Source organism: Manis pentadactyla, chromosome 5, assembly GCF_030020395.1.
Source record: "Manis pentadactyla isolate mManPen7 chromosome 5, mManPen7.hap1, whole genome shotgun sequence".
Taxonomy (NCBI): Eukaryota; Metazoa; Chordata; class Mammalia; order Pholidota; family Manidae; genus Manis; species Manis pentadactyla.
Genome location: NC_080023.1, coordinates 42,019,986 through 42,092,074, shown reverse-complemented (window position 1 = coordinate 42,092,074; position 72,089 = coordinate 42,019,986). Strand labels below are relative to the sequence as shown.

Genomic DNA, 72,089 nt, shown 5'->3' with positions numbered 1-72,089 from the left:
AAACAATAGCAAAAATCAATGAAACCAAGAGCTGGTTCTTTGAGAAAATAAACAAAATAGACAAGCCTCTAGCCAAACTTATTAAGAGAGAAAGAGAATCAACACAAATCAACAGAATCAGAAATGAGAACGGAATAATCACGACAGATTCCACAGAAATACAAAGAATTACTAAAGACTACTATGAAAACCTATATGCCAACAAGCTGGAAAACCTAGAAGAAATGGACAACTTCCTAGAAAAATACAACCTTCCAAGACTGACCAAGGAAGAAACACAAAAGTTAAACAAACCAATTACGAGCAAAGAAATTGAAACAGTAATCAAAAAACTACTCAAGAACAAAACACCCGGGCCGGACGGATTTACCTTGGAATTTTATCAGACACACAGAGAAGACATAATACCCATTCTCCTTAAAGTTTTCCAAAAAATAGAAGAGGAGGGAATATTCCCAAACAAATTCTATGACGCCAACATTACCCTAATACCAAAACCAGGCAAAGACCCCACCAAAAAAGAAAATTACAGACCAATATCCTTGATGAACGTAGATGCAAAAATACTCAATAAAATATTAGCAAACCGAATTCAAAAATACATTAAAAGGGTCATACACCATGACCAAGTGGGATTTATCCCAGGGATGCAAGGATGGTACAACATTCAAAAATCCATCAACATCATCCACCACATCAACAAAAAGAAAGACAAAATCCACATGATCATCTCCATAGATGCTGAAAAAGCATTTGACAAAATTCAACATCCATTCATGATAAAAACTCTCAGCAAAATGGGAATAGAGGGCAAGTACCTCAACATAATAAAGGCCATCTATGATAAACCCACAGCCAACATTATATTGAACATCGAGAAGCTGAAAGCATTTCCTCTGAGATCGGGAACTAGACAGGGATGCCCACTCTCCCCACTGTTATTTAATATAGTACTGGAGGTCCTAGCCACGGCAATCAGACAAAACAAAAAAATACAAGGAATCCAGATTGGTAAAGAAGAAGTTAAACTGTACTATTTGCAGATGACATGATACTGTACATAAAAAACCCTAAAGACTCCACCCCAAAACTACTAGAACTGATATCAGAATACAGCAAAGTTGCAGGATACAAAATCAACACACAGAAATCTGTGGCTTTCTTATGCACTAACAATGAACCAACAGAAAGAGAAATCAGGAAAACAACTCCATTCACAATTGCATAAAAAAGAATAAAATACCTAGGAATAAATCTAACCAAAGAAGTGAATGACCTATACTCTGAAAACTACAAGTCACTCTTAAGCGAAATTAAAGGGGACACTAACAAATGGAAACTCATCCCAAGCTTGTGGATAGGAAGAATTAATATCGTCAAAATGACCATCCTGCCCAAAGCAATATACTGATTTGATGCAATCCCTATCAAATTACCAGCAACATTCTTCAATGAACTGGAACAAATAATTCAAAAATTCATATGGAAACACCAAAGACCCCGAATAGCCAAAGCAATCCTGAGAAAGAAGAATAAAGTAGGGGGGATCTCACTCCCCAACTTCAAGCTCTACTATAAAGCCATAGTAATCAAGACAATTTGGTACTGGCACAAGAACAGATCCACAGACCAGTGGAACAGACTAGAGACTCCAGACATTAACCCAAACATATATGGTCAATTAATATTTGATATAGGAGCCATGGACATACAATGGCGAAATGACAGTCTGTTCAACAGATGGTGCTGGCAAAACTGGACAGCTACATGTAGGAGAATGAAACTGGACCATTGTCTAACCCCATATACAAAAGTAAACTCAAAATGGATCAAAGACCTGAATGTAAGTCATGAAACCATTAAACTCTTGGAAGAAAACATAGGCAAAAACCTCTTAGACATAAACATGAGTGACCTCTTCTTGAACATATCTCCCCGGTCAAGGAAAACAACAGCAAAAATGAACAAGTGGGGCTATATTAGGCTGAAAAGCTTCTGTACAGCAAAAGACACCATCAATAGAACAAAAAGGAACCCTACAGTATGGGAGAATATATTTGAAAATGACAGATCCGATAAAGGCTTGACGTCCAGAATATATAAAGAGCTCACATGCCTCAACAAACAAAAATCAAATAATCCAATTAAAAAATGGGCAGAGGAACTGAACAGACAGTTCTCTAAAAAAGAAATACAGATGGCCAACAGACACATGAAAAGATGCTCCACATCACTAATTATCAGAGAAATGCAAATTAAAACTACAATGAGGTATCACCTCACACCAGTAAGGATGGCTGCCATCCAAAAGACAAACAACAACAAATGTTGGTGAGGCTGTTGAGAAAGGGGAACCCTCCTACACTGCTGGTGGGAATGTAAATTAGTTCAACCATTGTGGAAAGCAGTATGGAGGTTCCTCAATATGCTCAATACAGACTTACCATTTGACCCAGGAATTCCACTCCTAGGAATTTACCCTAAGAATGCAGCAATCACGTTTGAGAAAGACAGATGCACCCCTATGTTTATCGCAGCACTATTTACAATAGCCAAGAATTGGAAGCAACCTAAATGTCCATCAGTAGATGAATGGATAAAGAAGATGTGGTACATATACACAATGGAATACTACTCAGCCATAAGAAAAGGGAAAATCCTACCATTTGCAGCAACATGGATGGAGCTGGAGGGTATTATGCTCAGTGAAATAAGCCAAGCGTAGAAAGAGAAATACCAAATGATTTCACTCATCTGTGGAGTATAAGAACAAAGGAAAAACTGAAGGAACAAAACAGCAGCGAAATCACAGAACCCAAGAATGTACTATCAGATACCAAAGGGAAAGGGACTGGGGAGGATGGGTGGGTAGGGAGGGATAAGGGGGGGGAATAAGAAGGGGGTATTAAGATTAGCATGCATGGGGGGTGGGAGAAAGGGGAGGGCTGTACAACACAGAGAAAACAAGTAGTGATTCTACAACATTTTGCTATGCTGATGGACAGTGACTGTAAAGGGGTTTATAGGAAGACCTGGTATAGGGAAGAGCCTAGTAAACATAATATTCTTCATGCAAGTGTAGATTAAAGATAACAAAAAAAAAAAGAAAGAAAGAAAAAGGGGATTACTCCCTGATAGGATAAAACTAACTGTAAATCAACAATTAATGCATGCTTTAAATATCCTTAATTTTGATCACTTAAAGGGTGTCAGATGATCGGCTATGGAGGTACACTTTTCTGATAATATTCCTCTCTCTTAAAAAAAAAAAAAGCAGCTCCTGTGTGGTGACCTCCAATGAGTTCTACACAAGGGTATAAAGGGTATATCAAAGTGTGAGCAAAGGGTCTGTTTGTGTTTATACAGAGGATCAAAGCCTCATTGGGCTACCCAGAAAATGAACTAAGATACGATATGAAGAAGAACTTCCAACATCAGCACTCTCTGGAAAAGACATACCAGAAGATGATCATCAAAAAACCTCAACAAAGATCCAGGCGATGCTGCAGTTGTAGCTGCATTCATCCCACCGGTTCCTGGACTTGCCATTGGAATGAAGAAGGAGATATCTAAGCTGGCCTGTGCATACAGTAAAACAACAAATTTGACTGGATCTATACTGTTGGAACTCAACCAAGAATTAGGAGAAGTGCAAGTTGTAGCGCTCCAAAATCTTACAACTACAGACTATCTACTGTTAAAAGAACATACGGGATGTGAACAGTTCCCAGGAATGTGTTGTTTTAATTTGTCTGATTTCTCTCAGACTGTTCAAGTACAGTTGGACAATATCCATCATATCATAGACAAATTTTCACAAATGCCTAGGGTGCCTAACTGGTTTTCTTGGCTTCACTGGAGATGGCTGGTAATTATAGATCTGCTTTGGTTATGTAACTGTATTCCTATTATGTTAATGTATGTGCACAATTTAATTAGTAGTTTAAAACCTATACATGCTTAAGTTACTCTACAAGAAGATATGTCAAAGAAATAATCAATCTTCCCAAGTTTTCTTCTGTCTGCTACCTCTATAGCTTTTCTTCTTCCTTCCTAATTACAACCCTTAAATAGAATTCATGCCTCATATGAAATTTACCGAGTATCATAATTCTTCCAAGTGGTAAAGATACCTCAAGACAAATGCTGGGCATAGAAGCCACAGGGCATTAATATGCAAAGAAGTAAAAAGCTAACCTTTTCAAACAGTATGGCTTCTCTCTCACTTACCAACTTCACATTTCCCTGTATGGCCCCGGAAGATGACTGGTTAGCCAGAGACGGGTAAGATTCCTCAAGGGAGGAACAACCTAAAACAGGCACAGTTGCATTGGGGCCATCAGGTGAGAAATTGGGGATCAACAGAGGTGAGGCTTAGAACCTCACCCCCACCCCTGTATTGAGAGAAATCTTCTGCATCCGTGGATGTTTTATTGCCCTTGTCTAGCTTGGATTAACACATAGTCTACAGGCACACACCTGATCATCTACATTTGCTCTCTTACAACACTAAACTATGTTTTCTACCTTTATCTTCCATCTACCTACCGCTTCAGCATTTTATTTTTAAAAAAATAATAATAATAATAATAATAAAGGGAGAAATGTGGGATCCACATATAAATCGTGTATAAAAATCAAACAAATATTCATATTTGACCTGATTGTTTATAGTTCATAATGCGTGATCAAAACCAAAAGTTTCTGTCATGACTGCCCTTGTACTGTTCACAATGTAAGAACTTATTCACTATGTAAGAATTTGTTCACCATGTAAGAACTTGTTCGTTATGCTTCGGAAGATTGGAGACTGATGAGAATTAGGCTTGGGGTGGATTAATGATTGTGCATTGAGTCCCCTATACAGAATTTTATTGTTGTTAACAACCATTTGATCAATAAATATGAGAGATGCCCTCTCAGAAAAAAAAAAATGCTAACCATCATCTGAGCTTTCAGTGAGTCAAGTCTTAATCACTGATCACAGATCATCGTAACAAGTATAATAATGAAAAGGTCTGACATATTGTGAGAATTACCGAAATGTGACACAGAGACACAAAGTGAGCAGCTGCTGTCAGAAAAATGGTGCTGACACTTGCTCAATGCAGGACTGCCTCAAAACAATTTTTTAAAAACACAGAATCTGTGAAGTGCAATAAAGCACATCTCAATTTAAAAAAAAATTGTTCTCTAAAAAAAGTAGCTGACATGTTTTCTCAACTTGGATTTTAAATTATAAATAATCAGTGTCTCATCTCACTAGACCCCACCCACCCAGCAGGTATCTGACACAGTCACTCTCCAGGCTGTGCTTACAGGCACTCTTCTCTCGGCAGCTGGGCCCCCATGCTCTCCTGGTTTCTCCTATGTCTCTCACTCCTCCTTTCTCCTGGGGCTTCTCCCTCGTACCCAGTCGCTAAATGTTGGAGCTCCTGGGCCCTCTTCTCCTCCCAGTCTGGACTTTCTCCCAGAACATTTCCATTTCCAGGTATTTACATATCATCTAATGTGCTGAAACTCCTAAATATGTTTCTTAGCCAAAATGCTCCTGAGCTCTCGAACCATTATCCAACCAGCACACTGACCTCTCTGTCTGGAGGCCACACAGCTAGCTCCAGCCTCACATCCGTAAGCTGAGCTTCTTCTACCAAGCCCATAACCCGGCATCTGAACCTCGTCCAGTCTTCCCCATCTCAGTTAAGGCACTTCCATGCACTGTTGCTAAAGCCAGAAACATGGGGGTCATTTTTGACATCTCCCTCTTTCTCCACATTCAATCTGTTACCAAATCCTGTCAATTCTATTAGACCAGGCCAAATGAAATTGCCATTTTTGTAAGTAAAAAAGTGAACTAAATACTGAAAATTTCACATAGTTCACACTAGTACCTCCAAAATATCTCTTAAACCCGTTCACATTTCTTCATCTCCACTGATATTCACCTATAAGGCCCCATGGACCACTGTAAAGACTTTCCAGCCATTTACCCTGCCTTCCTCCCTACCCCCAACAGACCACTTTTCAAGCATAGCCAATATCATCTTTTGAAATGTGCATTAAATCATGTCACTCCCATGAAAGCCCTTCAATGTCCTCGCCAGTCCTGACTCTTGCCACCCTCTCCCTTACCCCTGACCCCAGCCTCCCTGACCTCCTTCCTGCTGGTCCTGTGTACCCAGCTCTTCTCACCTGAGGCCTGGCACAGGCCTCCCCCTGCCCGGAATCCCCTTCCCTCAGTCTTATCCTGGCTTCTTCCTGCTCATCCTCCTCAGACTCATCTTCTTTGACCTGCCTTGATCCCACCCAGCCTAAAGTAGGTCTCCTCTTTGGTAGCAGGAAGCCCTGTTTCCTTTCATCCCACTTATCATGACTTGTGATTAGATGGTTATCAGTGTGTTTATTTGTTTCCAGCCTGTTTCCCAGGCTTCAGCGTCATCTTCACAAAGGTACATAACACGGTGTCTATTTGGGCCACTGCATACTCAGCACCTCAGAGGCAGGAGCACCAACAGGTGGCTGCTGGGCATGAATGAATGAGCCTGGGCTAAGGCTTTCCGGCCAGACACTGCTATTCTTCAGGATTTGCGTTCCCTAGTAGATCCCCCAGACCACATTCCTCCATGTAATTCACCAATTTCTTTCCAGCATCTTTTTCTTTCACTCCCTTTTGTGCCAGTGGCTCAAATAGCTACAGGCACAAAAGCAGGAGTCAGTAAATGCCTGTTGACTAAGGTGAGATTAGACCATTGTGAACTTAGCCATAGGAGACTCCTGGGAGAGCCTAACTGGAGAGGTCGAGTTGTTTCCTTCTCAAGCTAATTTTCCTAGTTATAATTTTTTTCCCCTCGTTTTCAAATCCTGAGCTGCTCGCATTAGGAGCAGTGACTCTGCACTGGTGATTCAGTGTTAAATGGCTCCTGAGCTGGCTGAGCTAAGAATTACTCCCTCCAAATTAGAAAACGTTACACTTCCAGAGAATCTATCTTATTCTCTTAATAAGGTGCAGTGAATCACACCAATGAGCATAATGACCAAAAATAGTCTCCAAAGAGCAACTTAATGTTGGATAATTATATAGCAGAGGGTTTCATGAATCCAAGATGCTGCTAGATGGGGCACTGATGGCCCAAGCTGAGCAAACCAAACACTCCATGGGAAATACAGACCGGAGAGTGCTCTGCACCTGGTCTCCAGACTGCGGCCACCCCCGCGGCGTACCACTCATGCTCACTCTCATGTGTCCCCTACGTGCTACTCCAAGACAACCTTACGTCTTCATTTCCTGAAATAATGGCCTTTAAGACTAAAAGAAATGAAAAAGGCTGGCTGCTGGGAACACAGTTTTGGAGGCTGGTGTTTGTTTGGTTCTTCCATGTTACTTCAATTTGATTTGGTCGTTTGGGCCCTTCTGTAAAGCTCACAGCATAACTGAAGTCTTCAAATAAAAATTTATGTCTCATTTTTAGTAAAACAGTAAGAAATGTTTTAAAGGATGCTTAGAAAACACAGATGAGCAAAAGGAAGAAAATATTTTAAGCTGCGTATAACCCGACTGCCCGAGACAGCTGTGGCCATCTTTCACGCTACTCTCCCCTCCATCTTTTTGCATCTCATGAACTTCCTCACTTCTTGCCCGTCTTACTCTTTGTTCAGATACTTCAGCAGTGTTTATGGTGATTTATTCATTTATTTATTTATTTATTGTAGATAATTATTTTTTATTGAAGGGTAGTTGACACACAGCATTACATTACATTAGTTTCAGGTGTACAACACAGTGATTCAACATTTATATACATGATAATTCTAGGCACCAGCTATCACCATACCAAATTGTTACAATATTTGGACTATATTCCTTATGCTATACATTACATCCCGGTTCCTTATTTATTTTACAATTGGAAGTGTGTACTTTTTTTTTTGTTCTTGTGAGGGCATCTCTCATATTTATTGATCAAATGGTTAACAACAATAAAATTCTGTATAGGGGAGTCAATGCTCAATGCACAATCATTAATCCACCCAAGCCTAATTTTCGTCAGTCTCCAATCTTCTGAAGCATAACGAACAAGTTCTTACATGGAGAACAAATTCTTACATAGTGAATGAGTTACATGGTGAACAGTACAAGGGCAGTCATCACAGAAACTTTCGGTTTTGCTCATGCATTATGAACTATAAACAGTTCAAATATGAATACTCATTTGATTTTTATACTTGATTTATATGTGGATACCACATTTCTCCCTTTATTATTATTATTTTTAATAAAATGCTGAAGTGGTAGGTAGATACAAGATAAAGGTAGAAAACATAGTTTAGTGTTGTAAGAGAGCAAATGTAGATAATCAGGTGTGTACCTGTAGACTATGTGTTAATCCAAGCTAGACAAGGGCAATAAAACATCCACGGATGCAGAAGATTTCTCTCAGAACAGGGGGGGTGAGGTTCTAAGCCTCACCTCTGTTTATCCCCAATTTCTCACCTGATGACACCCCTGCGACAGTGCCTGTCTTAGGTTGTTCCTCCCTTGAGGAATCTTACCTGTCTCGGGCTAACCAGTCATCTTCCGGGGCCATACAGGAAAATGTAAAGTTGGTTAGTGAGAGAGAAGCCATACTGTTTGAAAAGGTTAGCTTTTTACTTCTTTGCATATTAATGCCCTGTGGCTTCTATGCCCAGCATTTGTCTTGAGGTATCTTTACCACTTGGAAGAATTATGATACTCGGTAAATTTGATATGAGGCACGAATTCTATTTAAGGATTGTAATTAGGAAGGAAGAAGAAAAGCTATAGAGGTAGCAGACAGAAGAAAACTTGGGAAGATTGATTATTTCTTTGACATATCTTCTTGTAGAGTAACTTCAGCATGTATAGGTTTTAAGCTACTACTTAAATTGCGCACACACATTAACATAATAGGAGTATAGTTACATAATCAAAGCATACCTGTAATTACCAGCCATCTCCAGTGAAACCAAGAAAACCAGTTAGGCACCTTAGGCATTTGTGAAAACTTATCTATGATATGGTGGATATTGTCCAACTGAACTTGAATAGTCTGAGAGAAATCAGCCAAATTAAAACAACCCATTCCTGGGGAATGTTCACATCCCATATGTTCTTTTAACAGTAAATAGTCTGTAGTTGTAAGATTTACGAGTGCTACAATGTGCACTTCTCCTAATTCTTGGTTGAGTTCCAACAGTATAGATCCAGTCAAATTTGCTGTTTTACTGTATGCACAGGCCAGCTTAGATATCTCCTTCCTCATTCCCATGGCAAGTCCAGGAACTGGTGGGATGAGTGCATCTACAGCTGTAGCAGTGCGTGGATCTTTGTTGGGGTTTTTTGATGATCATCTTCTGGCATGAGTCTTCCAGAGAGTGCTGATGTTGGAAGTTTTTTTTCATATCGTATCTTAGTTCATTGTCGGCGTAGCCCAATGAGGCTTTGATCCTCTGTATAAACACAAACAGACCCTTTGCCTACACTTTAATATGCCCTTTATACCCTTGTGTAGAACTCATTGGAGGTCACCACACAGGAACTGCCTTTTTTTCTTTTTTTTTTGGTATCACTAATCTACACTTACATGATGCATATTATGTTTACTAGGCTCTCCCCTATACCACGTTCCCCCTATAAACCCCTTTACAGTCACTGTCCATCAGCATAGCAAAATGTTGTAGAATCACTACTTGTCTTCTCTGTATTGTAAAGACCTCCCCTTTCTCCTACCCCCCCATGCATGCTAATCTTAATACCCCCTTCTTCTCCCCCCCTTATCTCTCCCTACCCACCATCCTCCCCAGTCCCTTTCCCTTTGGTACCTGTTAGTACATTCTTGAGTTCTGTGATTCTGCTGCTGTTTTGTTCCTTCAGTTTTTCCTTTGTTCTTATACTCCACAGATGAGTGAAATCATTTGGTATTTCTCTTTCTCTGCTTGGCTTGCTTCACTGAGCATAATACCCTCCAGCTCCATCCATGTTGCTGCTAATGGTAGGATTTGCCCTTCTCTTGTGGCTGAGTAGTATTCCATTGTGTATATGTACCACATCTTCTTTAGCCATTCATCTATCGATGGACATTTAGGTTGCTTCCAATTCTTGGCTATTGTAAATAGTGCTGCAATAAACATAGGGGTGCATTGGTCTTTCTCATACTTGATTGCTGCATTCTTAGGATAAATTCCTAGGAGTGGAATTCCTGGGTCAAATGGTAAGTCTGTTTTGAGGGACCTCCATACTGCTTTCCACAATGGTTGAACTAATTTACATTCCCACCAGCAGTGTAGGAGGGTTCCCCTTTCTCAACAGCCTCGTCAACATTTGTTGTTTGTTTTTTGGATGGCAGCCATCCTTACTGGTGTGAGGTGATACCTCATTGCAGTTTTAATTTGCATTTCTCTGATAATTAGTGATGTGGAGCATCTTTTCATGTGTCTGTTGGCCATCTGTATTTCTTTTTTAGAGAACTGTCTGTTCAGTTCCTCTGCCCATTTTTTAATTGGGTTATTTGTTTTTTGTTTGTTGAGGCGTGTGAGCTCCTTATATATTCTGGACGTCAAGCCTTTATCAGATCTGTCTTTTTCAAATATATTCTCCCATACTGTAGGGTTCCTTTTTGTTCTATTGATGGTGTCTTTTGCTGTACAGAAGCTTTTCAGCTTAATATAGCCCCACTTGTTCATTTTTGCTGTTGTTTTCCTTGCCCGGGGAGATATGTTCAAGAAGAGGTCACTCATGTTTATGTCTAAGAGGTTTTTGCCTATGTTTTCTTCCAAGAGTTTAATGGTTTCATGACTTACATTCAGGTCTTTGATCCATTTTGAGTTTACTTTTGTATATGGGGTTAGACAATGGTCCAGTTTCATTCTCCTACATGTAGCTGTCCAGTTTTGCCAGCACCATCTGTTGAACAGACTGTCATTTCGCCATTGTATGTCCATGGCTCCTTTATCAAATATTAATTGACCATATATGTCTGGGTTAATGTCTGGATTCTCTAGTTTTCTCCATTGGTCTGTGGCTCTGTTCTTGTGCCAGTACCAAATTGTCTTGATTACTATGGCTTTATAGTAGAGCTTGAAGTTGGGGAGTGAGATCCCCCCTACTTTATTCTTCTTTCTCAGGATTGCTTTGGCTATTCGGGGTCTTTAGTGTTTCCATATGAATTTTTGAATTATTTGTTCCAGTTCATTGAAGAATGTTGCTGGTAGTTTCATAGGGATTGCATCAAATCTGTATATTGCTTTGGGCAGGATGGCCATTTTGACGATATTAATTCTTCCTAGCCATGAGCATGGGATGGGTTTCCATCTGTTAGTGTCCCCTTTAATTTCGCTTAAGAGTGACTTGTAGTTTTCAGAGTATAAGTCTTTAACTTCTTTGGTTAAGTTTAGTCCTAGGTATTTTATTTTTTTTTATGCAATTGTGAATGGAGTTGTTTTCCTGATTTCTCTTTCTGTTGGTTCATTGTTAGTGCATAAGAAAGCCACAGATTTCTGTGTGTTGATTTTGTATCCTGCAACTTTGCTGTATTCCGATATCAGTTCTAGTAGTTTTGGGGTGGAGTCTTTAGGGTTTTTTATGTACAGTATCATGTCATCTGCAAATAGTGACAGTTTAACTTCTTCTTTACCAATCTGGATTCCTTGTATTTTTTTGTTTTGTCTGATTGCCGTGGCTAGGACCTCCAGTACTATATTAAATAACAGTGGGGAGAGTGGGCATCCCTGTCTAGTTCCCGATCTCAGAGGAAATGCTTTCAGCTTCTCGATGTTCAATATAATGTTGGCTGTGGGTTTATCATAGATGGCCTTTATTATGTTGAGGTACTTGCCCTCTATTCCCATTTTGCTGAGAGTTTTTATCATGAATGGATGTTGAATTTTGTCAAATGCTTTTTCAGCATCTATGGAGATGATCATGTGGATTTTGTCTTTCTTTTTGTTGATGTGGTGGATGATGTTGATGGATTTTTGAATGTTGTACCATCCTTGCACCCCAGGGATGAATCCCACTTGGTCATGGTGTATGACCCTTTTGATGTATTTTTGAATTCGGTTTGCTAATATTTTATTGAGTATTTTTGCATCTACGTTCATCAAGGATATTGGTCTGTAGTTTTCTTTTTTGGTGGGGTCTTTGCCTGGTTTTGGTATTAGGGTGATGTTAGCTTCATAGAATGAGTTTGGGAGTATCCCCTCCTCCTCTGTTTTTTGGAAAACTTTAAGGAGAATGGGTATTATGTCTTCCTTGTATGTCTGATAAAATTCCGAGGTAAATCCATCTGGCCCGGAGGTTTTGTTCTTTGGTAGTTTTTTGCTTACCGCTTCATTTTTATTGCTGGTAATTGGTCTGTTTAGATTTTCTGTTTCTTTCTGGGTCAGTCTTGGAAGGTTGTATTTTTCTAGGAAGTTGTCCATTTCTCCTAGGTTTCCCAGCTTGTTAGCATATAGGTTTTCATAGTACTCTCTAATAATTCTTTGTATTTCTGTGGGGTCTGTCATGATTTTTCCTTTCTCGTTTCTGATACTGTTGATTTGTGTTGACTCTCTTTTCTTCTTAATAAGTCTGGCTAGAGGCTTATCTATTTTGTTTATTTTCTCGAGGAACCAGCTCTTGGTTTCATTGATCTTTGCTATTGTTTTAGTCTTCTCAATTTTATTTATTTCTTCTCTGATCTTTATTATGTCCCTCCTTCTGCTGACCTTAGGCCTCATTTGTTCTTCTTTTTCCAATTTTGATAATTGTGACATTAGAGCATTCATTTGGGATTGTTCTTCCTTTTTTAAATATGCTTGGATTGCTATATACTTTCCTCTTAAGACTGCTTTTGCTGTGTCCCACAGAAGTTGGGGCTTAGTGTTGTTGTTGTCATTTGTTTCCATATATTGCTGGATCTCCATTTTGATTTGGTCATTGATCCATTGATTATTTAGGAGCGTGTTGTTAAGCCTCCATGTGTTTGTGAGCCTCTTTGCTTTCTTTGTACAGTTTATTTCTAGTTTTATGCCTTTGTGGTCTGAAAAGTTGGTTGGTAGGATTTCAATCTTTTGGAATTTTCTGAGGCTCTTTTTGTGGCCGAGTATGTGGTCTATTCTGGAGAATGTTCCATGTGCACTTGAGAAGAATGTATATCCTGTTGCTTTTGGATGTAGAGTTCTATAGATGTCTATTAGGTCCATCTGCTCTACTGTGTTGTTCAGTGCTTCCGTGTCCTTACTTATTTTCTGCCCAGTGGATCTATCCTTTGGGATGAGTGGTGTGTTGAAGTCTCCTAGAATGAATGCATTGCAGTCTATTTCCCCCTTTAGTTCTGTTAGTATTTGTTTCACATATGCTGGTGCTCCTGTGTTGGGTGCATATATATTTAGAATGGTTATATCCTCTTGTTAGACTGAGCCCTTTATCATTATGTAGTGTCCTTCTTTATCTCTTGTTACTTTCTTTGTTTTGAAGTCTATTTTGTCTGATATTAGTACTGCAACCCCTGCTTTCTTCTCACTGTTGTTTGCTTGAAATATGTTTTCCCATCCCTTGACTTTTAGTCTGTTCATGTGTTTGGGTTTGAGGTGAGTTTCTTATAAGCAGCATATAGATGGGTCTGGCTTTTTCATCCATTCTATTACTCTGTGTCTTTTGATTAGTGCATTCAGTCCATTTACATTTAGGTTGACTATTGAAAGATATGTACTAATTGCCATTGCAGGCTTTAAATTCGTGGTTACCAAAGGTTCAAGGTTAGCCTCTTTAGTATCTTACTGCCTAACTTAGCTCGCTTATTGAGCTGTTATATACACTGTCTGGAGATTCTTTTCTTCTCTCCCTTCTTATTCCTCCTCCTCCATTCTTCATATGTTGGGTGTTTTGTGCTGTGCTCTTTCTAGGAGTGCTCCCATCTAGAGCAGTCCCTGTAAGATGTCCTGTAGAGGTGGTTTGTGGGAAGCAAATTCCTTCAGCTTTTGTTTTTCTGGGAATTAGTTAATCCCACCATCATATTTGAATGATAGTCGTGCTGGATACAGTATCCTGATTCAAGGCCCTTCTGTTTCATTGCATTAAATATATCATGGCATTCTCTTCTGGCCTGTAGGGTTTCTGTCGAGAAGTCTGATGTTAGCCTGATGGGTTTTCATTTATAGGAGACCTTTTTCTCTCTAGCTGCCTTTGAAACTCTTTCCTTGTCCTTGATCTTTGCCATTTTAATTATTTTGTGTCTTGGTGTTGTCGTCCTTGGATCCTTTCTGTTGGGGGTTCTGTGCATTTCTGTGGTCTGTTCGATTATTTCCTCCCCCAGTTTGGGGAAGTTTTCAGCAATTATTTCTTCCAAGATACTTTCCATCCCTTTTTCTCTCTCTTCTTCCTCTTGTAGCCCTATAATACGGATATTGCTCCTTTTAGATTGGTCACACAGTTCTCTTAATATTGTTTCATTCCTGGAGATCCTTTATCTCTCTCTCTGTCAGCTTCTATGCGTTCCTGTTCTCTGGTTTCAATTCCATCAATGGCCTCTTGCATCCTATCCATTCTGCTTGTAAATCCTTCCAGTTTGTTTCATTTCTATAATCTACTTTCTGGCATCTGTGATCTCCTTCTGAATTTCATCCCATATCTCTTGCATATTTCTCTGCATCTCTGTCAGCATGTTTATAATTTTTATTTTGAATTCTTTGTCAGGAAGACTGGTTAGGTCTGTCTCCCTCTCTGGTGTTGTCTCTGTGATCTTTGTCTGCCTGTAGTTTTGCCTTTTCATGGTGATAGAAACAGTTTGCAGAGCTGGGACGAGTGACGGCTGGAAGACCTTCCCTTCTTGTTGGTTTGTGGCCCTCCTCTTCTGGGAGAACAGCGACCTCTAGTGGCTTGTGCTGCGCAGCTGCGCGCAGACAGGGCTTCTGCTTCCTGCCCGGCTGCTATGGAGTTTATCTCCGCTGTTGCTTTGGGCGTTGCCTGGCTCAGGCTGCTGCTTCAAAGTGGTGGAGTCGCGTTGGAGGGGGAGTGGCTGGCTGGGAGGCTATTTATCTCCATAAGGGGCCTCCGTGCTCCCTGCAGCCCAGGGGATTAGGGTGCCCAGAGATCCCCGGATTCCCTACCTCTGGATTAAGTGTCCCGCCCTGCCCCTTTAACACTTCCAAAAAGCACCCGCCAAAACAAAACGACCACAAAAAAATAAAAATAAAAATAAATAATAATAAAAAGTGGCCGCTCGTTTTTCTTTATTCTCCGGTGCCAGCCTCAGGCATCTGCTCACCAGTCTTGCTGCCCTGTTTCCCTAGTATTGGGGTCCCTATCCCTTTAAGACTTCCAAAAAGCGCTCGCCAAAACAAAACAGCAAAAAAAAATGGCTGCTCACTTTCTGGTGTCCTCCGGCGCCAGGCCTCCGGTGCCCGCTCACTGTTCTTGCTGCCCTGTTTCCCTAGTATCCAGGGCCTCCCGCGCATGCACTGTGTCTGCGCTCTGGCCCGGATGGCTGGGGCTGCATGTTCGGCAGTCCTGGGCTCCTCTCCCTCCACGGCTCCAACTCCTCTCCTCCCGCCGGGAGCTGGGGGGAGGGGCGCTTGGGTCCCTCTGGGCTGGGGCTTGTATCTTACCCCCTTCGCGAGGCGCTGGGTTCTCTCAGGTGCGGATGTGGTCTGGATGTTGTCCTGTGTCCTCTGGTCTTTATTCTAGGAAGAGTTGTCTTTGTTATATTTTCATAGATATATGTGGTTTTGGGAGGAGATTTCCGCTGCTCTACTCACGCTGCCATCTTGGCTCCCTCCCGTTTATGGTGATTTAAACATGGCATGTGCCACAGTAAGGAAAGGCTAATGACAACCTGCTGACTCCACTAGTGTCTTCTCCCAAGCTGTGTCCTCAACTCATGCACCCATTCCTGCAGGAAAAGCCATATTGTTCTTGCATTTATCTTGAAAGGATTAAATCACAGGCCTCCAAGAAGAATCGTGTGGCCCAGGGCCTGAATTTCACCCTGGAAGACATGCTGGTTCTAGGTCTGTTTCAGAACTACTGTGAACTCAGATTACTGCTGTCTTGCACTCAAAGAATGAAATGAATAAAATCTATCCATCATTCATTCAACAAATATTTACCAACAGCCTGTTCTGTGTCCATGTTCACATAATCTCTTGCTGTATAACGAACACCCGAAAACAAAATAGCTTTCAGTAGCTATTTTTTCTTTTCACAAATGTGTCCTTCGGCTGGGCTCGGCTGGGAGGGTCTTGTTTTGAGTATCTTGCAGTTGCAATCAAATCTTGGCTGGAACTGGAACCATCCAAAGGCCCATCGGCGATAGATGACTGAGATGGCTCCTTCATGGAGCAGGAAGCTGGGTGTTCCTCCAGGCCTTCTCCACTTGGCTTGGCTTGGCTTGCGCTTTGCACAGCAAGGTGGCTTCTGGGTACTTGCACTTCTTACGTGACAGCTGGCTTCCAAAGGTGGAAAGCAGAAGCTGCTGGACTAGGTAAAAGTACATGTAGAACAGTATAGTGTCACTTTTGCCATGTTCTAGGGTGAAAGTTATCACAGGACCTACCCTGTGGTTCAAAGACACAGAGAAACAGACACCACCTCTTGATGGGAGAGTGGCAAGCCATACTGCAAAAGGGTACATGGGATGAAAAATACTGCTGCCAATATCTTAGGAAACTATGGTCTGCCACAGGTGGGCATTGTGTTAAGCCAGAGTATATACAGTTTTGAGGGCCCCTCAGTCCTTACAGCTAACATCTAGCAGGAAAGACAGACATTGAACAAATAACCATGCAATAAGATATATTATTTCCACACTGAAAAGCTAGGTGCCATAAGAGAAAAGAACAATGGGAAAGGAAAAGAATAAAGGTTTAGTCAAGGAATGTCTCTCTGAAAATGGAGCACATAGACTGTGACCCCAATGGCAAGCAGGAGTTATCCAGGTGAATAGCATTCCAAGCAGAAGGAATAGCATGTGAGAAAGAAGAGCAGGGTTAAAGTGTAGGGAGCAAAAGGAAGATGGGTGTAAAATGAGGTTCAAGAAGTAAGCCATAGCTGAGTCATGGAGAGCTTGGCAGCCTTCATCAAGTAATCTAGGATTTTTTTTTTTCCTCATTGCAATAGAAAACCACTTGTTTGTTTAGGTTATGTTCAGAGGCATGACTGAAACCCAAAACAGCCATCTGTTAAACAAGGCAGAAATGTATCTCTCTCACATATGAGCTAAGTTTTGTGTAACCATCAGAGCTAGGATGTCTGTTCATAGTTTCAGCAACAAGCACCTTTTATCTTCCATCTACCATCCTGAGAATACAGTTTACTCCAACCTCATGGTTCAATATGGCTGCTTGAGCTCTGGCCATCACATCCACATGGCAGCCAGCAAAAAGGTGGAAGGAGGATGCGTTTTCTCCCTTTTGGGATATACATCATTTCTACATACTCTCATTGGCCAGAACTGAATCACATAACCTCATCTATCTGCTTTGGAGGCTGGAGAATGGAGTCTTTATTCCAGGTTTCCATGTGCCTAGCTAAAAATTGGTCACTTTATTAAGAAGGAAGAAGGGGAGAATTGATAAACAGCAGCCTTTGCTTCAACACTGAAAGACTTTAAGGAAGGGGATATTTCTTACATTGCCAAAACATGTTATTAAACATTGTCAAGGGTCCTGAGTTCTACAGTGCCCTTCCCACACACACACACCACTGTTCTCTGGGTGACCTTGAGAATTCTTTTAAATTCTCTGGGCCACTAATTCCCCACTACAAAAGGAAGACTATCCTGCCCATCTCATAAAAGCGTTCGTTATGTGAACCAGTGTGTTCATAATAATTTAAGGGCATAGCAATTTAAGGGTGGGAGTAAGTAATCATTTTTAGGGAGGATATTAATTTTGAGAAATATCAGTTCTAGGAGCTATTTAAAGATTTGGAAGCACCAAGGGAATAAACTACACTCCATCTTTCCAAATTCATCCTGTAACACAGCAACCAGCAAGAAGTCCATGAGAACATGGAAGTGGGGTGATGTCCATCATCCTTGAGTGGGGAGAGCTAGGCTTACATCATCAGCTTCCTTAGAAATGCCAAAGTTAAACTGACCTGCTCCCTGAGCAGACACCAGTCAACAGCCTCTGACACAGAGCTCAGGCTGCTGAGGGAAATGACCAGAATAGAGTTTCCATTAAGTCCATAAAGCTGGACCTGGGCACATGGCACACAGAGAGAAGCACGATTTAGGATAGGCTGGTCTCTTAAACCTGGATTAGAAGCCACATAGAGACAGAGAGCTAGAGTCCATTTGTTCTTATTCTGAAAAGCTCCCCTTACTTAATAATACAGCAAGCTGTTATTTATGGACTGCCTACTAAGCTTAGCAGCTGACCCTGGCTTAGCTCTTTAATAATTATCTTATTCAACACTCAGCAGTCCAAAGAGGCAGGTCCCAATCACACTTCAGATAAAGAAATGGAGGCCTAAGGGCCCACAGGCACTATGAGCTAACCGAAGGACCTGACCCAAGAAGTCCAGCTCCATAGCTCTTGAATGTAAACCACTCATCGCCCTGCCCCAACTAAGTACCTAAAGTCTTCAGATGCCTGCCCCAACTAAGAGCACTCAAGTCTTGCAGGTCTAATGTGTGCCAGGCCCTAGGGTATTGGTGTTGTAAACACAAAAAGACACAGTCCGAGCCCTCAAGGAGTTCATAGGCTGGTGAGGTTGCTGGTAAGTGTGCTGCTAGGTATGCTGAGTGATGTCCATGTACAAGGGAGGAAGACCTAACCCACCCTGGAGACCATGCCAGAAGCAGCCAGGGAAGACTTCCTGGAGGAGGCAACACCAGAGCCTTGTCTGACATCTCTGATTCAAATACACTTGAATGTGTCTGAAATAGTATACATGCTTCACACACACAAATATTACTGCTTTATAACTACCCCTTTTGAACCATCAGTCTGATCCTCAAAATTTATTCACAAACAGTATTCCAAGTCACCATTGGAAGGACAACTGAGTTGACTTTGCTGAATTTCAGCCCACGTACTTTATGGCTCAGGTGTTTCATATTAGGTCCCAGCAGATTTTGAAGCAAACTACAGCCTCACATCAGTGTCCAGAGGACAGAGGCCAGACCCACACCTGCCCCTATCCCCACCACAGGCCTCCAGGGTGAAGCAGGTCATTCCTCCTTCACCTCACACTTCATCACCATATGCCTGTTAGGACCTCCATTCTCATCTTTCATCCCCACAATAATTGTTTTTGTGGAGAACGTGTCCTGTGGGAAAACACCAGGCTGGAAACTAAAGAAAAGTCAAGTATGTGTTCAATTTTCAATTGCTTTTCTGGGGGTCATCACATCAAGGGGTCCACATCCACTATCCACCTATATGAGCATTCGTTCTGTTTTCTTCTCACAGGTGTAAGAAAAATGAAAAGCCTGGGATTTCAGCCTATTGCAAGAAAGTAAGATCTAGAAAGAACACGATGGCAGGAATGGTGGAGGCATCCTGGCCTTGTTTCCAGAAAGGTATGGAATTCTGGTTGTTCAGATAACATTTAATATTTAACAGATAGCCAAGAACATGGGCCTGGCACAGAACATCCATAAAGGAGAGAATTGGTGCACTGGGCTAGTCAGAAGGGCTGTGGTGAGGAGAGAAAACGCTGTGTCCATATCAGGGATAGAAGCCAGATATTATGAGGTAGGGCCAAAGCCTTCCTTCAAGATTAGAAGGAAGAAAAGATAAAGAGAGAGGGAAGAATAGAAGAAGGGAAAGAATGAGTGGACAGAAGGTAGCCAAAGAAAAAGGAAACTTAAGAATCAGGGTTTCTAAAACCAGCTTCTGTCAGGAACTTGCCACCATTTGTTAGAAGCCTAAAACCCACATTTCATGAAAAATTTTTAGATTTTTATTTACCACTGGGACTAGAACACCAGGTGGCATTTATGGTGATTAAAAGCATCTGAGTTTTGGAGAAAAGCAGAACTAATCTCAAATCCTGACGCTGCTCCTTCTTAGCTGAGTGGCCTAGGATAAGCCTCAGTTTCCTGCTGAGTAACACGGGTATGAAAGCACCAGAGTTGGGAGGCAGCAATGCCTGACACTGCGTGCTGTAGCCAGGTGGGCTCTAAGGACACTGGTGGGCCCTTCCTTCTCTTGTGGGGATTAGAAAGTCTGACCCAACTGCTCCCTTCAGTCCCCTGGGGAGAGGGGTCTCTGAGGAGGGCATTTCTATGCTGCTGCTAAAGGATCTCCAGAGGGCAGGCCTGGGAAGAGAAGGGCCTTGGCCCTGGGGGACCCAGGAAGACTTAAGATGTGTGGGTATAAGCAGAGCTGAGGCAGGCGGCCCTCAGGCTTCCCGCTCCCACCAGGCATTTGGCTGGTGATCACGGTCCACTGGGTTCTCACATGTTAGTTACTTTTCTTCTCTTATCCCTGCTTCTAGCCCTGTGATACTTGGGCAAACAGCACACCTCGCAATCTATTTAATGTCCTATATTCCCCCATGGAATGCAGGTTTGAAGCCATTGTCTCCAGTTTAAAGATTGACAGCTCTTACGTTCTTTCTTCAATCTCCTTCTCTTGGGCTACATTGACCTGTGCTGAACTCACTCCCTCAAGTAGGCATTTGGCTCATATCCAAGTTCTCAAAACTGAGCCCAGTTTGCTGTAGGGCCATGTAAACCACTGCGGGGTGAGGGTGTGTGTGTGTGTGTGTGTGTGTGTGTTCCCATCAGTGTGACCTCTTCGGTCAACTCTTCCACACTCTTTGCAGCCTCTCTTTTACCAAACTCATTCCCAATCCTTTGAAACATTTCATCTTTAAACTCACAAAAATGTTAAGATTCTATCTTGGCTTCAGAAATTATGTATTTTAAAAGTCACTTCAAATTGCCTGACTATTAATCTAGGAACATTAACCTTTCTGAATCTTTCAAGCTGTTTCTTGAGAAAATCTAAATGTGTCTTTTTCCTTCTTTGTTTAGTAAGGTAACTAATCATTCTGGCATTTTCCTTATTTTTGATGCTAAAAACTCCACAGTACTTCCTAGCACTATATTGGTTTCTGACAGCTCTTAAAATGGCTTGTAATAAAAAAAAAAGAGATGTTTTCCAAATGGGCTTTAAAGGAGATAATTCTCCAGAAATGGAGTTAAGAGAGAAAACTGTTAATTCAGTAATTGCTTAGGAATGCACTTTAATATAGTAATTTCTTAATGTGATGACATAGTCTAAGTATGTTTTATTTACAGTGTTCTTGGAAACAATTTATTAAGGTACTTTGTGCTGTGGAAAAGATGCTTGTCTCTGAGTAAAAAGAGCTAAGATCTCCAAAGAGAAGTAGAGCGTAATGCTTTTTGGGGGGATAGCTCCAAAAGAACGGAAAAGAAAAAAGAAACCTTATTAAAACTTTGAGTGTGCTTAAATGAAATGGTTCAGTACAGTTTATCTACATAAAGATATTGCAATACAATGAAACTCTTTTAGTCTTGGATATATAAAGTACAGTTGCAACAGTCTAACCTCTCAGAACATGTGGAGTATTTCATATGAATCTAGTCTTTCATTTCAGCTTTTGAGGAGTGTTTACTTGTGTCATAAAATTTATTTATGTGTCATATAAATAAGAAAAACACATTTTAATGTTGAGGCAGAGATTCTTTCAAGAATAACTTAATACTTTTATTAAAAAATTACCTTTTTTTTGTTTGCTTGTTTGTCATTACAAACCATGGTGCAGATAGGCATTTGTGTGTGCCCGTGATTAACTCTCTGGGATAAAGGGTGTGAACATTTGCCATGCTGCTCAGACACGAGGCTGGGCCACCCTCAAGAAAACCTGTTTACTCTAGAGATGCATAAGAACAGTGTGGAAGCTGACAGTGCAGACTCTGGCTCTGCCATCCTCCAGGTACACGGTGCTCTGCAGACTTCTCATCTGAAAATGGGGGAAATGAATGCATTTATGTCATATGGCTATTTTGAGGGTTAAGTGAGATAAAGTACTTAGGCCTGCAAATGGCACATCACCATCATCAAGCTCCTCCACCCGCTGAGTCAGTTCACTCAACAAGCACGCAGAGCGTGCACCATGCACCAGGCCCTGCCCTTGGCACTCGGGATACATGAGTGAACAAAACCAAATGATGATTCTGGTTCCCATGGAGGCCACATGCTAGAGAGGGAATGGAGGGACAGACAATAAATAATAGCTATCAAAACCAAGTAATTGTACAGCATATTAGAAGGTGATGCGTGTACTATGGGAAAAGACAAAGCAGAGGAGAGTAAGGATTTTCAGGAATTCAGGGGCTCAGGTTGGAATTTTAAGAGGGGTAATCAGAATAGGCGCCAGTGAGAAGGTGACAGTTGAGCAAAGACTTGAAGAGGGTGAGAGAGTTAGACATGCAGATAACAGGAGAATGGCTCTGTGCAGAAGCTTGCCTAGAGCCTCAGAGCAGGCAAGGGGCAGTGGGGTGAACTCAAGGGCGTGAGGGGGAGGACAAGAGAGATCAGCCAGAGAGGTGGCAGGGACAGCTCATGGGGGTCTCCCCCTCCATGTGGAGTGAGGAGCTATTGCAGAGTTCTGAGCGGGGGAATAACATTATGTGACTTACATTTTGTAAAAATCCCTTGGGCTGCTGAGTTGAGAACAGGGTATATAGGTCAAGGGTAGAAACAGGAAGCCTGGTAAGGAAGCTTTGCAGGGGGAGGCAACTCCAACCAGGGTAGAAGTAGTAAAAGTGACCCAAGTGGTCAGATTCTAGGCATGTTGTGAAGGCAGCACCCGTCGATGTCCCATGTGTGGTGTCAGTTGGATGTGGGGCATGAGGGGAAAGGAGGCAACGATTTGGAGGAAAGGAGGGAAGGTCATGAGTTGAGTTTGGAAGGTGCTGAGTTTGAGATGTCTATTAGACATCCATGTGAAGACACTGAAAAGGCAATTAGATGGACAAATATCTAAAATTTAGGAAAGAGGGCTGGGATGAAGATAAAATTCAGAAGTCATTGGCATATGCATGGTCATTTTAAAGCTACCAGCTCAAATAAAATCGCCAAGAAAATGTATCTAGATAAAAAAGAGAAAAGAGTCAATGACTAAATCCTGTGGCTATTCCAACTTTGAAAGATTGAGGAAAGAGGAAAAAGCAGCCAAGGAGACTATGAAGAAAGACAAACTAAGGTAGGGAGGAACTACGAGAGTCTGAGATCCTGGAAACCAAGTGAAGAAGATAGATCAAGGGGGGAGTGATCCAATGAGTCAAGGGCTACCAACTGATCAAGGAAGGGAGAGCTGAGACTTGATGGATTAACGTAGATTGAGCAGCCTCGCCTGACAAGAGCAGAATGATGGAGTGGGCAAAACAAAAAGCCTGACCAGAGTAGGTGTAAGAAAAAATTAGAGAAGTCTTGGAGGCAGTGAGTACAGATAAATCCTTGAGGAGTTTTGCTCTACAATAAATATGGTTGGAGCTAGCTCAGGAAGTATAATTAAAATAAGGCATGTGTATGTGTATGTGTATGTGTGTTAAAGAATGGGAGAAATAATAGCATGTGTATTTGTTTATAGAAAAGGTCCTCAGGGAGAAAGGACTGTTGGAACAACTTCTTGAGTAGGCAAGGATGAATAGGCTCTAATGCAAGATGCAAGAATCAGACAAGATAGGAGCAGAGGAAATCCATCTGTATCAATATGTGACTTAGATGCTAGTAAGTAGACAAATGTGGCAAAGAGAGCCTATGAATGTCCCCTTCTGATTGACACATTTTCTCAGGTACTTACTAAGCATCTCATGGACACTCAGCACTAGGTTGCCTATCAAGTTATTTTACCAGGTTCTCAAATCTTTGACATGCCCTCACCTCTTGGGAATAACTCAGCCATGGTTAAAGGACTTAACTGGGTTTCCAGTGACAGAGATAATGTCAGCCGTAGAAGCCTGGAGGGATAAACATCTTTCCAAAGCCTCCCTGAATACATGGTTCATTCCCGGAGTCAAGAATTTGAAGCAGTTACCCTTCATCCATTACTAAGCGTTAGAACCTCATGCTAAAAATAGTTGTGCTTAAAAAAAAAAGTCCCAGCACTTATCTGAATTTTGTCAACTAAACTGCCCGCTTTTACATCTACGTATTTGGAAACATCTGTACAAACACTTGGACATTTGGAAACATCAGAAACTTTGGCATCATCTTGGCATTTTTAAAGCTTGATAATCCTTATCTAGGTATTTTGGTTTTGTATAGATCTACTAACCAGGCAGTGTGAGTGAACCAATTGAAATCAAGCCTCAGTGCACAAAGGTCTGTTTCCATCTTTGTGGAAACTCTTACTAAGGGAAAGAATATGGTAATCGTGCAACCATGAGAAACAAAATATCGTTGCCATTTTACCTTGCTGTTGTCCATGAAAATCAATATTCCCTTATATTTACAGCTATACCCTATTACCAAATTTTTGTTTTGAACATAGTCATTCTAAGCAACTAGTCTGATTTTGTTGTTATCTCAAGCAATTACAAGCCTTTCCCTCATTTTCTTTTTAATGTTTGATGAAATCTTAAACCTATTAAAACCCTACCACATTGTACCTGACATTGTACTTTTCAGGGTTCTCATCAAGTTCATGGTTAAGTCATCTTTGCACTTTATTGAGTTTGGATTATGTTACTGCAATTCATTATGTTATTAGATAAGATGCTGCAGCATAAATGACTGGAAATTAAATCCGAGGCACTGTTCAGCTTTTCAAACAAACCTGTGGTTCTTTGTAGACAATTAAGTATTAAATCCAGCTTCCTTTATTTATTCAAGGGAACATGATAAAGGATAGGCAAATATTTTATCCATTCTTTTTCATGCTCTTAAAAGCTCTTTGCACTATGTTGTCCCACACTTACATATATTTACCAGGTATAAAAATGCTACTCCAATGCTACACTTTTACCCATTTTGCTCACTGCACCCTCCCCACCTCCCATTCCTGGCAACCACTAATCTGGTCTCTATAGCTATGATTTATAAGTTTTACACTGATTTTAAGAAAACTTTTATATTGTTGGCATTTTGTGACTTAATGAGATGGACAAACAAGTAAAACAAATTAAATACTGCATACATATCACCTGGGGATCTGGATACTGATTCAGTAGGTCTCAGGTGGGACCCTTGAAACTGAAATTCTTAACAATTCTCCAAGGTGATTCTGATGTCTATTGCCCTTGGATCCAAAATTGAGAAACATTGATATAGAGGTTCCATCTAGACAGCCCTAGACAGGAAGGTCAGCAGATTGCAAAGATTAAAGCAGAAGTTAAGAGAAATGAATAAATGACCCTAAAGTCATAATAAAAGTAAGAGATAAGAGGAACATGTAGTACAGTGTCACAAGAGGTACTTTGGGTGAGACAAGTTTCCACTGTATGGGATTAGCCCAAGCATTGTAGACATTTGCACCCCTGTCTCCCACCTGTTAAATGTCAGTGGTGTCTCCACAGTTACTGGACAATGAAAAATGCCCCATAGTATTCCAAGTATCTTTATGGAAGCAGAACCACCCATGGTTGAGGATCACTGACCTAATCCAAAAGCCTCACCTTTTCAGATGAGGAAGGTGAGTCCCAAAGGGGTGAAGTGACCTGCTTATGGTCACACAGCCAATTGGTGGTGGACTAGGAACAGAACCAAGTTTGTTGCTCCAAGATGATGGCTTATTTCCACCATGTGGCCAGAGTGATTTAAAATGTTTTTAATTGCAAGTCATAGAAAATCCAATTCAATTTTACTTAAATAACAGGGAAATCAACTGGCTTATTTCACTGGCAGTCCAGAGAACCCACTTTAGGATTATTTGAATCCAATGGCTATGATTCCATATGCCTGTGACTTAACTGGCTTTGCCTTCCACTGTGTCAGCTTCATCTTCAAGATGATAGCAAGATGCCAACTGCAGGGCCAGGCCCTGTATGCGATCAACAACATGGGAAGTGGGAAAGGATAGCTTTCAGAAACTCCCCAAGGAAATGGAAAGAACTTCCCCAGAAGCTTTGAAAATGCTTCATGTTAGGTCAAAGAGCCACTCCTGAACCAAATTTTCATCAGAAATATTGGATAACACTTAAATCTTCAGGCCTTCCCTAGAACTGCAGTAGGGTTATCTTCCCCTGGGTTTTGTTGGAAGGGGATGAGCAGATACCTGAACAAAACCAAGTTCTGTTAGGAGACTGACTCACCTGCCTGTTTGGCTACCATCGGTGTTAACAATAGAGACCTTGGCTCATTTTCAGCTTATACTTTTAAGTAGTTATCCTATTCAGTCTTCATTCTTTAGGGTTTCTGAGACTAAATAATGGGCATAACAAACAGAATTAAAGTGTGATTTGGGGGAATATCAGACAATATATGGCTGCATATCTGTGACATACATCATTTCGGACTAGCTTTGCTTGCATGTCACAGAAGATCCAAATACCAGTAGCTTAAAAGTCAGAAATGTATTTCTCTTCTTTTACATGTAAGAAGCCACAGGGAAGCAAGCCTGGCTAATAGGGTGGCTCCACAATCATCAAGGATCCAGACTTCTTTTATCTTGTTCACTGACCATCCTCAGTGTGAGGCTCTGTACTGGGTCGGGTACTCGGCTCCAATCATTGCGTCTACATTTCCACTAGCAGGAAGACAGGAAGGCCTAAAGGAAGACGTGCTGTCCTCTTAAAGACACTTCCTAGACGGACAGCATACAATCTTACTTATGAACATACCTGCAAATACCCAAAGTAAAATATTAGCTGATTGAATGCAACAATGAATTAAAGAAAACAAAGCCCCAAAGGCAAACTCATTCCAAAATTGGAGAAGACACCTCGTGCCACCAGAAACTACTGGTCCTAGACATTTGATGCTACTTCTGATACCATTGCCACATGCAAACTAACTCTCTATATCGTCCTTGACTCTTTGCTGACTTGCTCCAGACTTAAAATCCTAAATAGGAGGGGCCCATTAGCTGAGCCTACAGCCTCTTCCCATGCCCCAGATGCTGGAGGGCAGAGGAAAGTATATGTTTGTTCATGCCAACTATTATAATGGAAGACAGGTCTGCCTTTGGCCAAGATTCATATAATAGGCAATTCCCCAAACAGGAAGGTAGTTCAGATGCTGGGCAGCAATAAATAAATAAATAAAAACAAAGAATTTTAATCTACCAGAACCAAGAAATATTAAAGAACTTTAAAAAATCTCTCCCTCTCCCCAAAAGGCACCACGTTCAAATGTTTTTTACGGGTAATTTTTGCCAAATCATAAATTACAAAATTATTTCAAAGATTTCAGTTCTCCCCATATCAATCTATATATTCAGTCCCATCCCAATCCAATTCCTAGTAAGATTTTCTAGGGAATTTGACAAACTGATTCTAATATTTGTATAGAAGAATCAGCATTTGAGAAGAGCCAAGACAACTCTGAGGTAGATGGGAGAAATGCTCTTTGAGACATGAAGACATATTATGAACCTATAAATAGTTAAGATAGTACAGTATTGGACAAAAACATCTAGGGAAAAAGAAGAAAGCTTCAAAAGAGATTCATGCTGCTATAGGAACTTGGAATATAATAAGGAGGCTCTGTCCTCCTCTGAGCCCTCGGGGAAGCCTTCCTGAAAATCAGAAAGAAAAGATTTCAGGAAGCATTTGGTAATTATAGGAGATTAAAAGTAGGGAAATTAGACATATTTTCTACAATTCCCAGTTCAAAATACCCTCCACCATGACAATTTCCCTAAACCTTTATTGCAAATGATTTCATTAGAATGTATCTTTTAAAGAATAACTCTTTTGATCTTCCTACCTTTAAATAATAAGAGTTTTATACTGTGCTAGAGATTTAAAAATAATGAATACATTTAAATAGGTTCTACCACATTGCAAAATGCAAAATACTTGAGCAAAAATGAATAGCGGCGGAATACTTGCTAGCAGTCACATACACAGATATGATCTCACCAGAACATGATTAGTGCCAGGGGGACAGTCTGCATCATATTAAAGAGAGTTAACTGTTACAGATAAAACAAGGACACTCAAGGGAATATGGGTACCAGGCTCTTAGACACAGAGAAGGAATATAATATGTAGATCAAAGGCATGACATTATCAGGAACACATCTCGAGACTGCATAGAAATCCCTATCAAAGGAAATATTGCCTTTGATTTTGGAAGATTTTAGGTAAATGATAGTCATTGTTTCATGGAAAGGATGGAATCAAACTTACAATCACAACAAAAGGCATTTCTTACCTTTGATATTCAAGTATTTTACCTTCATAGACATGACAGAAAAAAAATCTTTTCATTTCATGCTATACCAATCTCATTATGGAAGTCATTAGTCCCTTCTTACACCCTGTTATTTTGATCATGTTTAAAATATTTTACTAAATCATTCATAAGTAAAAATATTAAATATAAAATAAAGTCAACAAAAATGAGTGTATCAAAAATGATTAAACAAATGTTAGATTTCCAAGGATGATAATTTTGGGGTATTAAACCTATGTAATCTTATTCCCAACAATCCTTAGTTCTTAGCTATCTCACAGCTTCCCCCTGCACCCCCATTTAATCAATGACCTGCTTCCTGGGAAAGGCAGAACCCAATCTAGAACAGAGAGACGTTCTGAGCTTTCGTCTTCAAGTTAGATTTTTTAAATTTAGCACATGGATAATAATTTCTCAAGGGTTTGACATAACGTATCTAAGGGAAGTACTTCTGACAACATATTAATAATAAAAGAGAAGGATAAAGATAAAATAAATGAATCATCATCGAACAGCTTGATAAATTTTTAACCTATTTAGGAAAAGTCTTCATGCCCCCTCCCAGTCAATATCCCCCTTCCAGGGATATTCCAAGGATATACTGTCCTGACTTCTTTCATCATATAGTCTCTTGGTCTGTTTTTGTACGTCACATAGGTGTGATCACACAGTAAGTTCTCTTTGTTGTTTGACTTCTTTCATCTGCACCTGTCTGTTAGGTTTACCCATATTCTTGAGTGTACTGGTTGTTCTTTTTTGTTCCTATGTTGTATTTCATTCTATGGATAAAATACACTTTATTTGCCATCCCCACTGTTGATGGATATTTGAGCTATTTTCAGTTTGGAGTTATCACAAATAAAATACTATAAACATTCTCATTTTTAAAAAATCAACACCAAAGAAATGAAGTTTATTTTAATTTTATGGGGAAGTATGAGTGGTTGGGGAGACAAAGCCACTGTAGGTGTTATGGGACAGGAGATTTATTATAGGATTTAGAACTTCATGATATGGGAGGAGTGGGCAAGTGGGGTCTAAAAAGGAGAATTGGTAGATCAAAGAAAAAGTCTCCAGCAGTTCTCCTGTGCACTGGTGTAGGTAGACAAGTCTGGAACGCTTGAGAAGTTAAGCATGGTCAGCTATTGAAATGGGATCATAAAGAGGAAGCTCAGGGAGAGGTCTGTGGAGCTGCTACCTTTATGTGACTGTCACCTCTATGAATCCACCACCATCTACCACTACTGCCTCATCGGCTCTCACAGTCAGGAAGCCAGAACCAGACACTAGAATTCAAAGTGAGATAACAAATATTTGTGTCTCTCCAAACATGCTTTCGAACAAAAACAGCAGAAGAAAATGGCTTCCATCACACTTTTATCATCCAGATCTTGCATGACTACATCTCATTAGTGCAATCTAGTTCACATCCGATTCCTGACTTCAAGGGAGTCTGTGAAATGTGTGTTTTATCTTCCCAGCCTCTATTATCAGGAAAGTACTTAGAAGGGCTTAGGAATTCTTACTGTACATCAAACAACTAGATTGTATCCATGAAACAAAGTCCTTTAAAAAGCAGTATTTGGGGATCGAGGGTGGGAATTATTGACCATACTCAAAGACTCACAATTTTAAATACATTAAGAGCCTTAAAGATGGATAAGAAAAAGGTAAACGACCCAAAAGAAAAATGGTAAATGATATGAAGAGACAATTCACACAAATGGCAAACATAAAAAAAGAAAAAAATATGCTATGCTCAGATTCATATGCAAAATTAAACAAAACTGATATCTCTTTATATCCATCATACAGGGAAGAATTTTAAAGAACAATGACATTTATTAATGGTGGATTTGGGGGGAGGGTACTTGAATATGGTCAGTATTTAGGTGAAGAAAAAAGAAATCACTTCAGCTGTTTTAATTAGAAAGGAATTTAACACCAAGGGTTGGGTGCTTGAAAAGCACTATTATTGAAGAAGCTAGAGCAGTTAGCTCTAAGCTGGATCTCCAGTAATAACCAGAAACCATTGCTGAGCCCACTTCTGGAGGCACTGTTTTCTTCTTTTTATTCCTTTTATGTGGAAGTCAATAGAATGAGATATCATTTCTGCAAAATAATGGATTATGCGTGCATGTATACTTGCATACATGTGTGTGTGCATAAATGTGTGTTTGACTGCATGAGCATAAGGAAAATCATAGAAAGATACACAGGTTGTTGCCATGGGTTAGCAGCATAGGTGGGGTATGGTGTACAGGTGGGAGGTGAAATGCTATGAGTGAAAAGGGTAGGAGAGGGAAGGAGGAAAGTGAGCTGAAAGACAAGAGAAAAACGCCAAAAAAGTTCATTGTTTTTAGCATGACTCACTGGAAGTCACTCTCTCAAAGCCCATAATTTAACACCTTGTGTCCAAACACTGACCTGTAAAAAGATACCATCTTTCAGCCAAATATGGTTTTGTGATTGTAGGTATGACAACAAACACTGAGCAAACACTATTCTTTAAAATTTCCAGATGTTCTAGAATGGAATTGTTTCTGTTCTGGGAAACAATTTGGCAAAAGCCACAAATTTTCTTATCCATTGATTCAAAAATTACATTTCTAGAAATCTTAGGAAAAATCCTAAGGCAACTTGGGTACAATTTTTGGCTTAAAGACGTTATTTTAGTATTAATCATAATAACAAAAAAATGAGGGAAAAAAGATCAGTCTAAATGTTTAGCAGATGTTAATTTAATAGATCCTTAGACTGCATCACAAAGCAACCATAAAAAGTCAAATTTTTTTTCAAACAATAAGGCTTCTCTCTCACTTACCAACTTTACATTTCCCTGTATGGCCCCGGAAGATGACTGGTTAGCCAGAGACAGGTAAGATTCCTCAAGGGAGGAACAACCTAAGACAGGCACAGTCGCAGGGGCGCCATCAGGTGAGAAATTGGGGATCAACAGAGGTGATGCTTAGAACCTCACCCCCCCTGTTCTGAGAGAAATCTTCTGCATACGTGGATGTCTTATTGCCCTTGTCTAGCTTGGATTAACACATAGTCTACAGGCACACACCTGATCATCTACATTTGCTCTCTTACAACACTAAACTATGTTTTCTACCTTTATCTTGTATCTACCTACCACTTCAGCATTTTATTAAAAATAATAATAATAAAGAGAGAAATGTGGTATCCACATATAAATCAAGTATAAAAATCAAATGAGTATTCATATTTGAACTGACTGTTTATAGTTCATAATGCATGAGCAAAACCGAAAGTTTCTGTGATGACTGCCCTTGTACTGTTCACCATGTAACTCATTCACTATGTAAGAATTTGTTCTCCATGTAAGAACTTGTTCGTTATGCTTCAGAAGATTGGAGACTGACGAAAATTAGGCTTGGGGTGGATTAATGATTGTGCATTGAGTATTGACTCCCCTATACAGAATTTTATTGTTGTTAACAACCATTTGATCAATGAATATGAGAGATGCCCTCACAAAAACAAAAACAAAACAAACAAACAAACAAACAAAAAGTACACACTTCCAATTGTAAAATAAATAAGTAACCGGGATGTAATGTATAGCATAAGGAATATAGTCAAAATATGGTAACAACTTGGTATTGCGATAGCTGGTACCTAGAATTATCATGTATATAAATGTTGAATCACTGTGTTTACACCTGAAACTAATGTAATGTAATACTGTGTGTCAACTACCCTTCAATAAAAAATAATTATCTACAAAAAAATAAAAATAAAAATAACAAAAATAAATAAAAATAAATAAAAAGTCAAATTTTTAAAGATTTTTAATAGCATAAGAAACTGCTCACAATGTCATAATAAATGAATAATAAAAAAAGACATGAAATTATGTATTGCCTGATTTCATGGTTACTAGCTACACATACAAGCGCAGAAAACCTTAGGGAAATACACCAAAATGTTAATGTGATTAGCTCCAGAAAATAAATTAAAGATTATTATCACTTTCTTCATTTATTTGTGAAATTTCCAAATTTTCTAGAATGAACATTTATTTGGGATGGAATATTCTTTTGTTCTGATGTGAGGGCAAACTGGCTGGCAAATCAGCCACCCCAGTGATTGATAGATTGCAAACTCTGTGAGGGTAGTTGTTTGCTTAACATTGTGTTTCCACTGCTTAAAACATGCTAGTGGATGGATGGATGAATGAATTGGGTTTTTCTGGTGAGCCAGGGAGGAGATTCATTCCTTTTTCAATCCCCTATTTTTTTCTCCTGAAGCTTTAAGGGGCAGTAGGACTTTTTCAGAGATTGGAGGACCACTCTGTTAATTACAGCATAAACAGAACTTTCACCTCCTTTTATATATACCATTTTATAAATTAAAGAGAGGAGAATATTTGTGAGAGAGCCAGAAATAACTGGAAATTATCCATGCCTTTGTTAATATGGAATAATTGTAGTTATGTGTGTGAACAAATTGTTCCTCAGGTTCTCTACAAGGTCTCATCCACATCCTTGGATAAGCAGGCCTGGCATCTTCATACTTCTATGGCAGTGAGGAAAGACATAAGCCAATGTCTACCCAGAAAGAGCTGGGCAAGGCAGGGCATTTGGGCCATTTAGTGCATATAAAACTCAGACTATATTCTTTAAGACTTCAGAACTGAAATTTTGCAAAATGTCGATTTTGCTCAAGATCAATGTACCATTCTGAACATGCACTCAAATATGAGGCACCTTAACTATGTAACTGCATTTAATCCTAACGACAATATTATTATCCTCATTTTGCTTATGAGGAAGCTGAGAGGATAATAATTGTCTGAGGGCACACAGCTAGTGAAAAACAGCCAGGACTCAAAGCTGAGCCTGTCTAGCTCCCCAGGCTGTCTTAGTCCAATATACTTAACAGTCAGATTTACAGACCAATTTCCTTCCACTCCCACTGTAGGCTTTTCTTTGCCACTTCGATACATTCATTTGCAGTTAGTTAAACCGGTTTTCACATCAACTTTGTTAATGCATGTTGATGCTTCTGTTCTAAAACTAGCTTTCCGTCCAGAATGCCAGGAACCTTTCACAGTCACCGAACAGTACCAAATCACATTTTCCTTAACAAATCTCTCACCTGCTCACTAATGGCTGTGGATGTTGGTGCTTACATCCTGGCTGTGAGCAGTAACGCTGAAAAACACCCACACTGTGGGGGTGATGAGAAATCACCACTGATCTTCACTTCAAAGACAAGCAAACAAATAACCCTCCCAGCAATGCCTTTGAGTTAATGTCAGTCAGGCTTTTTCGTCAGCATATCTATGCGAGTACTGCATTACAATGAGTCAAGCTTGTTAGGAAACCATACACCTCCTCTAAAATGGCCATAAAAATAACTATAGCACACACAAGGTTTTCCTGATGTATCCTAAGAGAATTTTAGTAAATGGATCCTTTTTATCCCTTAGCCACTCTCCACCACTGATTTTAAAAAGGTGCCAACAAGGTTCCATGACAGAGTGATGGGTGCTGCTTCTAGGCCCCAAAATCGAAACACCTGACATTTTCTGTAATGTCTGCAGAACTTTCCTTTTCTTCCTCTTCCTGTCTAAACTATCCCTCTTCTCCCAAGCACACACTGTTTCACAAAACTTTTTTCTGGGTCTGGGGCTTGTTCAAGATTCTCACTTCCACTTGCAGCACCTTCCTCTACCTACATCTCTGCAGAGACATGACAATCTGAGGAAGGAGGCTTTGCTCCTGGTTGCTTCCCAGGCTAGTCTGATGCCTCATTTCTGTCTCACACAGCCTGTGATCACTTACTGCACAGACATCACCCATGAGCTCTTGAAAGAGCCAGGACCACGTTTGGATTCAGGCACATAGCCCAGTGCCCAAAAAACAGTGGGGGCTCAGTGCCTATTGTCCAATTAAGTGCATGAATGGAAGTGCAGGCCATCCTTCACCCATGTGGATGAAAATGAGAATCCCTAGGAGCCTGGGACAGGAAAGGAAGAACAACACCTCAGGATAGGTCAACTGGAGTAAGGATAGGCATTTGGAGTTCCTTCTTCAAACTCATCAATAAGGAAAGCTCCTTCTTCCTTGGAGAAGAGTAAGTAAGGGGGCCGAGGCAGCCAGACATGTTCTTCTACTGGAAATACCTTCCCCTGGAATCTTTAGGAGTGAGGTAGTAAGCACTTCCCACTAACCAGTTCAATATTTTGCGGTACTTCACTTCATTCCTTGTGATTCTGACCTGGATTCTCTTTCAGAAACAAGACAATCACGAGGTGTGTCTGGCCTCACTGCTAAAAGAAGCACTGTACTCTCCTGCAGGGACAGACCATAACAGTCCCCTAGGTAGATGAGAGAATCTTCTGACTAGCTGGAGCGGGGCCAGACCTCCAAGTGTAAGAGTGTTTTCCTACTTTGTGTACCATCAATCCCAGGCTCACAGCATCAGAATTGGGACTGATGCAAAGATCTGAATGATCAACAGTAACTCTAAAGCACATTATCACAAACTTCTCAAAGGCTTGACATGTAAACTCCCATGAATACCACATCCTGACCCACCAACCAACTCTCACCAGTATTTTTTTCCAGCAAGCCAGCCTCATTCAACATAGGCTTTAATAATGTATTTCAGATACTCTTACTAATCTTTTTGCAAATAAAGACTCCAGTTTTGAAAAAACAAATAGACCTCTATTTATAACGCAACCCTTTCACTTCCTTCTTACTGTTTTGATTATCACTTGAAAGATTTATCTTACTCTCCTTTTGTTTAAATTTGGAAACTGGAATTTTAAAGAGTAGCTGATAAAGCACATATTCCAGACTTTAAAGTTTTATGCTATTATTAGCTCATCAGAAAAAAACTAGCAGGTTTTCATTTTTCATGAAAATATGGCAATAAAAATGCATTTGCAGTTACAAAAAGGCCAAGGTCATTCCTGGTGCTCATTAACCCTGCCACTCATGTGAAAAAGGCTAAAAGCATTGCCTACATTTTGCAGATGGAAAAAAAATAACAGGTTCCATCTTGCTCTGGATATAATAGCAAAGCCAGTGGTGGAGCCAGAAATAGAACCTGAAGAGATTGTATTCCTTATTGATGTAGAACAGGATTCAACTAAGCAGTCTAATTAAAATTATGCTACAGATGAAGCATGTCTATCTCTCCACTCAATTTTCTTTAATAGAATTAAATAGTTTATTTTGGCTGTTTTTTAATTGGATATCTTATGCTAATTAATTTAACCAACCAAATGTAATTTGTACAGTAATTTCACAGACTACATTGGATGCTAAGCATAATAGATATCATGTAACCAGATTAAAGAATATTTTTTAAAGAAAAAGCAGTATTCAAAATCCAATACAATCAAATGCTATAGGACAGCAAGCCCTATTGTTTAGGTTTAACCAGTCAACCTGCAACTTCCAGTATGGCTACTTTAATATATTCTGGATTTTAAAGGGTTCTAAATTAAATCCTGCAAATTACTTCTAAGGAAAAGCATCTTCAAAGTTACAGAAATTAAGAATTCCACTTTGCCATCCTGTGTCCACCATCTGGCCATTGCAGCCCTGACTTGATATCCTTCCCTAAGTCTGTGTGCTTGTGCACACATGTCAGGGTGGAACTTGAACCCCTAGCTGCTACACTGTCTGGATGTGCTCAGAATTCCTAAAACATTCACCAGCCACCTATACTACTAGGCGGGGAATAGACTAGCTCTCACAAAATATTAGCAATATGTGGATCCTCAGGTACAAAATGTACCCAGTAGACAACTGAAAGGATTAAATGAGATAATCTATGTAGAGCAGTGAGAGAGCAATGCACTTTATATGCGGGCAATAAAGGTCAGTCCTCATTATCTTAAACATGCTGGCCTGAACACATGCCAGCCTTGCAAAATCAACTCTCTATTGGCATGCATTTATACAACATATTATTAATGAGCATCATTTATGGGCATTTTTAACATTGTCTACAAGGTCTGACATGGTCTGGCAACCACCAGCATATCCCACCTCCCACCACATTCCCCAATGCAACCATTTATATCATATCTTATCCCACATCTTATATATCCCCACCCCTTGGCTTTTTGTGCAAAAGTCACACAGCCTTCCTACATGGCCATGAATGTGCTGAGCTGCTTCCTAGAGCATACGCTTTGCACATGCTCTTCCCTCTGCATGGAATTACACCCCCAAGCTCCTTTCCTTTGCCTCATAAACTCATCTTTGATTTTCTGCCTAATTATCCCTTCCTTAACCTCACACCCAAATCTCTGACCTCCATTTCAGCTCTTGTTAAGTGGTAATTTTACACGTTTGATGTGATTCTTCTATTAATGTCTGTTGTATCTACTACACTAAAGGTTCCACAAAGGCAAGGTTCATGTTTGGGGTTTTTTTCTCACTATCTCCTTATGTCCAGTGCTTGACGTATGGTAGGTGCTCAATATGGGTTCTATAAACTAAGGAACACAGCCCAACATGATGCTATGGCCCCAAGGATTGGGTGTTTCTCTCTTTCCACTTTAATTACAATCACTGTTCTCCTCACCCCTGGCCTGACTCAACCACGCTGTGAAAACATACATACTTCACTAGGTAAAAGCACCTTGGGGAAAATAAAATGTGAATTTAAGTTAAAATGGAGAGGGATGGAAAGAGATAGCAATGAAATAAACATAGTTAGAAATGGGTGGTGAGTAAACATTAGCAAGGGGCAGTATGAGTAGTGGTTAAACCCATATCTTGAACCAGACAGAAGAGCAAAAGACAGAGAGAGGAAGTCAGGAGGAGGTAGGAGACAAAAAATAAAGACTGGCCTGCAGAGGCCTGAGGAGGCTGGTGTGACTGAAGCCCAGACCAGAGAGGCGGGAGAGGTGCTAGACCCCCTCCAGCTGACAGAACACTGGGAAGGGTAAAGCAGGCTATCGGCCCATGCAGGGGCTAGGAGGGGAGAGGCTGGGAAGTGGAAGGGTTTGAAGACCACCATCGCATCCCCACTAACAGTAAGTCTCTCCATGAGTATCCTCTGACTAGTGACCGCCACCAGGACTGTGGAGCATATGCCCACACTCCAGGGTGATGGCCCTTGTCCATGTTGGTCTCCTCTGCTGTTATCAAATACAGACCAAAGTAGCACCCTACTCAGGTGTGTAGGGCACACACCAGCCAGTACTGCTAGGGGAACCTTTCATCACATTTAGTCATTTCTACAGCGAAATATATTTTCCAAAGCAACACAGTAATGCCAATCATAATGAGTTTTGTTTCTTTGTTTCTTAGGGTCAGAAGGGGCATTTGTTCTCAGGAGTGATTAATTACTATCTTTACCCTTTCAAGTTGTAATAAATACTTGTTTTTCTATAGCGCTTATAACCATCCCTAAGACATATTCTCTATTTCCGACTTGCCTTTTTTGTTCTCCACAAGAATGTCAGTCTAGGCTTTCGTTTCGTCCATTAATAACTAGAAGGATGCTTGGCACACAGCAAGCTCTCCAAAATGAGTACGAATGTGGCATAGGAAAGAGAACCTGGGGATTCTAGGAGGCTGGGACCCAGAGCCGCGGCCAGGGGCTGGGCTGGGGAGAAGGTAAAGGCGAAGGCCGCGCCAGGAGGATTGTTGGCTTGGAGGGACAGATCCAAGAGGGTCCTGAGAGGAGCCGCCTGGTCTCCCTGAGGCTCCAAAATAGATGCTCTGCTCAGGGTCGGCTGGTCCGAACGCCGCAGAAATTGATGTAGCCCGGCCCTCCCCTCTGCTGCGCCCCCTTCTGTCCCTGCCGGGGATTGGCTGATCGTCCTGCGCCCCTCCTCTCGACCCGCCCCCGTTCCGAGACTCCCGGGGATTGGCTTTTCGCCTGGCAGCCCTCCTCCCCGACCGGCACCGCCTACTTGGTCTCCGCCGGTCGCGAGCCTCTTTGTCTCGTGGATTTGGGTGGTGAGTGTGGCCTGGGTTCCTGGACCCTTGAGGCGGGGAGGGCACCCAGCTGGGGCTGGACCCGGCTGGGGGTGGGTTCGCCCCGCGTCCCCTCGAGCTTTGCCCGCCCGGAGCCCCGCTGCTCCCGGCGGCCAGAACGGAGGGGTAGAGCAGCCCTCGGCGGCCCGGGGGGCAGGCGGCCGTGCCCGTCCCGGGGCTGCGCGAGGCACAGACCCCCGCCCGGCCGTCCGCAGGCAGGCCCGGTGGGGTGACAACTTTGCGCTTTCGTCCTCCAGCGCGCAGCCGTGGCTACTGTGTAGCAGGTTCCGGGCCGGGCCGGCCTGAGGCGGCCAGAGCCCATCCGGAACCGACCCTGGACCCGGGGAGTTTGTCTCCAGCGTCTGCGGGGATGTAGCGGCGGAGTTCCACGCACAGGTATGTCCCCATCCTTGAGTGAAGTGAAATGAATGGCCCAGGCCCCGAGCACGTGGTCAATGGCGACTGGAGGGGCCCGGGCGCAGGTTGCTGCAAAGGGCGGAATTCGTCTCTCCCTTAACGTAAAGAAAATTTACGTTCGTGGGCTCCCAGCCGCTTTTAGTCAGTTTTCGGACTTGATAAAGAAAGTACCTAGTGCGAGATCCGAGATATTGACTGTTGATGAGAGAGGCACTCAGGAAATGGTAGAGTACCGCCCTACCCCCCCCCCCACATCTCCCTTTCCTGTGCCCTTTTAAGGTTGATGCTGTACCTTAAGAGGCCAACACAGAAGGGTAAAGTAAGTCTCCATAAAACCCAGAGAAGGGATTGTAAAACTCCTCTTTGGATCCTGTCTGGAGTTACAGCTGAACCAGAAGAAAAATTCTTTTCAGATTGAGCACCTTTGTGATAGTTTTACACAACTCAGAGTACAGGTGAAGAATTTATACCTAACCTTGGCGTTGATTTGTTAGGGTAGGCAGACAGATAGGAGCCCCAGGCAGATGGGGGAAATGAAAAACAGCCCTCAATCCCCAAAGCCACCCTCACCAACAAACCAGATGTACTCAGAGCACCTTAATTCTTGCAGAACATCTCGACACGTGAGGTCAGAACATCGTGCTCTAGCGCCCTTGCATAGCCAGACATGCGCAGATGAAGGTAAAGTGGCAGAGTTTGACAGCTGTATAACCTTCACTTGCCACGCTTGACCAGTATGGGCAAATTAACCAAAATGGGCATGCGCATGTCCTCAAACTCAAACAGCACATGGTGGTTATAAACTGTCTCAGGCCGGAGTGTTAGAGAGTGGTGGAACAGCGTGGAGAATGGGAAGATAGAGACCTATAAAATTCCCAAATTTGTAACCAAGTGGGGCGCTTGGGCCTCTGCAAGTGTACTTTCGCTTTGCTTATTAAACTCCTTGCTGCTTTCACGCACTCCTTCCTCTCTGGTTTCTCCACTGTATTCTTTCCTTCTACAAGACAAGAACTGAGGACAACCGGCACAACTGGTAACAGATTGACATGTTCAGATTAAGTATTGGTCTGGGTCACTGAAGACAGGAAGAACCGTGAGAATGTCATAAAGACTGTAAGTTGAGACTATCTGAAGGCATTAGCTCACAGAAGTCATGAAGCCTTCAGAGCCAAACTTCATTGGGAAGAAACTAGATCCAGAATACTCCAAATTGACTCCTTTTTAAATAGTTTTTGGGCACCCCATGCCTACTAGCATCTATACCTTCCATTCCTGGATTGGGTGTGCATCATGGGGACTTGAGTGAAAAATTCAATACTGTTTGACTAATTATGTACAAGAACTGCTACACTTGGAGTATATCATTAACATGTGATGAAAGCATGTTCGGTGACGAGCAAGCCTTGCCATCCCTTTCTGCCAGGAGATGGCGTATACATCAAAGTATTTAGAAGAAAGTAAGCATTACATAACTGGGAGAGGCTGCACTGGTAGGTACTGCACACCATCTATACTGTCATCAAAATTAAAGTCCTGGATTCACATGAGACGGCGGTCTAGGCACAGATCAGCCTTCGCATGGCAACTAGAAGGCCATCACAAGGGACCTTGAGTTGAGGATTCCCAGAGCCTGCTCAGGCTGCAGATGCAGGCGCCACAAAGTAGGCAGCTTATTCTAAGGTTTTGGATCAAGAATTTCATCTTCATTTATTTTACCTTGAAACTTTTCCTCCCCTTGACCTGGAAAATTCTCTGCCCTGGAAGTTAAAACAAAACTCTTTCATTTATAGAAAAATTGGCTGGAAATGGCTTGTCTGAACCTGTTCTCCCTCTGTTCCTCCACCATGGGCTCCCTTTCAAATTGTGTCATGCTTCAACTAAACCTTACTGCTTTTATAACAATTTTAGCATAACTGTGACACTCGCTCATACCAGTCTTCCAAACCCTGGCCACCCTAGCTAATCAGTCTGATGGCCAGTATGTCAACATCTAGATAAAGCACAAGAAGCTGAACTAGTTTTTGTTCCTGACAATGCAAGCACATTGTGGACCCATTCTGGACAGTGGATATATTAAAGGGAATGGTTCCCACAAGCAGGGGGACAAAAGTCTGACTTACTGTGTTAGAGTTATTTGGCATTGGGAAACCTCCATGGAAACTGAACTGGCCTTTTCTCGGGTGAAGCTACTGGAGGGAAATTTTTCTCTTTGCACTGAAAATAAAGACAGCACTGGACGCTCCCTATAAAACATATTAAAACAACACTATAATCAAACACTATGGTTTGATTCCACAGTTGGCCATTTCAGACCCCCAATAGATGTTATAAATAAGTTCCAGACTAATTATGATGGAACAAATGCTGGCCTAGTTGCTGGATAATTTCCTGGTTTGCAGACTGCACACATGGGGCCTGGAACAGCTCAGCTGTTCCCCTGATTGGTCTGCCTAATACCTGAGACTTCATCTGGGTGGACCAAAACTCTGGAATGACCTGGTGAGGTAATGACACCCCACTCTGTAACTGCCAAAATCAAAGCAAAGTTCTTCTCCACGAGGTATTTTGCAACCTATTTTGCTCTTCCAGCCTCACAGAGACATGGGAAAGAAGTTGTGCAGATGCCAACATAACTACTGGCAGAGGTTGTGAGGACACCAGACCCCAGCCTGCTGGGACGCTGCTTCCACCCTGACCTTTGTGAGCAACTCTGGTCTCCTTATTTAATGTGGCAACAAATTATATAAAGGATTCCTACCTAAATGGCCAGGGTGATGTGGACTCGGGTACCTGGCACCTTCCTTTACCAGGTATCCCACTTTGAATGCTAGCCAAATTATACATTTGAGCTCCTTCATACATTAAAGTAGTTAACCACATAGACACAGCCAATGAGACATCCTAGACAATCCCATGTATTGCCACACCAATTCTGTAAGGACCGTTTTTCCAACTTGGGGAACTTCTGATCGAGAAAAATAGTTCTAAACATTTCCAAAGTAATGGAACAAGAATTTACTGCCATGGTGCAGATCTTGGAAACATGTCCTCAGGAGTGAGCAGGTTAGCCTCTGTACTCCCAAGTTGTCTTCTGATTACACAGGCTTCCCAACAGGGAAGACCATGTACAGGCTTCGGCAGACATGCTGCTTCTATGTAAATGACACAGGAGAAATATTGTCTATGAACCAGTTAAAAGAGCTGGCCAACAGTCTAGCAAATGAATAAAGCACAAGGAGTTAATTAGAGTGACCTATTCGCAGGATTGGAAGACAGGTTCAGAGGAAAATGGGGTTCTGCATTTGGGTTTGTCCTTTTCTGCTTATTCCTCTTTGTCCAAATCTATGGTATTCTTTCCTTCCGCAGACCTCTGACTTCCCATCCTCTAACCCAAGTCCTCTCTCCACAGCAGTCCACCCAGCTTCATGCCTGTGAAACTTCCTGTCAAATCTCAAGCAGGGAAATGAAGGGACCAAGCCCACAAGAATGGCATAAAGATGATTTTACACTGAGAACATCTGGAACAAACAGCAGCTGCAGACAAAAGCCTTTCTTAAACTTCCCTTTGGTGAGTAAAAGAGGCCTGAGAATGCAGCTGCCCTGAAGCCCTCTCTGCATGGCCTTCTGTAAGGGAGGACCCTGACTAGGCATCAGGACCGCCCGAGGAGTTGTGTAAAGACATCCTAGCAGAACCTTCTGTGCTTCCCACTGAGGCTTTAAAGCTCCCTCCCCAACCCTTCAAGCTGGTATAGAAAACCTCCCTGGCTATGTAGAGAACTACTCCTTATAGCATGTTCCTGAATACACACAATGTATAATAAGCTTTTCTTCTATTAATCTGTCGGTTAATTCACAGGCCCCCAGCCACTTGAACCTAAACTGGTAGAGGAAAAGTTTTCCTCCTAGTAACACTTTTCTAGACTTTTCCAGATACATCAGAGAGTGTGTGCATTTGGAAACTGATTTTGTTTGAAGGTGGAAGAATCCAGTGTACATGTGCCCAGGCTTTCTGGAAGTCCTTTTAAATTTGTCTGAAACAATAAACGTTGGGTAGTCATCCTGTATGTTCACTAACTGACTGAGAACTTTCTCTTTATCTCCCCTAGGGAAAATGCTATAAACCATTTAAGCTGGGATGATCTGCTCTGCTTTCCTGATTTCCTGTAGGCATTTAATCCACAGTCTGAGTTGTGTGCGTTGTCGCCATCTTACCGCAGGCACAGCAGCAGGGAGGAAGGTTGTGGGAGCAGTGTAGGGGCAGCATGTACTGTACTGCATGTGGCACTCTGCCCTGTCCTGTGGTGAGTTCCTTACATTTTTCTATTTCTCACACAGTGTTCTCCCCATTTTATAGACGAACAGACTGAAAGCGTACAGAACTTGCTAAAAAGTCCACCATTGCTGAAAACAAGAGCAAGATGCAGAACAATATATCTAATTTGCTGCCACTCATAAAGCAGAAGAAATAAAATAATAAACACATGCACACATACATGCATCTCTACTTTTTACATATACAACTCAGATAAGCCAGCAGCTAACAGAAGTGATTACATTATAAGGGGGATGGGCAGTGAGATTCTGATCCCCCTTTGAAAAGTTAAATACAAACTGTGAACATTATAGCAAAAAGGCAACTTATTCACGCAAAGAAAATTATTTCAAGTTACACACACACAAAAACCCCAGTATTACATCCTTAGGGGGTGGGTTTATTTCATAGTAAGACTGTCAAAAGAAGGTAAGAAACAAACAACATTCCAGTAGTTCAGGACATAACAAAAAGGCTCCTGCACAGAAGTCCTTCATCTGTTCTTGTGTGTGTTAAGCAAAGTGTAGCTAAATTGGCTTTGAAACTAGAGAAGCCCTTAAAAGATAAGCAAGCAGCTTTCAGTATTGGCTGTTTGGTATATGGATCATGAGGTAGATGAGGGATGCAGGCTGCTGTATTAGAGCAGCAGAAGTATTTAATAAGTAATTGGGAAATGTTAAGAAAAGAAATCTTGATTCCAAACACAATCTCAATTTTCTTTTGTAAAATGGAGATAAAGAGTAAAGGGTGAGTAGGGTCAGTACTGCTTACTTAATGGCCTTTTAGAGTAGAAGAACCATTGAAAGAATTTATTCTTAATGAATCTCATTTCAGGAGAAGGTTGATAGCCTGTGGCCTTGGATTCAGTGCTGAAAGGTTGCTTTAAAGAGTTTTGAGACAAACTAGGTTATATATTCATTTTCTGATTTGTATACCTGTTGTCTAACCTACTAGAATATAAGCTTCACAAGGACAGGCATATTTGTTTGAATCACAATGAAGAGGGTTGTGGTAATGATTAAATAATTCATGTAAAGCCCTCACAGTTGACTATGGGCATTGCATAACTAAATGTAAGATTGAGTTCACTTATAGCCAATATGAGTATCTAGCAGATTTGTATTTTGGCATTGACTTGTCAAGTGTAAATTTTCAAAAACTTTTGAATTAGAGTTTTTAGACCATTTTGGAATTCTTGTCTTGGCTAACTTTGTTTCCCTTTTCAAGTGTTGGGGTACATTAGAAACCTCATACATATATGCAAATATATCCATTAGCCCCTTATTTCCCAATGTCAGGTACTAACAGAAGAAAATTTATGAAATGAGAAGACAGTCGTTGGAGTGTTAGAAAATACCTATTGGAAGGATAAAGTCTTACTTTATGAAATAGCAAATGATTTTGAGATGTGTTAAGCCACCCAGTATTGGGTTAGGTGATAATAAAAGCTTTTCTACTTCCATATGTAAAGTTTGTAAGGGATAAAAAGTCATGGAAAATAGTTTCAGATTTACTAGTGATGGATATAGACCTTTTTTATGTTTGAAACTTAAATTATTTTGTAGGGAAAGTATCTTCCCATCATTATGCAACAGATGGAGGACAAGACACATTTGGTTGGCAAAAGAATTTATACTTTATTAGCCATCTCAAAAGCTCTACAAGATGTTTTAGTAATTCATTGAATTATTTATCACTGTTTACCAAAACTCAAGGAGAGATACTATAAATCAAAGGCTGTGTAATCAATTCTGTTAGAATTAATTTTTTGAGTGATGTTTGTTACAATCATGACTAATCTGAACATCTTAACCTACAATTAGGATTAGATAGCTTTCCAAAAGACATTGTTTTAAAGCATTTTGTTTGCAAATTGATAGTTTTAGAAGTTGTGATTTAATAAATGAAAAACATAAAGTATTGTTATACAGGCATCCTGCTTCTTATTAAAGTTTAACTCACAAAATTACAGCATTCGGCAACAGATTTTGCCTGTTGTAGTTATTGCTGTGCTGTTTTAATGGTGATTTTCTACTTCTACATTTATTAATTATAATTCTGTGTGGAAAATTTGTTATTTCAATGATTGTTACCAGTATGAACTCATGGATAGAGACATTATTCTTTGGTTATAATCCAATACTGTCACTTAAACCATTCCTCAAATTGTCCCAGTTTTGGCCTCTGAGGGCTCTTTGAAATTGGCTTCTAATCCTTTTGATGTCACTCCCATCCTTTGTTTTGTTTTTAATACTCCTTAGTTTCTTTCTGGTGCTTCGAGATGCTCCGGCCTCATCTTGTATTTTTCTGTCCAGCCTTAGAACCAGTCATTTTCCCAAGGAACCATGGTTCCTTCTATTGATAACTGTTACTGAGAAACCAAGATGTGGGTGCAAGATGTGTTCATCACAACTGTTGCTAGCCCCCCTTGGTGGACAAAGCTGGGGAATATGTTTGTACATATGAATCCATGCATATGCAGGCACCTGCATTTCTGTGTCTAGACATATTTAGAATATATGAGTTCCCACTGATTCCTCCAACTCTGGGCCACAGGGTTCATTCTCACACCACCTCCATCCTGCTTCTTTGTAACCTCTTTCTGTGACAGTGAGGAACCTGTCTCCTGTTGTCTAAAAATTATTGTCTTATTTGCTAAATGCTACATGTAAAATAGTTACAAAAAGTTCTGACAGAACTACTAAAATGTACCTGTGAGAAACAAATTTACCAACTAGAATACAGTTTGCCATTTTGTCTGTAGCTTTATACTATCTAGTCAAAACTGTTTTCAAAGTTATGTCTGCTCCCAGATTTACTTTTATAAAAAGAATTTATACTTAGTCAGGAAAATAACCTGTAAGAATTGGCATTTTAAAAAGTTTAAAATCATAATTCAGTGACATTTTCAGAAAAAAATATATGTATATATTGTACATGTAGGTTTTCTGAACTATATTATTGTCAGATGAGTGTGTGTTTGAAGAGGGAGGAGGACCCGATTGCTCTGAGGAGAAGAAAAGTATTAATGGTCGTCAGGAATTGTTAGGTGCCAATTTTGGATTTGTAATTGTGAACTTCAAGTGAGATCTAGCAGTACTTTTATGGGTTAGCTTCCAGCAATGCCACGGTGCAGGTACAAACCAGGGGTAGAGGATGGTTTGGGGAGTGGGTCAACCATGCGGCCAGGTGAGTATAATGGAGTGAACTAAATTATTGTTTGTGTGTGTGTGTGTGTGTGCATGCATGCACACACATCTATATACCTCTTTAAAAGTTATCCATCATTGGAATCTAGATAATCTGTATCCTGTGAATCTATAATTCAGAGTAAAAAAATTTTAAGTAACATTAAAACATTTTAAATCCTGAAACCAATTATATATATATATGTATATATATATATAAATACTATGCATTTGTGTGTGTGATCAAACTAATTGTCTTTTTTTTCAGTGGTTTTTCTTCTGTATTGTACTTCCATTAAACCATTCTTTAAAAAGAATGAAGCAGTTCGGCCATGTTCAATAGAGTATTTAAAGCTTCACTTTCTTTGGCTGAGTAATTTCACTGGGGATGTATATTAAGGAAATATTCTGCCTTTTTCATACCTTCTGTCTTCCTAATAAAGAATTTCTACAGAGCTGTTCAAAGAATCTTCACAGTGAAATTCAGTATTGCTACCCTTTTCTCTTACCTTCTTTTTCTCCATTATACTCACCTGGCCGCATGGTTGACCCACTCCCCAAACCATCCTCTACCCCTGGTTTGTACCTGCACCGTGGCATTGCTGGAAGCTAACCCATAAAAGTACTGCCAGATCTCACTTGAAGTTCACAATTACAAATCCAAAATTGGCACCTAACAATTCCTGACGACCATTAAAACTTTTCTTCTCCTCAGAGCAATCGGGTCCTCCTCCCTCTTCAAACACACACTCATCTGACAGCCTTGTCCCATGCTTCATTAAGAGGTCGGAGCTCTTAGACAAGCAGTCTGTGTTCTCACCAGGCTACACCTACCTGCACTCTGCCATCCCTCTTTCCACTTGAACTCATCAGTATCTGTGCTTGACATTCTTCCCCAGCCCTCTCCAGTAATGCTGCTGTCCACCAGGAAGATCATTCTTACCAAAGACACTGGTGGCCTCCATTCTGCCAAAGCAGTGTGTGTGTGAACACCTATTGTTTTCTCTGGAGAACACTGATTAACACACACTTCTGGTTTTTCTCCTGCTCCCCTAGGTACTCCTTGGCCAACTCCTTTGCCCTATCTCTCAATGTTGGGAGCCTTCAGGGGCTGATTCTAGGCCCTTTACTCCTCTATCAGAAATATAACCTCCACCAGTGTCTAACCCAGGTGCTGTCACTATAAATAGTACCTATGTACCAGTGAGTCCTAAATCTCTATTCCCAACTCTGATTTCTCTACTAGACTCCAAACTTGTGTATTCATACTTAAATTTGCCATCTCCAGTTGGACTTAAGCATGACCAAAATAACTCAGTTCCTTCCACAAACCTGCTCCTTCTTCAGGTTTCCTCCTCTCAGTAAGTGATGACACTGTCCACCCAGTTGCTCATGTCAAAAATCAAGATGGTCTTCCACTATTCCTTGCTTTCCCTTTCCCCTCTGTAACCCAGCAGCCCACCGACAAGCTCTTTTAAGTTGCTACGACATAATCCAGATACCACCATCACCCTGGTTCAGACCACCACGTCTGACCTTGACTACTACAATCCTCTCCTAACTCTCCTCTGTCTAATCTTGTTCCCTGAGAGTTCATTCTTTGTACTTCAAGGAAAGGAGACAAAAAACATAGTATCACACATTTCCCTTGTGGAAAGTCTCCAGGGGCTTCCCATGCAGTTAAAATAAAACCCCAACTCACACAGCCTGTAAGGCCCTACGTGCGTAGATGCTTTAGTCCTCCAAGTGTGTTTCCTCTGGACCTTTGCTCTAGCTGCCCCTCTGCCAGCAGCACCCACCCTGTCACCATCACACAGCCAAAGACCTTGTCACCTAGATCTCAGTTTAAATACAACCTTGGAGAGGCTTCCTTTATCTGACCTTAAATATTACCTTGGAGAGGTTCTCCCAATCTAATGAAGCACTTCATCCCTCACCTGGTGGCACATTACATTACCCAGTATTCCCTTTAGAATGAATGAGGGGTAAGTGGTGCTTCATCCAAGAGCACAGCATTAAGAGGTAGGAACTTCCAAATGAATTTAAATTATCCTTTGTCCTTTTGTAATCCTGTTTGGTTTTTAACATCAAGTTAAATTCTCAATTATTGAGACTAAATTTCTCAATTATTTGCTTGTTTACTCATGCATTCATTCAACAAACAGTTAAGTACTTAGTATATGCTAACTGTTGTTCAAGGTGCCGGACAGAGCAGAGAACAAGGGAGCCCTAGGGTTTACATTCTATCAGGAGTAGAGGAAATCATGCTTTGGAAAGTGCTGCAGTAAAACTAAAAACTGATGTGATTTGGGAGTAGCGGACAGGCAACCTTATAGGCAGCAGAGCAATTAAATGAAGTTTCTGATTAGCTACTTGCAGTATATTGGTATCTTTATATACCTTTGCTGGGATAGAGTTGCCTTAACCTATTTCACTGTGTTCTTGTGAGATGGTATGAGTTCTGCATGTAAAGTGTCAGAAAGTGCCTGACATACAGAAAAGCAGTAAGATTAGTTTTCATTATTACTTTAAAATGGGGACTCAGGTAAGGTTTCTTGGAGGAGGAAACATTTCAGCTGAGACCTCAAGGAGAAGAAGGGTCCAGCCTTGTGGAGATGGGGGCTTGGGAGAGAACTGCTGGTCAAAGACAGGTGGGGCAGTGCAATGACTGAAGCTGAGTGGGAGAAGGTGAGTGATCACGCGGGCCCTGTAAGTGTGACTGGTGATTTCAAATAGATTTAAGTGCTCTTGAAAAGCAATGGAAAGCAAAAGGATTTAAGTGGGCAAGTTGACTTGGTCTTATTAAGGTCTTTAAAAAGGATTACTCAGACTGTCATGCAGAGAATGGATTTTTAGGAAGACAAGGGTGGAAGCAGTGACCAGTTAGAGGTGGAGCTATTTCGGAGGTCAAGATAAGAGACTCCATGGACAAGATGCGAGAAGTGGAAATGGAGGTAAGATGGGTTAACTTTGTGTTATACTTGGTTTTTAAACTTCCTGTTCTATTGAGCTTTTGTTTTCCATTTTATAGATATTTAAAACTGTAATAAATATTCAGATATTCCAGTCCTTTTCTACTGAATTCATCAAAGCAGAGAGAAACTGACTCTTTCACAGATGTGTTTCAAAAACTTCCCTAATAGTTCTCCAGAATTTAAGCTTTTGTAATTGCTGCATGCTGTAAAAGATGATAACATTTTTCCCCTATAACATATTCTTTTATTTTTCCATGTGAATTTTTGGAAAATAGTTTATATTTAGCATTCTCTATATTGGAATTACATTAAAATAAAAATTTTGTAACTAGTCCACATTTACGTAATTATAAATTAAATAGGGAAAACAAATATAAAAATATTTAGTCTTGTGCTCGCTTCGGCAGCACATATACTGAAATTAGAATGATACAGAGAAGATTAGCATGGCCCCTGCGCAAAGATGACATGCAAATTCGTGAAGCGTTCCATAGTTTCATCAAAAGCACTATGGACGTTCCTCAAAAAAAACGAAAAATAGAAATACCATTTGACCCAGGAGTTCCACTCCTAGGAATTTACCCTAAGAGTGCAGCAGCCCAGTTTGAAAAAGACATATGCACCCCTATGTTTATCACAGCACTGTTTACAATAGCCAAGAAATGGAAACAACCTAAGTGTCCATCAGTAGATGAATGGATAAAGAAGATGTGCTACATATACACAATGGAATACTATTCAGCCATAAGAAAACAAATCCTACCATTTGCAACAACATGGATGGAGCTAGAGGGTATTATTCTCAGTGAAAGTAAGCCAGGCAGAGAAAGACAAGTATCAAATGATTTCACTCATATGTGGAGTTTAAGAACAAAGAAAAAACACTCAAGGAGCAAAACAGCAGCAGACTCACAGAACCCAAGAGTGGACTAACAGTTACCAAAGGGAAAGGGACTGGGGAGGATGGGTGGGAAGGGAGGGATAAGGGGGAAAAGCGGGCATTACGATTAGCACGTATAATGTAGGGGTGGGGACACGGGGAAGGGAGTATAGCACAGAGAAGACAAGTAGTGATTCTATAGCACCTTACTATGCTGATGGACAGTGACTGTAATGGGGTATGTGGTGGGGACTTGTTAATAGGGGGAGTCTAGTAATGTTCATGTAATTGTACATTAATGATAGCAAGAAAAAAGATATAAATGCAAATGAAACATCAGATGCAATTAGCACATTTGTCCTTGTGTCCAAAAAAAAAAATTTAGTCTCAAGTTTCAGAACTAATTTCTTATGCACCTCGTCATCACTGTTTGTTTTCTGTCTCCATCCATCCTTTATGCCTGTGAACTCACTCTATTTGAGAATATGTTAATAGCTCTCTAGTCATTTCCTTCTTCAAAACACTCCTAATAATGAAGTTAAAAGCTAGCACTCATTGGTACTTAATATGTAGCAGGGACTGTTCTAAGCCCTTTACATTTTTGACTCGTGTAATCCTCAATTCTATGAGGTTATTAATGACATTTTACAGATGGATAAACTAAGGCACAGAGTGGTTAAATAACTTCCCAAATTCCTACAGCTGCTAAGGGTGGAAGCCAGGATTAGCACCAAGTAGCCTTTTCTGCAGGCCATTCTCTGAAGCACTACCCAGTAGAGTTTATAACTGAACAAATAGATACATACTATATCTTGTTTTAAGTATTTCATATTTTTGTGGCTATTATAAATTGGATCTCTTATTTTCAAGCTGTTTATGACTGGTTATACAAGGATACTATTGACTTTTATGTTCCCTGTTATTACCCTATTTTTATACCTCCAGGACTTTTTTTTTAACTGATTCCTTTGGATTTTTCTAGGGATAGGAATTACATCACCTGCAAATAATGGTGCTTTTCTCTTTTCATGTATAATTACATTAGCATGGAACTTCTAAAAGAATATTAAATAATTGTGTTAGTGGGAGTTAATTTTCAGACATGAAATTAAAGAAAATGTGTCTAGAGTTTCATTATTAGATCTAATTGCATAAAAGTTTTTTTCTATGTATTTGAATTTATTCATCTTGCCTGTTTGTGATAGGAGCAAACATTTCCTTAATAATGGTAAGTAGAGATGAGATTTCTCCCCCAAACTTAAATTATCAAACATGCGTGCTTTGGCTAGAAGATCTTGCAAATATAAAAATGAATTTAACTCAGCTAAATTGGACTTGAAGGTATGGGAAATACTTGTGTAATTTAGTGATTGTAGGAGAAGGAAAAGAGGTATAGATGAAACAGTATTAGTTCACTGTTTAGGGCCCTAGATCTCAAACTTGGCTGCACATTAGAAATAATTGGTAAGATTTACAAAAAATGCAGATGCCTGGGTCCCACTCCCAGGTAATCTGATGTAACTGGTCTGGGGTGTAGTGTGGGCATTAGGAATTTTATAAACACCCTCAGGTGATTCTAATGTATGGCCAAGTTTTATAACCACTAATTTAAGGTAAACTTTAAACCTATTTCTCACACTGTGCAAATTCTGATTTGTAGGTTTGTGTAGCCTGCAAGTAAAATATGCCAGTGTGTACACCAATGTTCATCGCAGCATTATTCACAACTGATGAACTGTGCCAAAAGACGGAAGCAACCCAGTGCCCACTGATTAATGTGAATGGGTAAACAAACTGGTATGTACATACAACAATATTATTCAGCCTTAAAAAGGACTGAAATTCTAATAGATGATTATCACAACATGTTGTAACATGCAGGGAACTTGAAAACATGAGTTTAAAAAAAAGCCAGACACAAAAAAGGACAAATACTGCATGACTCCCCTTATTTGAAGCTCCTAAAATAGTCAAACTCATAGAGAAAGTCAAATAGAAGTTATCAGTTGCTGAGGAGGGTGAATGGGAACTTGTTGTTTAATGGGTACAGAGTTTTAGTTTGGGCTGATGAAAAATTTCTGGAAATGGATAGTGTTGATGAACATTGTGAATGTTCTTAATACCACTGAATTGTACACTTAAAATAATTAAAGTGGTAAATTTATGTTATATATATTTTACAATAAAAAAATTCATACAAAAAAGTTGCTAGTGTTGATCTATAAGCCACCTTCTTCGACTAGTTTTAGGCATGTTAATGTTAGGGAATATAATATAGGGTGGTTTAGTAATTGTTTTAATAGAGTTGATTTGGAGGTAGTTCTTTCCCCATACCATTTTCAAAGAAGATAGCCCTTCTACTTACTAACGACTGTGTGCTGTTATAAAACCTTCATGTGTGCAGATGGGCAGAAGCATAAAGCTGAAATCTGCAGTGCATGACTGTGGAGGCTGCTGTGTGTGGAGCCTCCTGAATCAAACATCAGAGGTTCTTACCTTGCACCTTAGATGTGTTCCTGCCTGGACTGCACATGTACACACCAAACAAAACAGACATTGTAACCACTACTCTTACTGAGACATTTATCAAAAAAGTTAATTTGCATCTGATTTGATAATATTATTGGTATTCCAAAGAGAAAAATGAATTGAACTGAAACATCTCTTTGGTATCAATTTTCATGACAAAATTGAGGTCCTTTATAAAACTCTGAGAAGTGAATCACAGTATTAAAGGCCTTGATTTAGTCTAGTCCTGATTATGTGCTTCAGCAGAAGATAGGTGAGCTTTCTTGGCTTGGTTTGCCTATGCAAAATAATTGAATCATAAATACATATTGGATGTAAGTAGCAAATTAGTAATATTCAGAATTCCTAAATTCTGAAAGATGTGGAGTCTAGATCTATCACATGCTTCCTCACCAAGCAGAGGTAAAAGCATGGTTCTGAACTATGGTTAGTGCTACTGAGTCTATTAATTTCCTATGACTACTGTAACACCATACCACAAACTTGGTGGCTTAAAACAATACATATTCATTGTCTTACAGTTCTGGTGGTCAGAAGTTTGAAATGAGTTTCACTGGGACAACATTAAGATGTCTGCAAGGCTGTGCTCCTCTGCGGACTCTAGGGAAAGATGTTTCTTTGCCTATTTCACCTTCTAGAGCTGCATTCCATGCATTCCTTGTCTCAGGGCCCCTTCCATCTTTGCAGCCAGGAGCATAGCATCTTGCCTCAGTTGTTCATTGTTTTCTAATATTCTGCAGTCAAATCCCTGTCTCTATAAGGACACCTGTATTTACATTTAGAGTCCACTCAAATAATCCAGGATAATTTCTTCATCTCAAGATTTTTAGTTTAATCATATCTGCAATGTCACTTTTACCATATAAGCAAAATTCACAGGTTCTTGCAATGAGAATGTGGATATATTTGGAGGCCATTATTCAACCTTCCATACTGAGGAACAGAACTTTGAATTTAATTAGTTTAAATAGCCATGTGCCAGTGGCTACCATATTGGACAGTATAGACAAAGGAACATTTCCATTTTCACAGGAAGTTCTATAGACAGCTTTAGAAGACATCCAGAAGCCAATGCCAGATGTTTTGTTTCACAGCTATTAGACATCTTCAGGTTATTATTGGGCTGCTCTTCAAAAAAGAAAATCTATGTAAACCTGTTTCTTAGAAATTCAGAACACATCATCCTATAGGTAGGCCAAGGAAAACCCCCACACCCTTCAGCACTGAGCAAAGATTTAATGAGTATTTATGAAAGTCCAGGCACTGAACTCCAAAAATAGTCCACAGTCTACAACATAATAAGCATTGTGATAGCAGGAAGCACTGAGAGCATGAGATCAGAAACCAGTTCTGGGGAGGTCAGGGAAGGAATTCTGGAGGATGTGAAACCTAAGTTCAGAGGTGGCCAAGCCAAGAACAAAACACAGGCAGGTAAGAAATACAGCAGAGGGAGAAGCATACACAGGCAGGATATTAAGAGCGTTTTTGGAAGTAGTGCTATATGTCTTAATATGTGGGATCAAAAAATCTTGATGGGCTTACTATGTCATGATAAGGAATTTGGACTTTATCTTGAGTGTCAGGACTGGTTTGAATGTAATCAACAGGGCCAGTAATCATGCCTAAAACAAGGTAGATGTTTCTAGGAATCAAGACTGATGTGGAAGTTGTGTTACATACAGTCCTTGGGCTCAGTTTCCTTCTGCATTTCTCCGCCTTCCCTAGTATATTCTTTTGCTAGGGCTGTTCTAACAAAGTCCCACAAACTGGGTGTCTTAAGCAACAGAAATGTATTGTCTTATAATTCTGGTGCCTGGACATCCAAGGTCAAGGGGTTAAAAGAGTTGGCTCCTGAGGACTATGGATGAAGCCGTCTCAGGCCTCATCCCTAGCTGCTGCTGGTTTTCTGGCAATCTCTGGCAGCCGTTGGCTTGTGCAAGCATCTCTGCCTTCATGTTCATATAGGATTCCCCATATATATATCTGTGTCCAGATTTCCCTTTTTAATAAGGACATCAATCATACTGGATTAGGGGCTCCCTCTACTGCAGTATGACCTCATTTTAATGTACATATGCAATGACCCTATAAAATCACATTTCAAATAATGTCACTTTCTGAGGGACTGGGGTTAAGACCTTAGCATCAATTTGGGGGCCAGGGAGTGGACAGAATTCAACCTTAACACCTAGGAGATGGTCCTTATCCTATGGTCCAAGATTAGAGCACCAGAGATCCAGCCATCACATTCCCATTCAGTGGCATCTCAAGGACCATCTTTGCAGGTCCTCCACATTAATTCAGATGTTCTCTCTGGAGGGTGCTAACAGAGTGTGGTTCTGAGGTGGTCCTTGGAGGTTGTCCTAAAGAGGGCACTGACCACTCGTTAGCAACACCTCCTCTACAGATGCAGGGTCAGAGAAAAGCCTGGCTGGGGAATGAGGAGAGGTAGAGAAAGGTTGTTGCTTCTCAGATCATTCCAGAAGGCCTTATGGAGGAGCAGGGATTTCAGGAGACTTTTACAAGACAGTGTTGCTAGGGCCGATGGTTTGCTTCACACAGGTCAGGTTCATGGTGCATCGTACAGACATGCAGAAAGGACTCGTTGCCACTTGGATCAGTGTACACGCTTTCCCTCACCCTGTTGTAATGTCTGTTCTGCTATGGGTTGTGGTTATGTTGTGTTTGCCTCTTCTACTAGACAATATGTTCCCAGAGAGGAAACAAGCCCCTTTAAAGTCTGATAGGTCTCATAGAGGTGATGGTAAGGATTCATATCTTAAATCTCAGCTCTCGCACTTATTAGCTGCAGGAATTTGACTTCCCAAAACCTTAGTCTCATCATCTGAAAAATGAGGTAACAATATTTACCTTGCAGTGTTGTTTTGATCATTCAACAATAACAAATGTAAGTGCTTGGCCTGCAGTAGATGCTCAATGGTTACTATTACCAATTATTTGTCATAGTGTCTCCTAGCACATAGTAGGGCCTAGCACAGGGCGTCTTGAAAAGTGCTCAATAAATACTTGTTGGCCCCAGTAGAAACTTAGATCATGACTAAAGCCCTGTGCTAGCTCAAGTCTGGAAATTGATGATAAATTAAAATAGTCATCTCACTCATTTGTGGAGCATAACAACAAAGCAAAACTGAAGGAACAAAACAGCAGCAGACTCACAGACTCCAAGAAGGGACTAGCAGTTACCAAAGGGAAGAGGGTGGGGAGGGTGGGTGGGGAAGGAGGGAGAAGGGGATTAAGGGGCATTATAATTAGTACACATAATGTAGGGGCATCCCAGGGAAGGCAGTTAAGCACAGAGAAGACAACTAGTGACTACATCATCTTACTATGCTGATGGACAGGACTGCAATAGGGTGTGTGCGGGGGGACTTGATAATATGGGTAATAACCACAATGTTGCTAATGTGAAACCTTTATAAGGTTGTTTATCAATGATACCTTAATAAAAAAATTAAAATAGTCATCACAGAACTATGAACCATAGGACATTGGAAAAGAAAGTTATTAAGTGCAGTTGTGGGGAGAAATAAATATATAAAAGAAACACCTGAAGGACATAATATGTACACAGGTATCATTCTGTAGTCATAAGACTTCAGTGTCACTGATGGAATATGGTTTGACAAATCCCTTATACATAGGAGCCAGAACTGACTCAGACTTCTGATCTCAGGTCTGTGGGCAAACTCTCAGACACAGCTAGTGGCAGCCCAGGGCAGTCCTGTAAAAGAGAACTGTTGTGTATGACCATGGGTGAGAACAGATAATTAACTACGGGTAATGGTACTAAAGCAGGAATCTTTTTCTGTGATTTGGGGCTGCATATTTTATGGTGTCTTACCAAAGGACATAACTACCAAAGCATTAAGCTCTCTCACACCTGAAATATTTTCACTGCTAAAAGTGCAAGGTCACAAGAACTGTATGTCTTACTTATCTACAGGAATATGTATTTTGAATTTCTGAAATGAGATTTTACACACACATTTTTGAAGAAAAGCCCAGCAGTAAACTAAAGATGGCTTGTAGCTATAAAATGAAGTATCTGGTATTGGCCTCTAGATGTCTTCTAAAGCAGTGCTATCAACATAACCTCCCGAGAGGATGGAAATGTTCTATGTTTGTGCTGTCCTGGTAGTCACTAGCTATACGGCTATTTATATTGTAACTTAATTAAATTAAAAATCTGTTCATTGTTACACTATCAAGGATATTATAAAGCTATAGTAATAAAAACTATGTGGTATTGGTGCAAAGATACACAAAACCAATCTGTTAAACAGTAGGGTTGGGAAATAGCTGCACATATATGGCCATCTGCCTTATGACTGCTGCAAAAGGGGGAAATTAATCATTTGAATTAACATGCTGGGTTAATTGGATATCCTCATGGAACAAAAAGGTATCTGGACCCACCTCTATATCCCACCATTTACAACAATCAATCCAAATGAATTGCATGTCTAAATGGGTAAACTAAAACAGTAAAGCTTTTAGAGGAAAACAGAGGAGGAATCTTAATAACCTGGCAGAGGCAGAGACTTCTTAAATCCAGAAAACACCATAAAACTGATAAATTGGAGAATTAAAATAAAGAGCTTTTTTCTTCAAAAGACACCATTAAAAGAATGAAAAGAAACCCAGAATGGGAGAAGATACTTGTAACACATGCACCTGACAAAGTGCATATAAAAAAAATCCTCTTAAAATTAACAAACTGGTATATTTATTTATCCAATGGAATGCTACTCAGCAATAAAAAGAAATGAATTGCTGACAACGCAATAACATGGATGAATCAGTAATACAGTGTGCTCAGTGAACGCAGTCTTACCAAAGAGTACATGCTGTGTAATTCCATTTATGTGAAATTTTGAAACAGATAAAGTTAATCTACAGTCGGAAAAAATCAGAACAGTGGTTGCCCCCCAGGAGAGTGGAAACAAAGATTGACTGGGAGGCAGCATAGAACTCAAAACTCATTGCTTAAAACTCAACAAATGTACACTGAAGATAGTTATACTTCATTTCATGTAAGTTAGACACCAAAAGAAACTTTACTGAATTCTAGTTAGTGATAATACAGGCTGAAGTATTTGGAAGACATATTGCTATCTGCAATTTAGTTTGAAATACAACATTAAGATGGATAAAGGATAGAAATGTAATAAAGCAAGTTGTATGAAATGTTAATGCTGGAATCTCTGTGGAAGGTCTACATGTATTTTCTGAAAATTCCTTAAATTTTCCTAATATTTGAAATTTTTTATAATCAAATGTTAGGAATAATACAAATAAAAAAGACAGTACGCTGAAAAATGGACAACTCTAACAGACTTCATAAAGTTATTTCTAAATAACTAATAAACATAAAGAGGTGTTCAACTTCATTAATCATCAGGGAGATGCAAATTATGATCACATGAAACGCACTTTTCACCTGTCAAAATAGCTAAAATGAAAAAAAGTGGGAAACAACATGTTCATGAGAATGAGGAACTCTCATATTTTGCTGATAGGAATGTAAAGTGATGCAAATATTTTGGAAAACTTTAGAAATTTCTACTAAGTTTGAACACAGCGTCTATGACCCCACAGCACCTTTTGTAGGTATATATACAACAGAAACACATTAGTGTTCTCCAAAAGACTTTTATTGTAATGTTCATAGCAACAATATTTTTAATAGCTCCGGAGTGTAGACTACTCCAATGTCTATCAACAATTGACAGGAGAAATAATTGTAGTATATTCACACAATGGAATGCAATTCAGTCTTCTCATGAATAGACTGTAACTGTAGTCAACATATGGATGAACCTCATGAGGATAATAGTGAGTTAAAGAAACCAGACACAAGTGTATGTACTGTAATGGTTCCATTTATATAATGTACAAACATGGATACTGCCTACTCTTAGGATAATGGATAACCCTTGAATGGAGGGGAGTGGCTAGTGACTGAAAAGAAACATTTCTGGGATGCTGTTTCTTGAGCTGGTTGCTGGTAGATTCCTTTGTGAAATTTCAGCAGGCTGTACATTTATGGTATGTGTACTCATCAGTAGGTGTGTAATATTTCAATAAAATGCAGCCTCTGCCAAAACCTATGGGCAGTAAGGGACCACAGAAGGATTTGACATTTCAGAGACATGATCAGATTGCATTAGGAAGATTAATCCTTGGCTTTGTAGAGGGTAGCAAGGAGAGGAGCTAGGGACTGTTTGTAGAAGTAATCCAGGCAAGCAATTATGAAGGCCTGAATTAAAGTAGGACAAGAGGGGTGAAAGGACAAAGTATAGTTGATGTTTAGAGGTCAAACAGAATCTGGGCAGATTACGAAATTCCTTTATGTCTCTGTTTCCTCATTTGAAAAATGGGAATAACACTACTTACTTCCCTGGGGCTATTTTGATTGTTTAGTAAGAAAGCACAGTAGGTTTAGCAATACCCACCAAAATTAATGCTCGTTGCATATTATGCATAGCAAGATGCCAGATACTGTGATTAGAAAACTTTAAGAGAAATACCTTTATTTGGCAAGGTCCATGAAACCCTGCCTTCTCCCAAGGTAAAAATCACCTGCCGGCCGAGGAATGGGTCAGTGGTAAACGGCCAGGGTTAGGAATGAGCAGAACTTGTCAGAACCCGAGCGTAAAATGGTCCTAAATTCCCATGGGTGAGGGGTTAGGCTTCAAGACACCAGACATACCGCACCGGGAACCAGGCGCAAGCCTAAGACCCTCCTTTCCTCCCAACCCTCTGAGAGGAGGGGACTCTGAGCGGGGCGGGAATTCAGGCCAAGGGGGTGGACATGCGAAAAAGATGCGTTTCCGGATTTAACCAATCGGATGCCCTCGGAACATCCCCCACCCGCTGATTGGCCGACCGCGTCTTCCAGGGTTTCGTAGGGGTGGGAGCCCGTCAACTCTCGCGCGCGGTCGCTAGGTCCAGCTTTTTGAACACTTGGACCTCTGCTTTGTTTCTGGCTCTTGAGCTGAGGGAAGGCAGGGGGCAAGGGGCGAGGCCAGGGAGTTTGACGAGCTACAGGCAGGTTGCTTCCTCTCTTTGAGCCCCGGGCCCGGCGTGCCCGAGCCTGAGGTGAGACGCGGCCCGGGTTTTGGGTTCTTTTAGACGCCCAAACTTGAACTTCACCTGACGCTCACCTGCCGGCTAGTCCGCACGGGGAGTGGAGATGCGCCGTCCCAGCGGCTCTCATGCCACTTGGCACAAGGAACCCATTAGGCCCTGCCAGGTACTGCCGCTCATTCCATCGGTGTTGAAGGGTTTGCAATTTTGAAACGCAAATTTGAACTAAAACTAGTGGGTGAACTTGTGGTTCTATTGTCCACACACTTTTTAGTGCATGCAGTACAGTATGATACCATGAGTATAGCATAGTATAGACCGCCTTATTTAAATGGTTCCTGTTGTCCCAGCCCATTTTTAGCCTATGCTTTTTCAGATTTACAGTTTGCGCAAGTGGAGGAAAAGTCACATTTATATCTTGAAGTTCGTTTTTATTGAATAGGAATACTTAGAGCATTCCTCTTCACCTCCTAAAAAGGTAATTCAGATTCCACCAATAAAGGAGTGGCATGTCAATTGAATTTTTGCACTTGGCAAACCACAAAATTATCTTAAGGTACTTTGTACTTAATACTAAAAGTCTTGAGCCCAAGTCTAAGTTTTCACTAAAGGGAAAGCACTGCCAAGAAAAAGGGGCAAAGAAAGCAAATGGAAAATGGGAAGAAAATACTTAACCCTGTGGTTTCCAAATCTTCATGTACTGTTGTGAGAGTTTGTATAAAATAACAAGTATTGGCAAGGATATGGAGAAATTAGAAACCTCGAGCATTGTTGGTAGGTATGTAAAATGGTGTAACTCCTATGGAAACAGTTTGATGAATCCTCAAAAAATTAAGCATTAAGTTACCGTATGATCCATCAATTCGACTTCTTGGTACATACCCCCAAAACTGAAAGCAGATATTCAAATACTTGTACACCCATGTTCATAGCAATGTTATTCCCAATAGCTGAAAGGCGAACACAACCCAAATGTCCATCTAGAGATGAATGGATAAATAAAATGTATATACATACAACAGAAATATTCAACCTTTAAAAGGAGTGAATAATCCCTGCTACAACATGGTGAACCTTGAAAACATTATGCTAAGTGAAATAAGTCAGATAAAAAGATGAATACTGTATGATTCCATTTATATGAGATACTTAGTGTAGTTAAATTCATAAAGACAATAGGTAAAATAGAGATTACCAGGGTCCAGGGAGAGGAGGGAATGTGGAGTTACTGTTTAATAGATGCAGAATTTTGTTGGGATGATGGAAAATTTATGGAAATGTGATGGTTGTAAAACATCGTGAATAATTAACATTACTGAATTGTACTTAAAATGGCTAAAAGGTTTATGTTATGTGTATTTCACCACAATAAAAGTAAAAAGCAAAATTCATCAATAGATACAATCTAAGGTCACAATCAATCATTGGAAAACCTCATTTTAATTTTAATTCCACTTTAAAATTAAAATTAAAAATTTTAAATTAAAAAATTTAATTTTAGTTGCATTGTACAACCACAATTGGTGAAAGCCTTTTCAAAGTTCGAGAACTAAGTGAAAGAAATCCTTGTTCAAAGCTTACAAGATGCTGTTTTTCAATGTATACATGTTTGTTTAAACTCTAAATATACTAGGCAGTATTTATAGGATAAGTATGGGTAACAGTACTTAAGAGTCAGAATTCCTAGGTACCCAACCAAACACATTGTATTATATAGACTAGAGACAACAGTCTCATTCTCTTGATAGGTATTTGGAAATAAACTATTTTAGTATCTTGCATTTGGCCTATCAATAGGAAAACCATAATTTCAAATTAGCTCATTCTAAATATACTGCTAGGTGGCAGCTTCCATAATGTTATTAGGCTGTATTTTATCTTAGGTTCTTTTGCAGAGGGGGGGGGAGCTGTAAATGCTCCCTGCACATAGTTAATGTATTTCAAGTATCATTTTCCTATCCATTTGACAAATGGGAAAATGCTGATTTATTTTCTCCCCTTTTGTAGATGGGAAAATAGAAGGCATTCAGGTTGAGATTCTGAAACCTTCATCACTTTCTCCAAAGATTATTTGCATGCTTCCGTTTTAATTTTGACTAATTACCCATGTGTGGCTTGTGAGGTCAGAGGAGGAGTGATTGTTGCCTGGACATGCTGTAACATGTTCCAGCTAGCCACGACAGTGCTTCCATGGTGGCCAGTAACTTTGTGAGGACATGTGAGTAGAATTATTCTTTTTCCACCATAAAAATGAGTGACTGTTACATAGAGCAAATAATTCATATTAAACTTTGTGTTAAGCTAAGCAAACCTGCAAGTGAGACACTTGAAATGTTAAAATTAGTTTATGGTGAAGAAGTAATATCAAGAGCAAGAGTTTTTGACTGGCATAAAAGGTTTAAAGGAAGCAGAGACGATATCCATGATGATGCTCGAAGTGGCCATCCAGTCACCCACAAGAACACATGAAAATATTGAGAGGGTCAGAAACATGGTTTACTCCAATAGCCAATCGACTTTAAGAAAAATGGCCCCAAAGTTAAATTCAGACAAAGAAACAGTGAGACTCATTTGGAAACAAAACTTGCACATGAGGAAAGTTTTGGGGAAGAATGATACCTCATTTCTTTGCGGTTGATGATCCTGCAGAGGCCAAACCAAAATAGAGTGGCATGTGAACCTGCCACTTGGGTGTGTATTCAGGGCACAAACCTATAGTTTTGTTTCATTGGTCTTACAGAAACTTCATGCTGAATCTACAAGGAGCTGAGCTTTTTCAAACACTTCTCACTGGCTTTGTAGGTACATGATTTAAGCAGAGTGAAACCTGTAGAGTTGAGTGTGACAAAGTATGGAGCATGGAGCTAGAGGTTTGTTAGGAGGACCTAGCAAACTTGAACCTCAGAACCTAAAACATGGAGCATTTCTACCTTATTTCTTCAGGGTGAGTTCATTTGAATAGTTGGTAGATTACCTGCAGGCTGAGCAATTAAACTTTCAACAGGGAGCTAGATATCAATGTTACTCTATATGAAAATACTTCAAAAAATAAGAAAAGAGTGGCCATTTTTAGGCAGAAATATTCAGACTTGTAATAACAAAACTTTTTGTAGTGGGAGATTGAGTTCAGATGTTGGAGTAGGTATTCAAGTCTGTCAGCAAGAAAGAAACAGAAAAGGCTATAACGAATGGTGGGTGGTTTAAAAATACATTCTCCTTTTCCACTTTCCTCCACCTCAAAAAATCAGGACCTGATTTTGGTCAAAAGCCCACAAAGCATTCTATTCTTTATGTAATCTAAATTCTAATTTTAAACAGATTTTTATAAACCATCTGTTCATGTCTGGAATTTGGTATGAAGGGTTGACAAATTGGGGTCAGTTTTGATCCTAATTTCTTTCATCAGGAGAATGAGATTCCACAGGTTGAGAGTTTCAAAAGGCATCCTTGCAATTAGCGACATATAAGCAACTGCACACACAATCCTTTCATCAACAAGGGACCATGTTTTGATCATTTTCCATATGTATTGCTGAATGAATATGGTGGTCATATCCTCAACTTCGGCTGGAATTCATCAAAAAGAGAAGGCACTTTGAATATTCATGAGGTCACAAATAGCTTTAAGTACACAATGGTCAAGTCAACTGGTAGTTTCACTGAAATGCTAATAAAAAAACTGTTGGTGAGTATAACAACAAAGCAAAACTGAAGGAACAAAACAGCAGCAGACTCACAGACTCCAAGAAGTGACTAGTGGTTACCAAAGAGAAAGTAGGTAGGGAGGGCAGGTGGGGAGGGAGGGAGAAGGGGATTAAGGGGCATTATAATTAGCACTCATAATATAGGTAGGTCCCAGGGAAGGCAGCACAGCCCAAAGAAGACAGGTAGAGACTCTATAGCATCTTACTACACTGATGGACAGTAACTGCAATGGGGTGTGGGGGGGGACTTGATAATATGGGTGAATGTTGAAACCACAGTGTTGCTCATGTTGTTACATTGCTTACATTGATATACAATATAAGATTGTATGTCAATGATACCTTAATTTTTAAAAAATGCCTTTTGAGTTTCAGAAAAACTAAAAAAAAATCAAAATACCATTGGTAATTCATGTCAGAGTTGATATGCTAAAGAAATAGGTGGAAAATGGTTTCACATAAAGGAAGTTTTGATAAACTTCAAAAGTAATTTCAGATACTTTACTCGTTAACATGAGCATTTTAGTTTAAAGAGCTAGTTGAATTGTGCTGTTCTTCCAATAGGAATAAATCTCTTTCAGAAACTTGGGTTCTTTGTGCCACTTTCCTTCCCAGTCTCTAGTGTGATGCTGTTATCATTTAGTATTGGTACTGTTGTAACCTAGATACACCAAAATTACAATATATAGGATTAAGTCAGAGTCCTGTGGTAGTGACTGAGGAGACCAGATACACCAAAATTACAATATATAGGATTAAGTCAGAGTCCTGTGGTAGTGACTGAGGAGACCAATTTAATTAGTTATACTATAAAGATTTTTAAAAGCCTCCTGGAAATTCAACTTTACATTTAGTGGAATATGAGCCAAAACTAATTGAGGTTGTTAAGGAAAAATTGTCTCATTGTAACAGCTTGCATAATGGGACACTGCAGGTCAAAGCTGTATGGCCCACGAGGCAAAAATTATAATTACAATGTTTTTCCTATTGTCTTAACTTGTCTCCATTCTTAATTTTTACAACTTGAGCTTTGGAGATGTTTTGTACTGTGTAAATGAAATTTATTTAAAGTATACATAAACAGTTGACATTGCAATAAGCCATAAATTGTTTTTTTTATGTTTGATAATCTGTTGTTTTTGAGGTATTTGTTAATCCTCCATATTTTAGCCACATGCTCATGTCACTCAGGATGTAAATCTCAATAAGTCTTGTGATTTCATTGCCGTAACTCTGAAATTTTTAAATTGACTAATGAATAGGTGATATCTACCTACCTCCACACACCTGTAAGGCACTAATAAAAGCACAGCGAAGGAGGGTCCTGCATGGGAGAGTGGTGAGGCTCCAGCTCCGGCTATATTTGTGATCTTAAACTAAATTAAGTTTTTCTCAGTTTTGCAGGCCACAAGTCAGAAATCAGGTCCAGTGAGTTGAGGCTTGTGGATGGGTGGGGGTATGTTCTTCAAATCTACCAGCTTCTGGGGTCTGCCAGTATTCCTCAGCCTGAAGTTGCATCAGTACAGTCTTCAAGGCCAACATCAAATCTCTGCTTGTCTTCACATGGACACCTCCTTTGTGCATGAAATTCGCCCTCTGCCTCCCTCTTACAAAGGCACTTGTGATTGGATATAGGGCCGATAGCCATGATCTAGGATGATCTTCCCATCTCAGGATCTTTAATGTACTACATCTACAAAGACCCTTTTTCACATACAGTAACATTTCCAGGCTCAAGATTAGGACCAGATTATCTCTGGGGGCTGTTACTCAGTCTACTATACCATAGGTTTCAATAGGTTTTCTCTTCTGTAAAACAACATGGAATCTCTGGAACAGCACTGCCAAAACAACCTTTCTGCAATAATGGAAATATTCTACATCTGTCTGGCACAGTAGCCCTTAGGCACACATGGCTATTGAGCACTTGTAATGTGACTGATGCAACTAAGGAGCTGAGTCTTTTATTTCATTCCATTTTGATTTAAATTTAAAATAGCCCCATGTGACTAATGGCTGTCTTATTGGATAATACAGTTCTAGTATCTCTATAGTTCTAAATCTGACTCTGAGGCTTCTTAAAAAAATAAGTTCCTTGTTTATCCCATGTTACATTCTCCTGGCTATAAGACTGCTCACATCTTTCACCTGCTGTTGTTCAAATCAGTGGACTTCTGACTTGCTAGCATCAAAACCGTGTGTACCAAAAAGAATTCTTTGGAAAACCAACGTGTAAACAGGACTGCACTGGCTGAAGTTGGGTATTGGCAGAGAGGAGGATCTCAGTTTTAAGGGCTCCACCTGTTCACCTAGTACAAAACGTCCCCAAGGGTAAAGAGCCACCACTAAAACTCAGTGGAGACATTTGTGAACCCAGTGGTTATTCCTGGAAACCATTTGCTAGAGCTTCAGACTTCTTCTTTTTTAAGGTATCATTGATATACATTCTTAAGAAGGTTTCACATGAAAAATATTGTGGTTACTACAGTCATCCATATTATCATGTCCCCTCCATACTCCATTGAAGTCACTGTCCATCAGTGTAGTAAGATGCCACAGAGTCATTACTTGTCTTCTCTGTGATACACTGTCTTCCCCGTGACCCCCCACACACCATGTGTACCAATCATAATACCCCTCAATCCCCTTCTCCCTCCCTCTCCACCCATCCTCCCCAACCCCTCCCCCTTGGAAACTGCTAGTCCCTTCTTGGAGTCTGTAAGTCTGCTGCTGATTTGTTCCTTCAGTTTTGCCTCATTGTTTTACTCTACAAATGAGGGAAATCATTTGGTACTTGTCTTTCTCCGCCTGGCTTATTTCACTGAGCATAATACCCTCTTAGCTCCATCCATGTTGTTTCAAATGGTAGCATTTATTTTCTTCTCATGGCTGAATAGTATTCCATTGTGTATATATACCACATCATCTTTATCCATTCGTCTACTGATGGACATTTAAGGTTGCTTCCATATCTTGGCTATTGTAAATAGTGCTGCAGTAAACATAGGGGTGCATATGTCTTTTTGAATCTGAGAAGTTGTTTCCTTTGGGTAAATTTGTATGAGTGGAATTCCTGGGTCAATGGTATTTCTATTTTTAGATTTTTTAGGAACCTCCATATTGCTCTCCGCAATGGTTGAATTAGCTTACATTCAACCATTGCAGTGTAGGAGGGTTCCCCTTTCTCTGCATCCTCACGAGCATTTATTGTTCCTAGTCTTTTGGATGTTAACCATCCTACCTGGTGTGAGATGATATCTCATTGTGGTTTTAATTTGTGTTTCCCTGATAATTAGCGATGTGGAGTATCTTTTCATGTGCCTGTTGGCCATCTTAATTTCTTCTTCGGATAATTGTTCATATCCTCTGCCCATTTTTTAATTGGGTTATGTGCTTTTTGGGTGTTGAGGCATGTGAGTTCTTTATATATTTTAGATTTTAACCCCTTGTCAGATATGTCATTTACAAATATATTCTCCCATACTGTAGGATGCCTTTTTGTTCTGCTGATGGTGTCCTTTGCTGTACAGAAGCTTTTTAGCATGCTGTAGTCTCATTTGTTCATTTTTGCTTTTGTTTCCCTTGCTTGAGGAGATGCGTTCAGGAAAAAGTCACTCGTTTATATTCGATATTTTTGCCTGTTTTCTTCTAAGAGTTTTATGGTTTCATGACTTACATTCAGGTCTTTGATCCATTTCATGTTTACTTTTGTGTATGGTATTAGACAATAATGCCGTTTCATTCTCTTACATGTAGCTGTCCTGTTTTGCCAACATCAGTTATTGAAGAGGCTGTCATTTCCTCATTGTATCTCCATGGCTCCTTTATCATATATTAATTGACCATATATGCTTGGGTTTATATCTGTGCTCTCTATTCTGTTCCATTGATCTATGAGTCTGTTCTTGTGCCAGTATGAAATTGTCTTGATTAGTGTAGCTTTGTAGTAGAGCTTGAAGTAGGAGAGTGTAATTCCCCCCAGCTTTATTCTTCCTTTTCAGGATTGCTTTGGCTATTCGGGGTCTTTTGTGGTTCTGTATGAATTAGAACTATTTGCTCTAGATTGTTGAAGTGGGAGGTAAATCTCTCAGCTTTTGCTTATCTGGAAATTGTTTAATCCCTCCTTAAAATTTAAATGATAATCTTGCCAGATAGAATATTCTTGGTTCAAGGCCCTTCTGCTTCATTGCATTAAATACATCATGCCACTCCCTTCTGGCCTGTAAGATTTCATTGAGAAGTCTGATGATAGCCTGATGGGTTTTCCTTTGTAGGTGACCTTTTTACTCTCTCTGGCTGCTTTTAATACTCTGTCCTTAGCCTTGATCTTTGCCATTTTAATTATCATATGTCTTGGTGTTGTCTTCCTTGGGTCCCTTATATTGGGAGATATGTGCACCTCCATGGCCTGAGAGACTATCTCCTTCCCCAAATTGGGAAAGTTCTCAGCAATTACCTTCTCAAAGATACCTTCTATCCCTTTTTCTCTCTCTTCTTCTGGCACCCCTATAATGTGAATATTGTTCTGTTTGGATTGGCCACACAGTTCTTTCAATATTCTTTCATTCCTACAGATCCTTTTATCTCTCTGTGCCTCAGTTTCTTTGATTTCTGTTTTCTAATTTCTATTTCATTTACTATCTCCTCTACTTCATCTGATCTTCTTTTAAATCCTTCCATTGTATGTTTCATTTCAGATACTGAATTCTTCAACATTTGTATTTCATTCCTGAATTCCTCCCTGAGTTCTTGAATATTTTTCTGTAGCTCTGTGATCATGTTTATGATTTTTATTTTGAAATCTCTTTCAGGAAGATTGATGAGTTCTGTTGCACTTGGCCCTCTTTCTGGTGTTTGTGGGATTTTTATTTGAGCCAGGTTCCTTTGATGTTTCATATTTGTAAGTGGTGCCCTCTAGTGCCCAGAAGCTCTACTCTCTGGAGCTGCTCAGCCCCTGGAGCAATGGTGGGGGTCACAGGTGAGTGGCACTGGTACCTGTTGGGAGGAAAGAGCTCTTTTCTGCTTCCCGGCTGCAGGGTCTGCCTCCACTGCCAGGGCCAGTGGGCTGAGCGCACAGGGAGAAGCCTCTATGCTTTGCAGTTGTAGCTGCTGTAGGTGGGGCCACCCTCTGGCTGACCTGGCACAATGGCAGGGGCAGTCAGTTTGCGAGCTGGTACCGGCTGGGAGGAAGGTGCAGCAGGCTGCGTATTGTGGTGAGGGGCCTCGTAGCTGCATAGCCAGCCAGGGGAATGGAGCACCTGAAGCCCCTGAAAACTCCCAACCTGCTGGGCAGAGTGCACCTGGACAATTTTGTCCACCTGTCCTTTCTCCTGAGCAGCAAGCTCTGTGCAATCCTTGCCCCTTTAGCAGCTCTCTTGCTGTTATGGAGTCTCTCAGACTGTTCACCTTTCTTTTGTCCCACAGTGGCCAGTTGTGGATCTCTGTTTTCCACAAGCAGCTGGAACCTCAGTCTCTCCAAGTAGTCCACCTGTCTTAGCTTTCCAACCCCACTAATCTCCAGAGCACCATGTAATGTAGGTTCATGGTCCCAGAGCAGATCTCCAGGGCTGGGTGTTCAGCAGTCCTAGGCCTCCTCCCCCTCCCCACTCCATTTCTCTTCCTCCCTCTGCTGAGCTGGCGTGGGGGAAGGGCTTGGGTCCATCCAGATCATAGCTTTGGTACTTTACCCTTTTCCTTGAGGTCTGCTGTTTTCCCCAGGTGTAGGCAGTCTGCTGCAGCCTTTTTTCCTGTTGCTCTTTCAGGATTAGATGTATTTGCTATGTTTTCATATTATATGTGTTTTGGGGAGGAGGTTTCTGTCTCACCTCTCATGCGCTATCTTCAATCCTCTGATAGAGCTTCAGACTTTTAACACCTGTAGTTTTACACCTTTCACTTTGACAGTAGCTAAAAAACAGTGTTCTTTGGTCCATTTTCAGTCAACCACTGTTGATGTAGAAAGTTTTTTTGGCAGTGCTGTTCTAGAGTTTCCATGGTGTTTCACAGAAGAGAAAACCTATTGAAACCTATGGTATAGTAGACCGAGCAACAGCCCCCAGAGATAATCTGGTCCTAATCTTGAACCTGTAAATGTTACCATATGTGGAAAAGGGTCTTTGTAGATGTGGTACCTTAAGGATCCTGAGATTGGGAGATTATCCTAGATAATGCCTATCGGCCCTATATCCAATCACAAGTGCCTGTATTAGAGGGAGGCAGAGGGTGATTCCATGCACAAAGAAGGTGTCCATGTGAAGACAAGCAGAGATTTGATGTTGACCTTGAAGACTGTACTGATGCAAATTCAGGCTGAGGAATGCTGGCAGCCCCCAGAAGCACCATTGTGTCCTTTAAATCCCTTTTTATAGCATTTCTTGTTCTGCGAGAACAACTTGCTGTAGAGCCTGTTAAGGCTTTAGCACCGTCTTTCCTCAATTTTTCTTTCCCTTTGCATACCAGCATTTGAAACCACCTCATACAGCCTTTTGTCTTACTAATACCCTCCTCCCCAACTTTGCTAACTGATCACAGCACTCAGCTATGGAAGCCTCACAGGGCTCCACACTGGAGGCCTCCGTCAATGATCAGTTGCAACCATGTCTGCTGATTTTCATCTGCTTGGTTCACTGTTATGTTCACAATACCTAGAGTGATTGGCTCTATTATTTATTGACTTAATATTAAAGCCAGCATTTTACAATTATATAAATAACAAATACCAGTACTGTAATTTTGTCCTAACATTGTAATGACCATACAGTATTATAAGATCTATATTACCAACAAATATGACATTCACTGAGTGCTTACTGCTTGCTCACCAGGTACTCTGGTGTACTAGGTATAAACTCAGCTTCAGTAACTATGATGATTAGCAGTTTACAGATAAACTAAGAACTGGTCTAAGATCCTGTGGAAGAGTGGGGGTTTCAACCTGGGCTCTTAATACGCTGGTTCTAAAATTGGTGGCTGTAAGCCACTCACTAGAATGCAAAATATAATTTAACTCAATACTACAATTATTAAGCTTATTTATAAGTGATACTGCTCCTTGTGCTATAGTTGTGATGGGTTAGAGCTCAAGTTAAATATCTGAGAACTTACAATATTCCAGGCACTTGGCTAGACCAGAGGAATTTTATGGGAACCAAGATGGACTTTACCTGTAAGAGTCTAGAGCTTGCAGAATGTAGGAGCAGGGGCAGTCAGACAAGTACAGAAGCAAATGTACACTACAAAAATGTATTTCTAAATGTAGTAAGGCCATTACAGGGTGTTACAGAAATCTTGAACAAGAACACTTGTATATATGGAGGGGGAGGGACAATAGCGGTCACAGAAAAGTTGGGTAAGGGTGGGAAAATAAAAGCATAGTAGGGGTCATCTTGGTAAGTTACAGAGAGCTGAGAGGCCAAAGAGCAGGTTGCCAGTTTAGAGCAGCTCAAATATCCATCCTCAGCCCTGCATACAAACTGTCATGAAACCCCTTAAGGTCACTTTTCTGCAGCTTCACTCTGCTTTTCCTCCAAACCTTTAAACACATCCCTCTCTCAGGACCTCTGCACTTGCTTTCCCTCTGCCTGAAATGCTCTTCACCCAAACAGATACATGAAACCACGCCATCTCCTTCACATCTTCTGATTTCAGTCCTTCCCTGGCCAAGTCTGTCTGAAATTATAAATGTCCACTCACTGCACATACATGTACTTTCTAGTTATCTCTCCCACCCTTTTTTACTTCTAATAATTATGAATTATAGGCTTCTAACATATTTGTTAAGTAAATTACCTAAAGAAGTTATGAGGCTGGATTTTATAATATGGACAATAAAAAGAAATGAAGTTTAGATAGAAAGGTTGGAACAATGTTATGAAATAAACATTAAGAATAGCTTTAAGGCAAAACTGAAGGAACAAAACAGCAGCAGACTCACAAACTCCAAGAAGGGACTTGCAGTTACCAAAGGGTAGGGGTGGGAAAGGGAGGGTGGAGAGGGAGGGAGAAGGGGATTGATGAGTATTATAATTAGTACACATGGTATGAGGGAATCATGGGGGAAGACAGTGTAGCACAGAGAAGACAAGTAGTGACTCTGTGGCATCTTACTGCACTGATGGACAGTGACTGCAGTGGGGTATGGGAGGGACTCGATAATACGGGTGAGTGTAGTAACCACATTGTTTTTCATGTGAAGCCTTCATAAGAGTGTATATCAATAATACCTTAATTTAAAAAATCATAAAAACCAAATAAATAAATAAATAATAAAACAGGCTGGACATTCCAGATGAGAGAGCTGCAATAATCCAGTCAAAAGGGCCAAAGCCGGCAGATGCAAAGCTATAAAAGGATCACATTTTTATTCCTATTCTCTAGCAGTTAGCACTTTTCAAAAAAAGTAGTTTCTACATTAAATATATTGTGGCTTTGTCCTCATAGACCTTATAGTCTAATTATGAGAAGACCCATAAACAAACAATTTCAGTAGGAGACAGGCTCTTGGAAACCAACATAGACAGCATGTTTATCCAGTTAGCTGAGAGGTGGGCATGTGTAGAGCTATGATTCCTCCATGGAAGTGTCCCCTTCCAGCAAAGGTATGGACAGCACACTGTGGCTTATGGGGTATGGGAAACAGGGGTCTACCTTCAACCCTCTAGGTGTTGCTCTTTAT

At 40.4% G+C, this 72,089-nt stretch overlaps 1 long non-coding RNA gene and 2 other non-coding genes across 6 annotated transcripts; all 3 read left to right on the top strand.

Annotated features, from left to right (window-relative positions):
• Window positions 1-38,206: 38,206 nt before the first annotated feature.
• Window positions 38,207-44,998, top strand: LOC118916030 (uncharacterized). Of its 4 annotated transcripts, none has more exons than XR_005026268.2 (3): window positions 38,207-38,282; window positions 38,558-38,696; window positions 42,127-42,781. It is a non-coding gene; the product is annotated as an uncharacterized LOC118916030 (long non-coding RNA). The 4 variants fall into 4 exon arrangements; XR_005026269.2 differs by lacking the exon at window positions 38,207-38,282 and adding an exon at window positions 42,824-44,998 and having other exon boundaries at window positions 38,289-38,696; window positions 42,127-42,285; XR_008997735.1 differs by lacking the exon at window positions 38,207-38,282 and adding an exon at window positions 43,072-44,998 and having other exon boundaries at window positions 38,289-38,696; window positions 42,127-42,909.
• On the top strand, window positions 38,984-39,105 carry LOC118916071 (small nucleolar RNA SNORA26). The gene has a single exon (XR_005026277.1). It is a non-coding gene; the product is annotated as a small nucleolar RNA SNORA26 (small nucleolar RNA).
• A 4,585-nt stretch (window positions 44,999-49,583) lies between the features above and the next one.
• On the top strand, window positions 49,584-49,690 carry LOC118916073 (U6 spliceosomal RNA). Its single transcript, XR_005026280.1, has one exon. It is a non-coding gene; the product is annotated as a U6 spliceosomal RNA (small nuclear RNA).
• The last annotated feature ends 22,399 nt before the right edge of the window (window positions 49,691-72,089 follow it).